We start from the raw sequence: 72,089 nt of genomic DNA on the forward strand, positions 1-72,089 counted from the left end.
CTTCTTCTTTTTTTGCTGGTGTTGCTGCTGCTACTATTGTAGCTGCTTTGCATGGAGGTCTTCCTGCTAGTGACCTTCCGTTGAGTTGGTTTCAAGAGTGGCCGGCGCTGTTTAAGAGGTTGGCCACCCTTACTGGCGAAAGCAAAACTATTCTCATCCCAATGCACTGGACTGAATGTAGTAAAATACATTCCAGTCGTTATATAAATCAATTTCAAACCTTTACGCGAATTCCCGATCGATCACGACCGGCCAGCCCTGCACGGGTCCTAGCCAAACAAGTTTGTTTATTAGTTACCTACAATAACAACGAGCATCACAGCTGTGGGGGATGGTGGCATTATTAGCTGGAAAATCTTTCTCCAACCAGACGAGGAAGCGCTAAAACAATATCAATATCCTTCACAATACTTGTCCCGTTCACAACGAAAAGCAGCATCGATAATAGACCGCGCAAGACGTACCTTGGAGCCTGTAGCGTTGTGCTCCTCTGCTTTGCGTTAGTGTGATAAAGGGATGGCTTTTTTATGAATGTAAGCGTCCGCCTGCAATGACGAGTGCGCGCGTAAGAAGGATCATTACAAACCCATGGGTGGTTGAAAATTGAAGCCGAGAAGAAAATATGGGAACGCAGCAGATTGTATTTTGCCCTCGCCTCCGATAGCCCAACACACATACATACACTCGCGGGGGCACACACATATACGCTATGGTTTCGCTCTCTCTATCTCTCGGGCGATGGGTTCCGATCATTGAGCAATCATCATTGAAATCATCAACCCAGCCTTTAACGAGGCCAGTTCCGTCGGCAAGCATAGCGTGCATGCAGGCTCCATCGCGGTTCTATCGCTTTCGCTGTGCCTATTCTCTCTCGTGCTTCGGCTGGTCGAGTATTCGGGATGCTGTACCGAGCCGCATCTGCTCTCGGGTGCTTCCCGCGTTCGGGTCCGTATCTTCGGCGCGCGTTTGTGGCCGTGCCGCGCTGCTTTAGCGGCACACCTGCTCAGTAGTGGCCGTATCCTTGCGTATGTCACAGCTAACGCAATCTAAAGCGCGGAGCAAATAGAACGCGAAAAACTACACACATACACAGTCGCGTACGAGAACCAAGCTGGACGCGTAATCCAACGAACCGTGCACATCTTGCCCAGATGTTCGAGTACGCGTAATATTATGTACGCAGGGAAGGTAACAGAAAAAAAAGATACGCGCGTCTGTGTGCTCCGTTACCTACCGGTACCTTTCTTAGCGCCTAGTTTGCCCCCAGGAAAAGACGGGAAAATAAAGAACCGGGTGGGGCACTAGAGCATCTGCTCCGTTAGTGGATCTGTGGACGTGTGCTTTACGAGACGTTGGGCGCACTTTAAATAAACAACACAAAACAAAAAAGCTATTTCGATCTCACCACGCTACCACGCCCTAAAGGCAATAGTGGACGAACTGTTCGAGGAGCAGGCGAAAGAAACCATTGTAGATGCGCAGTGGATTAAGTACGCTGAAGGATCGATTACCGCCCTCCAATAAAACCGGAATAAACAGTATATTGAAGCAAAAGTAGTTAGACAGTGTGTAAAATTTGGAAATATTCGGGCGACTCCATGTTCGCTGTAAGCATCGGATAGGTTGTTTGAATTTCGTTGAGCTCTAGTGATCGAACGAGGCATAAAGTGTGGACAGTGGTGGTAACGCTAATTCCGTCAGCTTAGTACACGGTAGTGCAAGTCCTAGAAAAGTGGCATCGTGTGATGCGTGGTGCATAGTGTAAGCGGTAACACCGTCTTTGCGGCACTCAAATTCAACAACAATCAAAAACCCGTAAATGGCACCGACGATGTGCACTGGTGCAGCCCACAGTTGAAGACTGACGCAAAGTGCTGCCACTAGTGGTGAAATGATGACGCGCCCTAACATGGTGATCCTGCTGCGGGCCCTGCGCTGGATTCCCATCTGTACCGTGCTCGTGGTAATACAAGGTAGGTAACACGACAGGGCAAAACGGATACAGCGAACTTTGATTGAAGCAAAGCCAGAGTTGGCGGAAGCGTTCCGTAGTTATAATCGGGCATGGACAGTTGTCGAAGCATGCCTGTGCAGTTTGCATAGAATTATCTACCAAGTGGCGCTTGCGGAAAAGTTACTACACTTTGTTTTGCATTTAAAATACAACTACTCTTAATAATAATTGAGCGCCTTAAGCAGTGAAGGTATTTTTTTCCTATTGCATTTAAAACAATGGATAATTGAATTCCTACATGAATAATCACGATAAGCTGGCAATTAAAATTTGTTCTACAATTTTATCGTTTGTACTCAAATATTATCGATCGTTTGCAAACAACTATTTTGAAAGGTAGACAAGTTAATCAAAAATGCTTTAATTGAGCACATATTGATCAACGAAGGATTTCGGGAACTCCTACCGGAATTCTATTTTTAAGCCTTTTTAGTCTGCCTTTATCACGGCCTTTCAACTTCACCCTCTAACTGTCAAACTCGCCTTTAGAAGGGGTTCAGAAAAATCGTTACAAAACGAGTACTATATGATTTTCTGTTGCTCCCAATCGAAAAGCCACTTCGCAACACATCCAAATTTCATTTAAATACTTTGATTGCTTATTTACGTATGCCCAATGTCCAACGCAGTTTCAAGTTGAAGATTCGGAGAGAACATGTTCTACCGCTTTTCAGCTTTGCTAATTTTACAGCTTAATAAGCTTACTATGGTTTTAATAGATAGGTTTTGTACTGCAATTTTATTATTCATTAGCCTTGTACAGTGTTCAGCTTCAGTTTATAATTGAATGAAAAATCGTTTTTCGAATCAAAATTTTTGAAATTGGATTAATTTAGTTATGCCTATTGCATCTTGAGAAGTTTTGAGAGGAGATTCGCCCTCAATCCCAACCACTAGTGAAACTTCCCCACTTGAGAGAAATTTTCCACGTGTAGGACTAAGATTAGGTATTGTTTGTAGGCTACTGCAGCCAGATTCAATAATTGGAGTAAAACTTCCTTTTCTTCTTTTTGGCTCAACAACCGTTGTCTGTCAAAGCTTGCCTGTACCACTTGTGGGGTTGGCTTTTCAGTGACTTTTGGATTACCCCCATAGCAGGATATTCAGTCCTACGTAACATCCAATGAAAAAGGAAAATCAAAGATAACGCAACCACATGATATTTGACTCCTACATTTTTATACTGAGTTTTACACTTCAATTGTATTGAGTATTGAGTAGTATCTAATATTCAGCCTAGAATAGTTTAAACAGATTATAAACACCATTTTGATTCATTGGCAAACATAATTTCTATACCCTTTTTAGTTCAATTGTTTTATTCACGAAACAGCAGCTATTCCCTATTGTATAGCACTTACTGATTTACTTACTAACTTATCCGGTACTACATCTGCTTTTTAGTCTTGGCCTGCCACATGAGTGTACGAAACCACTGATGATCTCACGCATTTGTCTGCCAATCCGTTATTATACTTAACAGCGTATAGTATAAAAATATTGAAATCATATTTTCTTTAGTTTTGTTATTCGTTTATTAAACGGACCATTAGTCAACATCAGCCAACTAAACGATTCACCATCGAGAGAATTAAATTAGGATACTTAACTGAGATTTTCATGTTTCACTTATCTATTACGATTTATGGAAAATATTATTTTATTCGGCGTAATTGAATGCATTGAATCTAGCGAAGCGGTGTTTGTTTTCATTTCATTTGCTCAGCCTTGCTAGTAATGCCGAAAAAAAACCCACCTCATGTTAGAGCCTTTGGGTTACCGTTGTGCACCGGGATGTCGGTTTGGCCCTCTTCGTTTGACACGTCCGCTGTGGCTCAATTCCGGCTCAATATTTTATTCAATACATCAAATTGAATAATTCGCACTTCTCGCCCGGCCGAAATGTGACAACAGCCGCCCACCCACAGCCGCAGCCCACCCACGTGAAAACGTGAGGAAATTGATACGGATATGTTACACATGGTGTCAACCGCAAGACATCGACGGAGCAACAGAAAAAGAGAAAAAAAAAACTTTCAAAACGAATCGCTCCAATGGCCCCGAATGTGTCGACAGCCTGACACGATTCACTGTCCCTTCACCTTTTTCCCCCCTTCTGCCCGTCTACGGTTATGCAAATGGTGAGTTCTGCCACATGTGTGTGTGTGGGTGTGTGTGTGTGTCCATCCAACTAACGATAGCAGAAGTAGGTACAGGGACAGCAAACAAAAAACCCTCGGCAAAGAGAACGTTCGAACGCCGAATTTGGGAAATGCGTACCGGCGATGACACAATAATCATGAAATATGAAACGACTCAATCTCCTCCCCCACCTGCCTCCGTTTCCTTCGCGCTTTCGCCTTCAGAATCAGCAACCTCTCCCGTGCGGCCTTTTCCAAGCATGCTCGGAATTTGACTCGGGAACTCTGGGAAAATATTCGCACGACTGGAACTTCTCTAAACGCCTGGTCCGCGCGCGTGAAACGTGACGTGCCGGAATGGGGTACCAAAACGCCAAAGACACACCGACAGTAGCAACGAAGTGCCAAGGCACACGCCAACACCACCAAATGGTGCACAAAAAGAGGTGGCAGGGGGAAGCACTAGCGCTCATCACGTTCGTAGGCCACCAAGGTCTGGTCTAAGCCGTTGCGTTAGGTTTTTTGTTGTTGTTGTTTTTCGTCCCTTTCTCGATTCGATGCTGCGCTAGCTCTAACGACTTCACCTGTACCTGTATTCGATCATCCACGGCTGGTCTCTTTCTGCTCCACTTCCACACAAACCCCTATCCCTTTTTTGGAGAAAGGTAATGCATTGAGTAATGGTTGAAAACGATATGCAAAGTTCATTCTGGGAAGGATAGCGGGAAAATAACAGCGCGAGAGAGAGAGAGAGAGACAAAGAGATCGCAAGCATTCATTAGAGCTGGTTCCCGAACGGCAGCATTCTAATCCGGTGCCGGCAGTATGGGTATGCCAGCAGGAAGACGAACGACCGAACCGAACCACCTCGAAGCAATGCAATAAAGAAGCTGTTGCTGCACCGGACGGACGGCTCGACGTGTGCAACAGTGGCCGTGAGCGCGCGCCATTTGTGCCAAAAACTATTCCATGCCAGCGCCATGTCGGCTGCCAAATCGGCTTTGCCGGTGGCTCACATAGACACACATGCACACACAATAGCAACGATAGTCGATAGTCGATTGACGACTGTTCGTCTTGGTGCCTTCACCGCACCAACAGGTGAAGGCGTACATCCGGTACCTTTGATTGCCGTTTGCGCCGTGGGGAGCCGCATTGCAAGAAGGAGACGAAATCACGTCCCACTCGTTGGCTCGTATATCTCGGTGGGCGCGCGATCGCAATCGGATTTCCGGCGAGCCGTACCATTAAGCTGGCGTATCCCACGGCAACCCGTGCAACTGTCTCGCACGATGACAGATAATGATGGCTGAATGCGTTTGGGATTGGAATGTATCCACAACGGCACATTGTAATGGAGTCAGACAGGGACACACCATTCGTTAGCCCGACCGAACCGGTAGTGCATCTTCACCCTCACCCGTTACGTATAAAGCGTAACGATTTTAAGTCGGTGGCGCGTGTAGGCAGTAACGACCGTCAGGGCACACGCTCGCTGTGTGCAAGGGTCGCTGTGGTTCAAGAGTCTGTTTGAGTGGCATTGTAACAGAGATACGATGTTTCTTTTCTTTTTTTTCTTTATGTGCAAGTACATAAACCGGACAAAATGGTTTCGCCATAAGAAAGAGAGTTGCATTTCTTGTGGTATAATGCAACCAACGGCAAAAATACAAAAATGAGGGTTTTCATCATTGTACTCCTCAACGGTTCATGACAATCGCCTCAAGGTAAGCAAATCATTAGGTGGTGTATTTCAATTAGTTAGTATTCGGCAAGCAAGAGCTACTCTCGTTAGCTGTTGGCTGAACTAAGACTAGAAACTTGCTATTTACAAGGCTTAATTACTATACAAAAAATAACCGTTTTCTCCAGTCCCCCCAACTACAATCAACACCTATAGGGAGTTCCCCTAAATTCTAAATCCACCATAGACAATGATATGCATTAGGAAATAGAAAGGGGGTTGGATACTGAGGATATCACTAAAGCACGTTGTCATGAACTTAAACTCAGAACACAACAAATTAATAAGAATGCTAACAGATTGTCAATACAACTAATAGGTTGCCAAATTGCACCTACAAACAAATTGCCTCCCATTTGTTTGTAATAAAACACACAAAACAAAAAACCAGACAAATTTGTTCTGAATCAAATAGTAAGATGTACAATGTTCTGAATGTTCTTGAATAAAACAAATGAATAAATTAATTTAATAAATCTATTTTTTTCAGAAATATTTAAAAGCGCATCAAAGGGATCTATAGAAAGCAAGTTTTCTAAGTTTGTTTCAGTAATATTTTTTACTGAAAGCTCAGTAATAGAATTTTTTGCTGAAATTCAGCATCAATGTCATGTTTTAACTGATTTACAGTCAAACAATTTACTGAATGCATTTCAGAAATGCAAATTTTATTGAAAATTAGTTAAATAAGTGTCAAATTTGTCGTTTCACTGGATGTCAGTATAACAAATTACTGAAAACGCAGCAATTCATGCTGTCAAATCGACCTGTCAGTCAGTTATCCTCAAAACAAAGTGATGCGATGCCCGCTTGGTCGTCCTGACCCAAAAGATGATTTGGTATGCACTTAAAGACACTGCGATAAAACTTCAGGCAAGATTTTGGCTTGCAGGATCAATGTGAAAGAATTTGCAGCCGTATTGGTGTGTAAAATCATCACACCATTGTGCTGCACTTATTGAAAATTCGTGGTGACCGTGAGTGCTTACCGCATCATCAAACTTGGGTCGACAAAATACAGTTTAAACCTGTTTCAAACTCTATGAAACATCAATAAACATGAGCTGACTGGACTGCCACCCTGCCCATAAATAAAAACCTCAATTTGAATGTTTTTTCGACACTTTTAAATCGCTAACGGTTATTGAACAATCAGTAATATCAAAATGGCTTTACTGTGATTTCAGTAAACGAACTGCCACTTAGGTCAGCATTCAAAATTACTATACGGTGCAATAAAAATACTTTAACTGAAATGATTACTGAACTATAAGCTGAACAATTTAAGTAAACAATTACTGAACAGCGGTAAAAAATAGTGTGTATACACGGGGGGTCATTATACAAGGTAACATACGTTATGTGTAAACGAAATTTAATTGCATACCTTCAGAGGCTGAGCAGGTAGGATACACTGTTTTGCAGGACAGTTTCCAATGTTAACAGCATCGTGCAATGCTTCAGAGGTGTTTTTCAAAAACAAGGCTATCAAAAATGTATGACAGCAGTTGGAAAACCTCTCGACAGCTTGGAACAATGCTATTAATATGGGGCACAGATCCTAAAAAAGTGTAATTTTGGTACAATTCTTTGCTTTGTAGCTTTTGTTTTCGAACATTTTGATATATATATATATATATACATATATATAGTAAAACATGTAACCTTTTTTAAATGATGGCATCGTTAAAGGGTATGCACTTTGTTTATGTCACTCTTTCTATTAATGTTCACATCTGGCTCCCTTGTATTTTAAAACGGCCCGTAAACGCTTTTGAAAGTCATTGCAAGACGCACGCAAAACATTGTACGGCATGTCGTCACAAATCTTTACCAAACTGTACTTGAAGTCCTCATAACTAAAATGCGTAATGTCGTCGAACTTTTCTTGCATAAATATCCTCAAATACTGAAATGCAATGGCTTCCTATCTGAAAAAGGGGTTGCCCATTCAGATGAGCTGATAAAATAAGCCAAATTATTCCTATTCCATTGCAGTTCAATTGAAACCTTATGGGTTGAAAGAAATAATTTTTAAGTTTTTTTCAGAACCAATTTTAAAGGAGGGCTTCACCGGGCTTTTGTTAAAATGCTGCCAAAAATACTCCTTGTTTAGTTTCATGCCTCTGTCAATGAATATCTATCGCAATTTCCCAGTTTTCTAGCTCTTCAACCCAACTATAGAACAGCGGTCGGCAAACTTTTGAGGTAAAGGGTCAACTTAAATAAACGATCAAGTGCTACGGGCCAGTTAATTTTGCACTTAAATTATAAAAATATAAAAAATTTGCATACAAAATAATTGGTTCATGATATAAAGCAATACAGTTGATGAAATTGTTGTTTGTCTGTAATTTCAAACAAGTTACAATATTGAAAATGTCTATTATGACACTTGATTGTAATAGTATTAGACTAGGTAGATCTCGGTTGCTCTTGGAAGATTAATTTTTTGATGAAAAATTGAAGAAGGTAACTTTCCATAATTTCCTCCTAAGTAAAAAAAAACTTTGAATTTGGAATTTGTTTATTTGTATATGTTAAGTGATTGGCCATCATTGGCCTTATCACTGATCTTATAAACTAAACTTATAAAAACATAAAGCATCACGGTGCAATGTAACATCAGTACAAAATAAATAACACAGAGTATCACAGCAAGAAAAATAGGTTAACTTCGTCTTCATTACATAAAAGAAGTAAAACAATGACAAAATTCATCATCTTAGTTGATTTGTGAAGCTACATCGACAAACGGGAAATTATCATTATTTTTCATTTTCAAAAGCCATTTAAAACCTTGCGCTAAAATACTATTGGGAAAAGACGGTTTTTACTTTCAACAGGGTTCAGTTCCAACCTATAAGGTTTTTACGAAGCTGTGCGTCAAATACAAGGGAAAATGATTTGAACTCAACTAAAATCAATATAATTCTACTACTTAAAGATGTTGAAGACATCGATTTGGCATATAAATAAAATTTGATTATAATTGTATGACATAAAAAGTGCATCACCATATTCCGATAATCAAAGATGGAAAAAAGTACGACGGAATGAAATGTCATGATAAAAGATCTTCGGTATTTTTGGTACGAAAAGATTCTACCCATCTTTCAAATTTAGGTAAATCCTTTCACGGGCCTGATATAATGTTACGTTTAGCAATGTAATGTAATGTAATGTAGCAATGTATTGTAATGTTTAGCATACAAATAAGAGAAAATAAACAGATAGCATACCTTGAGGCACAACCCGAGGAAAAGTACATATAGTTAGGATCGGCTCCCAACGAAAATAGATTCAAATTAGCTTGTTAATCTATAGCTACCGTTAAACGTCTTACCATTTGTTTCAGTAAAAACCTTTAAGGTCGCAAAAGACTATGCATAGCAAGGACTAACATAAGGCCTCTTTTTTGAATTTTGTTTTTTTTTTTTCTTTTTTTTCCAGAAAACATTGTTTGGTACGCATTGGTTTAAAGGTTTGACAGAATTAAAAATAAAAGAAAAAAATGCAAATAGGTTGGTTCACGAAAACGTTGTGGAGATCAGGAGCATTTTCATGTAAATAAAAAAGAAATATAAATTGTTTCACACCATCATAACGCCGTAATCTTTCCCCTTGAAGCTTGATCCTACCGCTATAGCGAGGAATTTATATTTCTGCTCCATCCCCAATCCATCCCCTATCCAATCATCCTTAACCTCACCCAACGCACTGAATGTGCAAGACAGGTTCGGGAAGGAAAAAAACCCTAAAGCATCCCTTTAAAGCAAGTTTATGTTCCGCCAAATGTATAAAAACGCACACTGCGGCGCGAAGCGAATCAATTAGCACCTGATCAGGACTGTTGTATCCGCTTTTTCATTCACCTGCTGATTAGCCCGTACACGTACAGTCGGTGGAAGTTAATTTGAATGTTTTCCTTTGCACCGCACGCTCTTCCCGTCGTGAATGAGTGCCATTGTGTGCGTGTGTGAGTGCGTAAGTGCGGCAAAAGATTAACTGCTCTAGTAAAATAAATAAACATCAAGTAGGCGAAGCGATTGCACACGACCAAAATATCCCGGAACGCGCGAAGAAAGCGACGCCGAATTGTGGGTGAGCTGGGGGAGGGAAGGGAAGGGGGTTTGGGTTGTGCGGAATCAACTGCTCGCAACCGCTCTGCATGCGTCTCACGTAGGGAAAACAAATCCCACTCGGAATGCCACAACGTGTTCCCTCCTGCTCGTCTCCATTACCCGCCCCCCCCCCCGCCTCGTGTCCGATCGTTTTGTTTTGGGTTTCATTTTTGGGCTGCGCTGTGTTTTCTGTGCGGCAATCCGCCGTCAGCGGCCTTCTTACACGGCAACAGCGCAATCGGTTTGCAAGGTGGCTTCGCTTTCTTCGCGCTGGGTAGGCGGGTAGGCATACGAGCCGTGCCTGCCAAGCGTGCATGAATTCATTTAAATGTTAATTAAAAGATGAAATACGTTGCATGATACGGTGGATTTACGCCGCTGGAGCGGAGCGGAGATTTGTCTGCTGCTCAGTGAGGATGCAGATTTTTCAGCGAACCTGTGCGCAGGCCGCGTAAAGTGTATTGCCGTGGATGGTAATAAAACCTAACAAGCACGAAGTAAACGTTACCTCCCCCCATGTGGGAGGAGTGGCTAACAAACCGGGAAGCGATAATTGTTGCACAATTAGAAGGTTGCTGCTGCCAGTTGGGCCTCTCTAAAGCTTTCCCCGTTTGGGAGCCTTTTGCATTGTCTGCCTGAAGCTCCAAGCAGCATCCACCGTCGTTTGGCATGCCACGCGGACAATAAAATAAAGACGCTGTCGCTTAAGGAATCGAGCGCAGGAAACAGTTTTCATGTTTTCCATGCCGTTTTTTCCCCTTCTTTCTCCCGCCGGGATCCAAACACTTGCTGCGCGCTCCAAGACGGAACAGTAGGCCTTGAAATTGGAGTTCATGAAACTGAAAACTTCATCAGTTAATCTCCCCTTTCCGGGAGCTTTCCCGCCGCACAAAACTCGCGTAACGTAATTATGCCCTGTCAGAGCACCCGGAGCCAATGGAGTTTAGTGCTACGACTCCCGCTCCTTCTGCCAGCAATGTTCGAAGGGCAGCCAGACCGATCCGTTCCAGAGACGTTCGGCCGCAGGCGGGCGGAATGGGTGGATGAGCGCGTACTTGTCATCTGCCGCCCCGGTTGCACGGCTGGAATTGCTTTGCCCCGGAGTAGGCTGCTGCTGGTGGGTGAAGCGGAAACAGCTCAAACCGTCTGTGTGCGAGCGGTGACGGCGGGAAAGGAGCAACGTAGAAAACAATGCCCTCGCCCGGTCCGCCTGCCTGCTGCTGCAACGGTCTCACATTTCACATTCGAAAGTGTGCGCGAGTTGAATTTTTTGTGTGTTTTCTCCGCGTTTGTCCCATTTCGCACGGAGCGCGCGCCCCTCGGTGAAAACATTTTACAACAATATCACATCATATTTTCTCAATTATAATTAACTGCATTACACCCGCGGGCGGGCCACCGACCCTTCCCAAACCCTCTTTGCAGCAATTCAAAGACAAAATTCCAACATTTTCCCCTCCCATCTATCCTTTTCCCGCGTCTCTCCGGGCGTCAAAGCGCTTGCCTGCCGCCCGACGAGACGAGTTCCCTTTTCGCTGGCGTTCGCTTTGACGGCTGCCGCCCCGTGTGCGCTATTTTAATTACGGCAAAGCTTTTGGCACTGTTTTGCACATTCGCCACCACCACTCCCAGCCGGGACCGGTTGCATTTTCACGCGAGTTAGTGGGCCCCGTGTTCGCACGTAATTCGATTCGTCGCTGGCGTTTGTGTTTGGTTTTTGTTTGTCCCGTTTTGCTGTGGTGCTTCTGCTGGATTTGAAGCTCGCTCGTTTACAGCCGTTGCTAACGGAGGGTGTCGAGCTGCCGAGCGCCTTGGTTTGTAAAGCGGATTAAACCCAACACGCGGCTACAAACAAACAAACATACATACACTCATACACTCGGTAAAAGATTGGCGGAACTTTTTTGTGTTTTGTTCCTTGATTTTGTTTCGTCTTCTTTTTGAATTGAAAAAGGAATAAGTCGTTTAGGGCAGCTGTCGTGAGCATGATAATTGAATGTTTTACCTTTTGTTTTGTTCCATTTCAAGTTAAAAAAAAAAGAACCATTGCTTTCGAATTCATTTTAAATAAAACTGCGCAGGTAATTTAGAGTAACATGAGAAGAGATCGAAATATTTATGAAAAAGTAATTGTAGCTAACACAACATTATTATAGATATTATGGTATGTTGATTCAGTTCTATCTATAAGCAAAACAATACTTAACTCACATTACGTACAAGCTAGGCACATTTATTTGATCAAAAGGAGGTCCTCCCAACAAGAGGACAACTCAACAGCAAGTTTAATTTTCTAAGCAATAGTTAGATCCTATAGCAGTCCACATAACATTATTAAAATACAATAGCATCAATTGGAATAATGTAAGGTGCAACATAAACGGCAAGCAACTGAATAAGGAACAAATAAGTACTGTGACTGGTATTATTGAATCCGTTCGCAGCGGAAACGTACGGCACTCCGCGAAACTCTAGGAATGGCAACACATTTCTTAAGCCCGGTCCTACAACGCCGCGGTGAATAACTGTAGCAACGATCTAGTACGTTAGGAAAATGAGTGTCGGGACGTACGCCGCCGATACGAACGGATTCAATAATACCAATAAAACAATCACTAACCTGCATTTACAAAACTTTTTTCAAAACCATCAACCTTGATTTATGGAATTATTCTGATATTCGAAAATTTCCGCTTGAGCTGTCGGGAGAAAATCACTCGATTCTGTCTACTTGATCGCCATATGTGATATCAATTTAAGCTTCATCGACTCGATGACTGCCGACCGAAAATCAACCTGTCAAATGATAGCAAAATGAACAAAATGAACGTTCGAGTGAATTTTCTTAAATGCCGAACGCAATATTATAGGCCTGTATATTTGTTAGTAAATGAAAAGATATGCACACAACAACTAAAATTCAAGTACAAAATAGCCAACAGTCCTAATTGTGATAAATGTGAATGTGTTGAAGACATTCAATACATGTTCAAAGAATGTAGAAGAGTTAAAAATCAAAGTGCTGCCAACAAAAACACTTATAACACTTAACTAGAACAGAGAATGAATTATGAAGGGGTGGATATTGGTGAGATTATTCAATAATTACGTGATAGGTGTAATGAAATGTAAAATTCACCCGCTGGCAAAAAAACAAGGAATGAAGCGGATGTTACAGATAGGTTAAAAGGATTAAGTAGGTTTGAGTGAATGTTATAATAAACCCGGAACTAATTACTATCTCCGGTCTGGTGGTACAGTTGTCAACTCGAACGACTTAACAACAAGCCCGTCATGGGTTCAAGCACCGAACAGACCGTGTCCCTATACGTAGGACTGACTATCCTGCTACTGTAACAAAAAGTTACTGAAAGCCAAGCCCACTTCACTAGTGGGTACAGGGCAGGCCTTGATCGGCAGCAGTTGTTTTGCCAAAAGAAGAAGAAGAAGAAGAAGAAGTTGCTATTATAATAAAAAAAAATGAATGTTTTACCTTGTTTGTCCATTTCAAGATGATTGTTTTTGTGTTGCTTCCGTAATAACCATTGCTTTCGAATTCATTTTAAATAATACTGTGCTACAGATTCTGTTTGGAATTTCCCATAACCTGTAGACATTTGTCCCACAGGAAGCAGCAAATCATCCGATTAACATCACAACTATATGCACAGTGTTTTGCTACCTACTGGATGCTTTTGGCACAAAATGCACACAATTTCAACAGACATAATTACAACCTCCCCGGCCGCGAATTGCAGCGAGTAATTCGATCCAGTAGTAAACCATCTTACCAATCCAATCCAGCACTAACAAAGGCGCTTTACGTCCAAATTCCGCACCACTCTTTTTGATTCTCTAACCCCCTTCCCTACCTTCCTTTCCCTCAATAGACCCCAATCGTGGTTGCTCCTCGAAAAAGGTAACCACCAGACCATTAAACATGTCATCGATCGAAATGAAGATGTGCTGAAGAGTGCATTCCGTGTTGCCGTGAATCTGCGGCGCGCCAGCAGCTCATTGCGCACGCGACGTGTGGCGGGGGGGGGGATAGCGGTTGGGCGATAGTAAGGCAGGGGCAGGGGATTGTTGGACCGAAACCAACCAACCGACCGACCGACCGCCAACATTAGTACCCCCTTCACAGCCCTTCGCTCCCCCTTCCGTAATGGTTTCGCTGGGAATGATTAATTTCTCGTGTGCCCGTTTTTCGGTTCGTGGCGCCATTCGGTGCTTAGCGATTTGTCGACCCCCCCCCTCCCCCTTTCACATTCCAACGAATGCTTTTGTGGAAATTGGTGCATCATTTGGAGTGCTCTCTGGGTTTTAAACTCCCTCCCTCGGCCCTGCTTCCTCCTGCTTTCCCATCGCCGGTAACCGATATAGAGGGCGCGTGAAGGAGTTACAAAGGACGCGAGCATCGTCCAAAACGATCGATGAGCCACACGCACACAGAAGCGGGGAGCGGCGAACGAGTGGAATGGCTTGGGAAAACATGGTATGAATTTTACTTTCTAATTATCGTGCTGGAACGATGCTATATGTGTGTGTGTAGGGGGCGTTGATGGGTGCAAAGCGCAATACCGCCCACTGTACAGCGATGGATATATTGTTAAGGGTACATTCCACATTCCATGTAAAGAATGCGAGAGTAACGCATATAAATTATAAGTTTGCTGTTATATTTGTTCAGAAAAATATTTTCTGTAGAATGAATAAAGTGGGCACTTTATTTTGGCACAGTGATTTTGATCAATTTTGGAAAAAAATATTTTTTCTTTAAGCAAACTTCTCATTTTTGTCATGCTATGGTACTGCGCATTCTTAAGCATATCACGAGCAATGTTTCAAAAAATAAAGCAGTACAATAACTTCATTTTTCACGGAAAAAATGTAAAAAATGTAAAATTGTAAGTAGTGGCCACTTTATATTGCCGACCACTGTATGTTAAAATAGCTCGCGCTATTTTCAAGAAAAAATTGAATAATTTTCGGGTTCGCGGATTTTTGAAGCTAATATCAATGTCAAAACGTAGGAAAAATGTTGATCTTTGATATATGACTCACTAGTGAAATCGAGTCGAATCTTTAAAAAAAATACTCTCTAAAATGAAACTATTAAAAAAAATCGGTAGTGATGTTGGGTTTTCGCTAATTTGTGGACTTTAAAAACAATTTTCGAAAAATATTCAGACAAAACATAAACGAAGGACAAAAAACCTTTTCAATAACACATCAAAATCCCATCACAAAATCTGACCAACATATACTAAAATATGTTCGGTTTATGTTCGGTCGAAAAATAACTCAAATTAGGATTAAAAAAAAACAAAGTTTGTACTTTGATGGCCTATATCTCTGTTAGCTTAATAGAAAAACGTGCAATGTTTTGGTTTTAACTAAGTTGAAGTATCTTTTTTCAGAAAATGCTTATGGTATTAACCTGCGATATAGTTGGTTTTTCGATTTTTATACAGCACTGTCACGACCCACCGTGAGCCATCCTTCATACAAAGTTCAGCATAAACGTGAAACAAAAACCTCGCACACTGACGGTCGAACCGATGCGTAAAACCGCAAATCTATTCGGCATGGGTACGGAACGAGCCCTTTACCCGTGTTTACACACTGAACGAAATGACAGCGCCCAGAATGACCTGCCGTGGACGTGAAGGTCGCGCAACGCGACGTGAGCAATAGCGCTACCGATGCACAATTTGAAAATTATTTTAACCAAAGCGCGCACCGCCTGCATCAGCAAATGTGTTGAAAAGTATTCTCTCATTCCCCGCGCCCAATGCAGACTGGCTTCAGTGCAGACTTGAAAGAACTACGGAAGGGAGGCGAATGAGCGTTTTAATAGCGTAATAATCGCACCGGCTTAAAATCGCATCACGCCGCGTGACGATTCGAAAATCACTTTAAAACCTGTGACGGCTCACATTTATCTTGGGCGTTTGTGCCTGCGAGGACGTGCGGGCTAATTTATGCTCGTTCAAAACAACGGGCGCCTCGCCGACCCGAACGGTGCGATGCGATGAAGAGATGCATTTAATTTTATTTCACCACGATCCTCATCATCATCCACTACCAATAAGGGTCCCGAAAGGTATGGTGAGGCTGTTTCGACCGAAAATACCCCTTTTGAAGCAAACGAAGAGCGATTGTTAGCATACATATATATGTGTGTGTATGTGGGTGTGTGGGGGTATTTGATGTAAAAATATTACATCTCCAATATGGTTCACTGTTGCAGAGAAGGTGGTGGAGCGGGTTAATAATTGATTCCATTTGACATGGAACATATGCACATACACACAATGGCAAACACAGATTAGGCAAACGATATTGAAATAAATTGGGTGACTGTGGTGAATGCTCATTGCTGAGGGACGGAAATAACAGAGCTTGTATTTTCAATCAGAAGAGAGTAAAAGGCGAAAAAGTGGAATTTATTTAACGCCTAAAGGTATGCATCGATTTTTTTTTAAATGCTACTGCAAACCGCCTTTTGAGGTGATTAACGAATGCAATAAAAAACAACATTAGTGCTTTATGTTGTTAAAGAGAAACAAGTGTACTGTAAACACCACATTAAGCATAAAATTCTGTCAAATCAAGCTTAGCGCCTAAATATATGCAATGTTAGCAGTTTATGATTGTTCTGTAATGCACATTGCCCACCTACCAGGCGTGATTGATTGGAAACGGAGCTGTCAGACCAAAACAGGACCGCGTAATTGATGCTAGCTGCCATCTCAAGTGTTTGACTTTCACGTTGAATAAACCCAACCGACCTCACAATGGTTCCTTCGCGGCATCACATAATCGTCATTTGGCCCTTGCTTTCATTTCGCCTAACCATGATGACAGTTTTGGACCATAATTCCCCACCACAACCGTCCTCCAAGAGAAAGTAAGAGAGAGAGAGAGCCATCGACGAATGGGGCGAACGCCGTGAACGGTCGCAACTAATGCCCAGTGAACCGTCAGCCATGGCAAAAAAAGGGCTGGAAGCCCAACCTAATTTTGTCTAATCTCCTTCCGGATATAATAACATTATTTGCGGGGCAAAAGTAAAACACCAGCCACTGTTTGGTACCGGTGGTATTTTGGTCCCCTTTTGGAAGAGGGTTTCGTGCCAGCTTCGGTTTGCGTTTTGTTTTCCTGTGTGTGTGTTTTTATTTTTTGTTTATTTCTTGCTGCTTTGTAGTCTTCAGTGCTCTATTTCCCTTTCACAGCAATCTCGTTAGTGTTTACCTCTTGCCAGTGGCGCGTTCCGAGGCCGAGATTTGCGTCGGAGATTTATGACTAACGATCAAATGTCCCAAAAAATCGCATACTCTACCGTGTGCGTGCCCTTTCGCTGGCTGCAAGGAAAAGAGAGCAATAGAGAGAAAAAGAGAGCGAGAGAGAGAGAAAGAGAAAGAGAAAGAGGGAGAGAGATAACACCACACACACACACACACACACACACACACACACACACACACACACACACACACACACACACACACACACACACACACACACACACACACACACACACACACACACACACACACACACACACACACACACACACACACACACACACACACACACACACACACACACACACACACACACACACACACACACACACACACACACACACACACACACACACACACACACACACACACACACACACACACACACATCTATTCAGCCAGTCTCAGGACCCTTTGGGTGTGTATGGCAATGCAACCGTTTCGACGAAGATCAAGCCGGCTCGATCCCTTAAGCTGCAGCACCGCGTCCAAAGAAGGCAAAAGGGCACACCATCCTAAGCTCGAGCATTTTCCAGCAAGCCACTTTTATGAGACATTTTCTCTTCTTATAAACCTCTCCGCCCCTGCCCTGCCGACTACACATACACACACACATACACAAACAAAGAATTGGGTGTTCACAAAAAAAAGAATACGGAAAGCGGAAGGCCATTTGCCCGGCGCACCGTATGCTCCGGCCGTCGCTTTAATTTCCACTGGCGTGTCTGCTGGCTGTCAGTGCCGCGATGCAGGCAGCAGAAATCTACGGACTGTGGTGAAACATGGTGAAACAAGTAGTGCCACACACATACACTCACACAGTCACACTCACAAAAGCATCCTGAACCCGATGGATTTTTGTGAGTTTGCTTGATCTTTTCCCCGGGTTTTCTGTTGTTGTTTTTTTTGTCTCCCCCCCCCCATTCGAACTCTCCCGGCGTGTTGCCTGTTGGGCGAAAACAGAAAAATCACGACGCAAATAAAAGCAATCGCACGGGCAAGAGGGACTGACCCTCTGCCCCCTCCTTCCCTTACTCCCCTTCCCAATCGGTTCAAGTGTGGCAGAAGAAAAGTGCTGCTATTGGCAAAACGGGAGGATTAGGTGGTGGCTTTCCTGGAGATTTTTTTTGTTCACCGGTGTTGTTGCCATCTCCGTAGGTACACTGCGGTCATTGAAGGGAGCATTCCCGTACCAGGGTGTGCCCGAATAGAGAGCCCTGCTATGTATGTACCGTCCCGGCCGTGCTCCATGCGCAAGAGGGATGAGCCAAACACAAGCAAAGTGGGAAGGAAATGGGAGAATTATGGCTCCAAGAAGCAGCTTTCGAATTCCTCCAGGCTACGACATTTCTTCATCGACGTACACTCCTGGCTCGTACTTTGCCAAAAGGGTACCAGATTACCCAGGGATGTGGGGGGGAGGAAATGGAGTGGGGATGGAAGGTTTTGGCAAGGTGTGGAAGACAACTAGAAGCTGCGGAGAGAGGCATGCGGGAATGGGTGAAAAAAAATCATTTATTTTCTAAATTGAGCGTAAAATCTCTGCAGCAAAACTTGTTCCAAAATCTTCTTTCCTTGGCTCATTTTCGTATTTGCTTGCTTGGCTGGCCTGCCAGCGAGACACTCTTATTGTGCGGCTATGTGGTGTTTGTTGTTTTGCCTTCAAATGCCCTTCAAATGCACTCAGTACTAGTGTGTGTGTGTGTGTGGGTGTGTGTATATGTGGGTGTATATGTGTGTGCGTATGAGTCAGCAGTACGAAGGCAAACAATAATACGAAACTTAAACAATGTTCTGCGGCGTAAATAATGCCTCCATTCTGTACGCCTTTCTCTTTCTCTTTCTATCTCACTCTCTCTCTCTCTATCTTTCTTTCTTTTATGATTATAATGAATCGGTAAGGAAGAAGAATTTTATACGAAGGTTTTCCTCGATTTCTAGAACAGAAAAAAAAAACACGTAAAGGATTAATACAAAAAAAATCCACACACATAATGCAAAACGGTTCACCGCTCACAGGACCATCCATACACTGCATCATAGAGCGAGTGACACGATGATAAGCTGTAGACAAGCACACAGGAAGGGGGCGGAGTAAACAAAAGGTGAAAATTGAAGGTTGTCATTATTGAAAGGATAAGGAAAAACACCTTCGGCCAAACTCATCCCAAACCCCCTAGCAGCCATCGCGTCGGTACGCAGATGCGGCGGATAAGCGTTTTTCCCACCGGCTGTTTGCTTTTCCGTTCGTGCCGTTACCACCCGCTCTGGGGTATAAAGAAATGCATAGAAAATGCAGTGCAGAACGGAAAGTAGCAGCTGACGGAGTCGGCCCTAACGCCGTCAATCAAATGGTTCGGTCCCAAACACAGTGTGCTGCGGGCTAGCGAGATGACAAATCGACCTGTTTTTGGATTTGTATGTTTTTTTTGCGTATTTATTTAGTGACTTTGCATACCAGATTGCAAAAATCAGTACACCGGCCTGGTTCCTTGCCTTTAAGAGAAAATCTTTGCTATCGAAAGATAATATTTGTTTTTAATTGAATGTGCGTGATAAAAATAAAAGATATTTTCAATATAAGAATATTTTCAATGTGTTATAAGAACTGTTTTAAAGCTTCCAGGATAGAAACTACAGCTGGATTACATAAATTTTATCAGTACACCGATCTTTTCTCCTTGAGGACTGGTCGCTATTCCAACAATTTCTTAAGCAAGAGTGCTGTGAGAAAAAGTGGTGAACATTTTGGATGCAGCTTATCTCCGGACGTACTTTGTTCTAGACTTACTGTTGACACGTTTTCACTTGTGGTTTAATACAGCGTTGATAAACAAACAGCTGTCATAACGATGAAACGCAGGCGGATTAACCGCGACGATTTCACCACAAAACATAGGACAGAGCTAGAGAATGGATGAAGAATGATAAGATGCAGGAGCGAAGGGTCATAATAGTTCGAGTATGGTGCAAATTTAGGCCTTTAGTTAGAAAGCGAACACAATAGGGAGCGGATTTTTTTTAACGTGTTGATTTAGATTGTATCGCGATTGCCAAAAATTGCCAAATAAAGTTTATTTTTTACTAAAGTAACTCTTACTGCTCTTAGTGAACGGGGTACAGTCAACCTATTCAAGTTAGTGATGTAAGATGATCCGGATCAGTAAATCGAGCGAGTGAAACATGCATCAGTTGTTTAGTTTAGTTTAGTTTAGTTTAGTTTAGTTTAGTTTAGTTTAGTTTAGTTTAGTTTAGTTTAGTGTTTAGTGTTTAGTTTAGTTTAGTGAGTAAATCTGATTCAGATTCATGAATCTGAATGAATTTTTGCATTGGTTCAACGATTCTGAATCTCAGTTTCCAAGATCCATGAATATCAAAGATTCATGAATCATAAAGAATTTTTCACCACGCAGCCGGATAGTCAATCCTTGCTACGGGGACACGGTCCATTCTAGGCTTGAACCCATAACGAGCATATTATTGAGTCGTTAGATTTGACGACTGTACCACGGGACCGCCATACAGAATAATCAAACTGAACGATTCACGAATCTCAAAGATTCATGAATCTCGAAAGACTCAAAGATATCGAAATATGAATATATCTCTAAAGATTCACGAATCTCTAGAGATTCATGAATTTCAAGGGATTCATAAATCTCCATGGATTCATAGAGCATGAACTTTTCATTAATCTTGAAGTAACAACCAACGTGATCATGCCAGCCTATACAGGCTTTCGAGACTTCTTGGCAAGTACCACGCTGCCGGATAGTTTATTTTGGTATTGGAAGGCTTGAACCCACGACAGGCCCTGTTGTTAGGATTTTAATGGATTTATGAGAAAGAGAGATAGAGAAATACGAGATTCATGAAACTTTGAAGTTTCATGGATCTTTGAAGAGTCGATTCGAGATTTGAATCACTCATCACTGAAGATTCATATAAATGAATCTCAATGAAAGATTCATGAAACCCAACACTAAAACAAAGACGATTGCTCGAATGCGCCAAATGAGCTAGTGAGCAAGAATCATTTTCGGATCACCATTCTTCTCTCTTCAGATAAATCATCAGATGGATAGATCGACATATCTCACACGTATGTGATTCTTTATACCAAAATAAGAAAGCCTGGTGACACCGTTCCGATCCGACTCATGCTTTGAATTCGACTACCCATGTCTTTTAAGGCGTGTATACACGAATAGCATATTTGTTCACAAAGTGCAATCGTATGGAGAAATCTGCGTCAATTCCAAATAAAATTTGACTCCTTCACTCTTTTGCGTTTATCGTGTAGATGCAGCTAGCGATATGTTTAGCGTATTGTCCACTCGACAATGACGATGAAAATATAACTGATTATCTCGTTCACTCGTTGACACGAACTGCATCTCTTCGCCTTGTGATTCTTGTAATGTTTTGGGTCCCTCTCACGAATTATTCACCGTTTCCCATATATTTTTGTATAGTTTCCTCATAATTTTGGGTTCGTCCTATTGGTCATCAATTCTTCTTGTTCTTCTTCTTTTGTTTTCTTCTCAACAACCGTTGTCGGTCAAGGCCTGCCTGTACCACTTGTGGGGTTGGCTTTCAGTAACTTTGTGGATTACCCCCCATAGCAGAATAGTCAGTCCTACGTATGGCGGCATGGTCCATTTGAGGCTTGCACCCATGACGGGCATGTTTTTAAAACGTACGAGTTGACGACTGTACCATGAGGCCGGCTATTCATCAATACAATCCAATATGTGGAATATACAAAAAATATATGGGCAACACTCAATAAATCGTGATAACGAGCTAAACAACAATGGGAATCATCACAAAAAAAATCCAAAACTATCAAAAAACCTTGGTAGAGTCCTAAAATGTTCTCTTTCTCTTTGACTGCAGATTTGGCGTTAACCGACAGGTTTAGCTGAGAACGAACGATTGAATGATTGATCCGATCAAATGATCCGGATCAGCTTTATGAATAAACCGTAATTGAGCTGATCTTCAAAAATACCCGTTTTTAACACCACTAATTCAAGTCATCATTTGCCATTTCAATCCGTTTTTTTAACTAAATTTAATAACATATTGATTATTTTCCATAACCGCAACACCTATTCCTTTGCCATTCTCTTAATTATTGTTTCTATGAAAGAGTGGTTGAGTTTTTGAATTGTTTGAGACAAACTATTCTTTTCAAAATTGTTTTATCATTGCAGTCAATTTGATGTAAAAATTATAACATGCAATTTGCTTGCATTCATTTTTTTAAAACTTTCGCCCGTAAATTGATCGTTATTGAGCAGCGAACATCACCTATGCAAACACGATTCCATAAGCAATTTTCCTAAAACATTCTACACATACACACATACAAATACACACACACGTACACACAGTTAAGCTAACTAACCAACCAGCTCATTTGTAGTTATCACCTTCACCGAGTTTGCGAAACTTTTATCATTATTTAAATTATTTGCTGCTCCCAGCTCGCTTCCTGATTGATGATGGGAATGGTTTAGCTTCCCATTTCTCTTTTACAAACATATCCCCGCCCTTCCCGTTCCAGCTGCGTACAAAGTCAACCGTTCACGTACACGGACCTGAAGTAATGGTCAACTTTTTACGCTCCCCAAGTTCATCCCCTGGCCTCCCTCCCCCCTCACCAGCGACCACACCACGCGCTTCAATCTCGGGCCGGTTTGGTTCCGGCGCTTTCGCCGGGATCGGTTACGGGGCGAAACTTTATCGTGTCGGTTCGGCTGTGCGGTCCGGGTACGGATTGCGATAACAATCGGAGCCCGACCGAAGCGTGCATCATGTGCATTGTTTGAGTAGTGTGTGTGTGTGTGTGTTCGTGTGTCTTGTGCACAACCTGTCCAGCACAAGTTTTTACCCGCTGCACCGCTGCACCATTTAACGACTCTTGACGCGTTTTGCTGGCAGCATGGTCGCGCCGTGTTTGCCTGGACGACACTTCCTGTGGAGCTTGCTTGCGACCAAGGCAAGAGCACACACTCACACACAGACACACAGTCAAGAGCGATCCAGCACAGCCATCACTGAGTCTCCGTGCACTCTCGGGCACTCTTGAGGAAGCACACACTTGAACCAAGTCTGCAAAAGCAATAAGCTCCATCGAAAACTGCTTCCAAGGAGTGGGATTGGTTTCGATTGGTTACAAGCGCCAGTATGAAGCAAGTCAAGCCAGCTATGCTTCAACATAATCTACGAGTGCTTCGATTAAGTATTTAAAGAGCTCACAGAACGCGCCAGTTATGCGCGGTTTGCTGGCACACACCTGGCTCGTTATCGTTTGCCTCGCCCTGGTGTTTTTTTTTTTTTTTTTTTTTTGTAGTAGGACGCCTATTTTTGCGTGTGAAATTGTGACCTCTCACGTCGACCAGGATTCCACGCGACGCCCGGCACGAGCCCGGGCAAGTTGTGATACTCTTCGTTTTTGTTGTTGTTTATGTTGCGTGTTAGGTCGACCGCCAGACACAGTATTTGTGTGTATGCGTATGTGTGCCATGTTTTGGAGTCGGTCTACCTGGTGCTGTCGTACACATCGTTGCCATCCCAGGACACATACAAACACACACTTTGGTAGGTGCCCAACGGAATTCTAAACCCACCCAAAATGCCGGCGAGAAATGACCTGTCCAGAAAACTGGGAGCTGCAACAGTAACAGCAAAAAAAAGCCTAACAAAATCATACCTTTTCCTCCTCCTCCTTTCCTCCTCCTTCTCCTCCCTAACCACCACCCTCTACTTCCCACGATCAACGCATAAAGCCACGACCCACGAGCAAAATATGGGAAAAGTTTCTGATATGGAATTTATGTTGCTTACTTTTCGCACCTTTCCCACCTTCCCACCCACCTGCTGCACGCTATGTTTCCAGCTATATAAACAAAACCTGTAGAAAAGAAAGCCCCCGCCCCCCTCTCTCTGTCTCTCTCTCTCACTCCTTTCACCACTCTCTGTCCGACCGAGTGACGTCCTTGTGCTCGTGGACACCGGGACGGTTAGCATGGCCAGCATGTTCTACGAGAAACATGCTCGTGCTTTCCGGAGCTTTTTTGCTATGTTATTTGAGATTCTACGCCATCTTCCTCCCTTCTACCAAACAGACACACACCATCGACCACGGCCAACGCAAAACCGAAAGCAGTGGTCACCTTTCCCGGACAGAAACTTCTCAGCTTTCAGAGGTGCATTGTCTCGCATCCTCCGTCACGGCCGTCAGACACTGGCTGGCTTTTGCTCTGGTTCGCTACTTATCTTGCAATGCTTCCCTTATTTTTTCCCTCACTTTCTTATGTGTGTGTGTGTGTGTGTGTGTGCGTGTTTTCACCTCCTTGCAAAATTCCCTACATGCTAAATTTCATGAAGTGAGCAACACTTTTACCCTCATTTTTGCCTGCACTTCCACAAACCAGTCTTCCAACCGAAAGCGGCGAAATTCTCCAGGAAAATTCCAAACAATCTTACGCTCCCTCTCTGTGCCTCTCCTTCTGCGAGTGTGTGTGTGTTCCGCTTGTAGTGAGGAGTTCGAATTTCAGCATGTCTGGCATGCAAAAAGTTCAAATTAAGTTAGCTCATCGGGTGCCTCATTCTCACCCTTTTGCTAGGCGTAACAGGCAAACAAACGACGAACCTAACAGGGTCCTTAGAAGAACAAAAAAGCGAAACGAGCACCGTTCGACGACTGATCAGTGGTTTTCTTATGATGCGTCTGGAATGTCGGTGTGAGTTTCTCTCTCTCTCTCTCTCTCTCTCTCTCTCTCTCTCTCTCTCTCTCTCTCTCTATCTATCTCTCTCTGTCACACACTCTCTATCTTTCTATCTATCTGTCTATACATCTACCTCGCTCTCCCCTTTTCTAGTATCCTTTTGATCTCTTTCTCCCTTCCTAACTGTTTGCACTAACTAGCCAAAAATGCGCGGCCAAGCGGGACTGCCAAGACATTCTCAAACTCCCTGGTGTGCTTATCCCATCCAGTTCGCTTGCCGCCCGTTATAAGTTCTTGATGTCTTGTGCTGGGAAACCAAGCGACATACACACAAAAAAGAAAAAGTAACCGATTACGCCACAGTCGTTACATCGTCCCCGGAACGAGGTCACAAACATGTGTCACGCCCAAGTTTGTCGCTTCATCGATTTTATCGAGTTCTTCGCCCTTGCCCTGTCCGTCATCCAATTTTCTAACTCATTTCACCCTTACGGGTCGCTCCCGCACCCAGAGCTCCCCCAGAAGTCGCGCAAGGGGCAAAGGAGCGTGCTATTTATTGCGTACCCTTTTGCTGTACGTCCAGCAGCCGAATTAATGATGCGAAAGTCGTATAACCCGAGGGAGACAGTAGGTCGAGGGAGACGACTTGTTGGAGTTATGATTGATTGTTGATCGCAGCGGAGGACTGCGCAGCGCTGCTTTCCGAAGCGATGAATTTGAAGTGGGATTTCCCGAAAGACGGCCACTAAGCGCATGGATTGATTGAAATCAATTCCAGACCATAGAACGGGGGAACGCAGGTTTTGAGGCTAGGAGAAATGTTCTACGTGCGCGCGTGTGTGTTTGTCTTCGGTCACGGTCGATTAAGTCGGTCTTGTTCGGGCGTATGTTAAAAACCGGTTCCGGTCTGGTGCCGATGAACCTCCGACCCGGTGGGTGGGTGTTTCACATTATAGATATTATGTTCAACGAATGGGGTTTGTGTCATTTATCGCAAAGGGGTTTTTGGAGCGGAAAGAAACAAGAAATCATTGGAGGGCGGAGGTAGGTTTATGTGGGTTGAGTTGTTTTGCTACTTCCCTTCGCAAGTTCACCCAGCATGTATGTAGTCAGGAACAATGGCAGTCATTTCGAAACGGTCGGTACACAGCAGTTCCCAAAATAGCCTTTTATGTGTATGTCTCAGGCTCTCAATCGCAAGTGCTCGTACTTCATTGTAGGAAGCTCCAATTGTGTCTGTTACCTACCCATCCACCTCATTGTTGGTTACCAGAAAAAAAAGAAAAACACACACACAATCAAGACTGTACTACCCACGTTAGATCCAGTTGAAATGAAAGCCAAAGAATTCTGCCATTCCGAAGATATTTTGCCGATCCAAAGAATGTTGAAATTAAATCTCCCGAACAGCCACAATATATCCAGGCTTTTTTTTTCCTTTTTTCATTATTTTATAACGGAGCTGCCCACCTACACATTGTCAGCTGTAAGCACAAGCGGGTAGTGATGGGCAAATCGGCTCCGACCGGCTCCAGGCAATTTCGGAGCCGGCTCCGGAGCCGACTCCGCACCAACGGCTCCGCTCCGACGGCTCCGCACCAATGGCTCCGCACCAACGGCTCCGCACCAGCGGCTCCGCTCCATCGGCTCCGGAGCCGGTTTTAACACAAAGGACCAAAAAAACTTTTTCAATGAAGTTTCAATCGAGGAAATCCGTAAATAGCGAAGTAGGTCATGTTTAAAATAATTTATCAAAAAAAAAAAAAACATCGATTAGTTTTGAATATTGTTAACAAAGACGAGACTAACGAATGCTACACAACGTCATGCATGTCAATACTGCAATCATATCGTGTGTTAGCTTCCACACGTGCGAGAATATATATTCATTTATGGAACGGAGGCGTGAGTGTAGAGCCGTTAGTCCGGAGCCGGCTACGGAGCCGTTGGTGCGCTCCGAAACGCCCATCACTACAAGCGGGTGCTATTTTCGACTCGCGTGTAGACTGGTGGTGCAAAACGAGCAGCATAGACAAAAACGACACAAAAAAACACAATATCTTCCTATAACAATTGTTGAGTATTTTGCTGTTGTTGTGTTTAGGTCATTCTGTTTCAAACTTTTTTTCATCCATCCCACTCTGCGCATCTTCTAGCTTTAACTCCGGAGTGTTCTCAGCTGTTCCATTTCTAACACACACACACACACACACACACACACACACACACACACACACACACACACACACACACACACACACACACACACACACACACACACACACACACACAAACAAACATACACTGTACCTGATACCAATGATAGCCAAAAGCGAATCCCAAAAGCTCCTCCAAACACCAAGAATGGTCTTTACGGTTCGACGGGTCTCCGCGAAGAAGGATCCTTCCCCGCTCTGTTAGCACTCTCGGCCAAGACGACCATGGCGGAAGCAAACGCCGCGAAGAGTATATTGGAAGGTGCTGGGCAAAGTGTCCTCCGATGAGATGCCCATACTTGTCTATCGCACCCAACGGCCCGATAGATACGAGTGCGATTACTGGAGTGGCTTTGCCGTTCAATATCCGCAACCGCACATTCGTTGCTCGCTCGCACGCGAGTACGGTTGCTTAAGAAGCAGCAAATTAAAATAGATTGAAACTTTTGACTTTCACCTTCTTCCGTCCCTCTTGCCAGCGGTGGATCCAATAATGCTTTTAAACACTTTATACAGCACTTACCGATTGGCCAAACCAAACTCCCGGGCGAGCAGCATCTCGAACTGAAGTGCCTTCGAACCTGCGATGGCCAAGTGGCTCTTGTCAGGGTAAACGTTCACGAGTGAGCACTGTCTGCGGCATCTCTCTATCTTTCTCTTTCTCACGCTCTCTCTTTCTCACTCACTTAAATGAATCGATTGTTGTTGCAGGTCCCAATCACCCTCTTAGCGCGCCACCCTCCAGTGCGGACGGATCGATCCTGACGCTTGGTGGCAGGTGGTCAACTAAAAACCGAAGTACCATCCCAGAAATGGAGGAAGCACACAAAAAGAGCAACTTCTACTAGGGTCTTCTGTTTTTCTTTTCTATTCTCCAAACCTCCAAAAACGCTCCCACGATCCAAACCCCGTCAGTAGCGTTTTTCTTTCTTTGCTGCCTGGTGTCTCCAAAATTAAATGCTACCGCCACCCCGCAACACAAAACAAGCGAGAGAAAAGGGCACAAGATAAATAAAAGCGTTCGTTGCTACTGCACCGTGTACCAAAGAAACGCAACGGAACAAAAAACACACGCAAGAAGAAAATACACAAAACTTCCAGCAGGCAGGAGCTCAAAACTTCACACTGCAGCTGTGTCCGAGTGCTAGTTGCAGTTTTTCCCTGCTCAGAGGCGTCGTTTTACGGCTAGCCGATGGGTATGTTTAGTTTTTCCTCCCCGCAGGTTTGCCGAAAGGATTTGGTAGCCCACCGGCCACCCCTCTGCCGCCCAATCCCCTGTGCACTGCTAAATTTGCCTTTCTGATATAGATTAATTTAAATTGCAAAAATTGTATCACCAGCTGGGCCGCGCACATACAACACACAGATGCACGGTGGCCGTTTTGCTTGCCGAAGCTCCATTTTTTATGCTCTTATTTCCGCTGCTCTTCCTCGCCCATTGTTCTATTCTTTTGCCGTTAAGAGTTTCTGTTTTTCTTCGAAAATACAATTGTTTGACCTCCGTCGGGAGTTTGCGCGAGTCACTCGATGTGTTAAATTGGCCCCGGTTTCACCAACTTTGGCGACTTTCGCGACAAGCTAGCCAACACCCGCAGACACGTAAATTGGGCACTTTAATCGCTACGTGTAAGAGTGAACACTTGACATAAACAAAAAAAAAAGCTTCATGAGCTGAAAGTCAACACACCGATAGTTCATCGGCCATCAGGTTTTGCCAATTGCTCACTCCTTCACACACATACGTGTTATCACTTGTTTCAAAGCTTGTTTTCTATGAGATAAACAAACATCTTTACTAGCTTTGTCCTGTTGGGATGTCCAGAAGCGGCAGGGATCCTAAGGGTAGTGGTAACAATTCAGCTTATTTTGAGATCTTGCTCCAGTCTTGCCACCACCACTGATTACCTCACGGCCTACCGCCGTCCCCACCGAAGTTGGGGGAAAGAAAAACGGGCCAGGTCCTTAGCTAAGTCAACAATTTGACACTTTACACGGGAACCACTCACGTCCCCGTTCACTTTTGCAACCGGAAACCGGAATCAACTCTTCACACATACGCGTACCTACCACCATACACGTACACATGCTCCATGCTGGTCTAGCTGGAAGCAAGAAGGCAAACTTAAGCCAAAGCGCCCCTCAATCTCTTGACACGAGCAACGGTCGTGTGTTGCGGCAAACTTGGGAGCTTCGCTGGAAGAGAGGCCGACGAGCGAAATTCCCATCGACCCCCACACTCCTCCTTAAAATAACCTCTGCACTTCGGTACATCAACAAAGCTCCCGTCGCGGTGCTCCTATCCCGAAACGGCGCCTTGCAAACCCCCAATTTCCCGGCCCGGAATGGCTTAAGGATGCTCCAGCACATCCGGTACCTTCGATCTCGACAGGTGGGCATGGAAGTAAGCAGCAAATAGGCAAGGAGCGAACGAAAACTTTCCCGTTTGTCTCTTTCTCTTTCTTCGGTTTTGGTGTACGTGTTTGTGTGTGTGTGTGTGTGTGTGTGTGTGTGTGTGTGTGTGTGTAGGTGTAGGGTTTTATTTTTACCCATTTTCCAGTCGGGTTTCTCGCATACGACCGTGACCAAACTTGCCTGCACAATGGGTGGGATGTGGTTTCATTGCATGTCTCAACCCCCCCCCCTCTCCCTCACACACACACACACACACGCATACACGCGTATGGTGTCCTTTTGTTTTGTTTGGAAAATTGAGAAAATAAAGGAAAATATTTATCCTTCATAAACGTGTGTATTTGTAGCGTAAGGCTCTTCATGTTGGCAGTAGGTTGACAGCGTTGGGTTAAGGGGCAATAGTGGGTTTACGGCAGCATCATCTCATGAGTCGCCACCTCGTTTGGTACCGCGTTACTCCCAAGCGCTCAAGCAGTATATGTAACCTTGCATAAAGCTGCAATAAGTGAAGTGTCAAAAGAGTATCTGCTTCAGCACAGTTCTTCTGTACAGTCGTTGAAAATAATCCAAGAAAAGGGAAAGATTCTGCTAGTGTTTTCATCACAGAATATGGGTTCTTTAGCCTTACCCATAGTCCAACCACATCATCAGATATCAGCAAATGTTGCAAGTATGGAATGTAATGGATGAATGTAAATCGTAGGAATCAAAACAAGTCACCATGTCCATTATCAATCTGGATTATGTATAACTCTGGTGTGGTCTATGTATTTGACTTTTTTGCACATGCAGAAGACGCACTGAAATAATCAAATCTGTTGTCTCTTATCTGTGGTCTGCAGATCACATGTGATTCGTCAAATGAACAATTCGCAAAATAAAAAAATAGAAAATTAAATAATCGTAACCAGTATCCCTTATAAGAGTTTTCGCATAACGTGCAAATTGAAATGCTCAACAAATACCTTTGTAAATGAATAAAGGCTCACGTGACGAGTAATATGGTTTGAGTTTTTAATACAATTTTTTGCTGGCGATGTGTATTTTTTAAAAATGTTTTATAGAGGCTTTGGGCTTTTTGGCTAACGTTCAGCTCCTGGCGTTTGAGTTTTGTGTAATAATTATAATTAACGACTATTGTGAGAAATTAATAAGAAAAAGTAACTGAACCTAATTTTTTAGGCAAATTAGCGTAGGCCAAAAAAAATAGTGTTTTTATTATAACGAATTCTACAGCTGTTTCTCGCGAGTGTAATTATCCCAAAAGAAGGGCCTTTCCCGCTTCATTTGGCCTTTATTGTGTTTTTCCCAACAAAAACATCGCCTCATCTGACATTCGTTGAAACCTTGCAACAGTTTCCAACATTTATATACAAACTTCCATTACATTTTGTTATAAATATGAACCGCTTGTAAAAAACTCAGCACACGAATTTTCTTTTCTAATTTGTCAGCTAATTCTTCAAATAAATTATATCCTAAATTGAATACTGCCCTTACTTTATCGTATCCTGTACATTCTATTATTTGATACTTATTGTTATTTGATTTCTGCAGTAGCTGCCTTTTTCAGGATCTCTATCTTTCTCTCCTCTCTTGTTGGCCTGCTCACGATGAGCACGTCGATGTGACATGGCCTGGTTAGCAATCATTCTCTAGGATGCTTGATCCTTGGCTATAGCCTCCCATCCATGTAGATACCCGATCACGGACAGGTTTTGCTCCCCCGTCGCCTTATGCCGCTGTTGAACACCTTCTTGGTGGGGCATGAGTCCGGTATCCTCATGACATGCTGCAGCCATCGTATCCTGGCAGCCTTCGCCACCGTCAGGATGCTCGGTCTGCCGTACAGCTCAGCAAGCTCCATAGTTCACGCTCCATGCTCGAATACACCGCCAAAGATGGTCCTTTAGGGAAATTATACTGGATGCGTCGCTCAAACATGCTCAGAGCGTTTGCATCCTCCGCTCGGATGGTCCAGGACTCGTGTAGAGAACCGTAGAGGACTCCGTAGAGGACCACCGGGCGAATCAATGTGCGATATATCTGATATTTCGTGCGGGTTTGAAGTCTTCTGGATCTATGCAATTGGTTAAACCCTTAGTAAGCACGATTCCCCTGCATAATGCGTCTCCGGATTTCGCTGCTGATGTCGTTGTCCGAAGTAACGACCGTCCCAAGATAGCAGAACTCTTCTACTATCTCGAGCTTGTTGCCCTGAACTAATACACTGCCTACCAGTTGTGCCCAATCACGCGCTGAGCCTCCGGGAAGCAGGTGCTACGTCTTCATCGTATGGATTCTCAATCCAATTCTTGTTTGAAGAGACCCACGCCCCACGCTCCGAATGACACCTTCAAGAGCGATGTTGAAGAGCAGACAGGAGAGTTCGTCTCCTTGCCTCAGACCCCTGTGAGATTCGAACGATTACGACGTTAAATTCGATAGTCTCACCTTGCACTGCACCCCGTTCGTAGTGGCCTCTAACAGTCGGATCCACTTCCCATGGAAGTGGTACCGCTGCATGATGCTACATAGCTCCTTCCGGTCTATGGTGTCGTAGGCCGCCTTGAAGTCGATGAACAGGTGGTGCGTAGGGATCTGGCGCTCTCGGCCCTTCTGGAGGATCTGCAACAGAGTGAAAATTTGGTCGGTAGTGGATTAGCCTTCAACAGCTTGGTAGCTGCCTACAAAATTTCTAGCAAGGGGCTTGCGCAGAACAGAACAGGATCAGAGACAGGATCTTGTAGGCGGAATTAAGGACTGTGATGGCTCGGAAATTCGATCAATCCAGCCTGTCGCCCTTTTTATAGACTGGGTGAATAACACCCAGCTTCCATTTCTTCGGTAGTTCCTCCTGATCCCAGACTTTCACGACCAGCTGATGCATTTCGACGGTAAGCCTCTCCGGACCCATCTTGAAGAGCTCGGCCGCCAGTCCATCGCTGCCGGCAGACTTATTGCTCTTAAGCTGCTTGATGGCGCTGGCAATCTCATCCAGGAATGGCGGGGGCACCTCGTTGTCTGCACCGATGCTGTCGCTGTTGTTACTGCTGTACTGCTGCTGTGGTAGTTGTGCTCTCCTGCCTCTGCTCCATTCAGGTGTCTTCCGAAGTAGCACTTCCACCTTTCAATCACCCGCTTGTCTGTCAGGAGATTTCCTTCCGCATCCCGGCACATTGCGGTTTTAGGATGCGGATTTGATGCAGTAGCATGCGGGCTCGCGCTGCTTCTCGGATAGTGCTCGTCGGCACATTTCGTCGAACCATTCTTTTTCTTTGAGAATTGGTAATGGTCAGATGAGTGGAAGATCAACGGGGTATATGACCTTTAAAGATTTTTTTTTAAAGTGTAGTTTTGCTCGTCACTCATTCAATCGCAGCGGTTCTTTCTTTCAAGCATGGTTCTTTCAAGCAAAATACAATTTCTATTTCCCTTGGGCCATGTTACAATGTTGCCCATATTGCAATGTTTCTAAAACTTCCAATATTTCAAAACGCATCCCAGTTTTACCTCATCGTCCAAATTGACAACCAGAATTTGTTTGTCTTTTCTTACTGCGCTACTTCACTTACACACACGCTGGTGTGCTACAGAAATCATCAGTAAAAAATATTGCGCTATCGCTTCACTTGACTCAATCAATCGTTTGCTTATGCGAAGTTGCCAACCCGGCAGACGGAAATGGATTTTTATAAATCACAAACACACCTCTCCCCCCTCCCTATTTCCCTCCTCTCCATGTTATCCTCCGTTGTGCTGTGTGAGAGTTTCACCTGGTGATTGATGGATTCGTGCCCACGTTCGTAGCAACACGTTGCGCCCCTCCTCCGGCCGGCTTGAAGATTTCCCCTTTTTTCCCATGTCTGCAAAGGCCAGATCTGACCCGCCCGGCCCCAAAGTCAGCAATCAGTGGGCTGCGCTATCGTTACATTTGGATACCGTACAGCAAGCGAAATGGCTGCTTTGCTTGCAAACAGGTAGGCTGTAGCGTGGCTTCCTTGTTTTTCTTTTCTTCTTCTCCAAGTGGTTCCTAAACTCACCGCTCTATTTTTCATGAATCCAATTTTTCTCTTCTTTTCTCGCTATGTGTTTTTGTATACATACTCACAGAACACAACCGTGAAGCATGTTTCCGAATGCAAAATTGGAGGAACACACATATACACACGGATAGACATAAAAGGTAGACCGTACCGTTTTTGGACGGACCGACTCACCTTCTTCGAGTTCGCGGATGGCTTCGGATCGGATCATCGGATAACGTTTACTTTTATTGCTTCTGTTTTATTGTGGCCAAACGATTTTCCCGCTAAATCGTTTACGAGTTTTACGCTCCCTGTCACTTCCGACACCGCAAAGCAAAAGTATATCCACAGGGGGAAGGGACGATTCAATAATCTGCCCTCCCCCCCCGCCCCAACTGCCTCGTTCTTGTATCTCGTTTTGTCAGTGGCGATGAGACGAGGGGCTTAGGGATACATGAGAGAAAGAAAATGCTGAGAAAATGATGTCCGCTTGTTGCTTCCGGTGGCCAGCAAAAAGCATATGCTTATATTGTGACTCTTTTTGCGAGTGATTGCGAGGCTTAAAAGAAATTTTGCTATCCTGTTCACGGCACAGTGCCATTTTTTACGGGAACTGGTGCACATTTGCTCATGAAATACACCACTGTCCGCGGTTTTGTCCTATCACTTTATGCGGCACATTACTTACAAACAAGCACATTGATCATAAGCCCCGGGGTATGTGGTGGAAGGGAAACTCGGTCAAACGGAAATTGAAAACTTCCAGTTATCAGATTCGTCTCGGCAAGACACACTCGAAAAGCCTTGCCGTGTCGGCAGGCTGTGAAAACTAATTAATGCCTAATCCAGAAATATTTGGGCAATTTATCTCACGGCTCCTTTTGGTACCGTGAGTCCTGAGAACTGAGGTGGTGGCGGTCGAGCGATAAGCTCGATAGGGAAAACACGTGCTGTAAACCAGGCGCTTATCCTCTCCCTTCTCCCGGTTCTCTCATTTAGGCATCTTGGTCCTGCGAAAGGCATCCCAGTGATGTTGGCCGAGACAGTGAGAAATGTGAGTGCTTTCGACCGCAAACACCTTCTGCCAGGGTAGGAGAGCGGACCAGGAGTAGAGGCTATTAGGATTGTCAAGATAATGGGCTCGGGACGAGGTGCACCCCATCCACGTGGCTGCACAGGATTTTGATTGATATTTATCGCTAAAACAATTCCCCCAGCGCGGTAGGCGTAAAGCGTCTATGGTTGGCGAGTTTTGGACCGTTGCCAGAATGTCGATCCTCTCACGCTGTCACACTTCCATGAGAAGTGGAAGTTGAGGTATTGAGATTTAAGTTTCATTTTTACACCAGAAGTGTTACTTCTGCGAGATAGATGGACAAGAGGGATGTAGCTGAAATGTTTTTTTTTAATTTGAACTCCTTCTCTTGTTTCTCTAGAGAGTCGCTTGGATGATTAGCCACTCATGTCATCGTACAACTCGTTCTTCAATCAAACGCCTCTTCACTGTCCCTCCAACACCATATATTTGCCACCTTTTGTGCCCTAATTACAGGGACTGATTGATTGTCTCCTAACCCAGTGTCGGCGGTGCCCGACACCCGACCACACGCCCCGCATTCCGGATCAACCTCACGTGACGGGGGCCAATTAATGGCAACCCAAGCTAGACCAAGCTAACTCTCTAAAAGTATTTGTCAGTTTAGTATGACACTCTGCCACGAGCCCGGTTTCTTCGGGGCGGTTGTGCGGACGGGCGCTACTAATCTTCTGCTAAATTAAGGGTAGATGACTGGAACTGGAAGACTCTGCTGTTGCAGTTCCGCCATTGCAGCTACTATACTACCACACACATACATATACACTGTATGTGCACAAACTATTTTCAACCGGAATGTAGAGCGCTACTCGTTGCACCCTAAAAGTGAGCCAATTTGCCACCATCCAGGCTCTAGTCGCGAAGTGTGCCACTTCACTGTTTCCCCATACCTTCTCATATCCAATTAAATGGTTTCTTCCTCATTTTGCTTGGTAACGCGACTGGCTGCAAGTGTGACGTGACACACTATTTTGGTGCGATTCGTGCTCTCCCTCCTGTCTCTCGGTTTCTGAAGTTTAAAAGAAGCATATCTGAAGTGCTCTTCAGCGGCAGGAACGCTGCGCATTTCTTGCCCACGTCAGCAGCAGCATCGTCATCTTCCTCGTCGAGAAGTTTTAGGCAGAACAGGTTATGTCGTGCCGCCAAGTGACACGAGTTGGATGAAATATTGCCGTTAGTAGTTATCACCGAGCATTCGAGCAGAATGCACTCCGCAGTACCGTTTACAGCAGCGAGTCAGCGCGTGTATGATACATGATAGCATCACCTAACTTTAGGCTAGAGGCTCGTGGTTTCTAGAGGGTCGTCGGAAAGTATTCAACAATATAAAATGACATGCAGTGGCGTTGGCAGCAATCTTTTCCATGACGACCGGTCCGGCGTAAAGGACCAGAGCTATCATCCCGTAAAGGTGCGGTTGCATAATGAGTTGGTGCACCTCACTATAATTCGCACGGTTAGAAGGATTTTTAATGACTCTTTTTCAATGACTTCATTTTGGGGGTAGCAGAAATCATACTCGGGAACAGTTTAGGTGGGTTAGTCTGTTAAAAGAATATATGCTGGCTCATAAATAGCTGATGTCGCTCAGCTGTAGTGCCATAAAATCGACATTTCAGGAATATACTCTCCAATTCTGCCATCCGATATAGAAACATGTGTTTTCTTTTTGAAAACCTCATATCAGAATTATGGACCTATGTCCTCGTTAGTGCTTTGTTTTTTTTTTCTGATCTGTACCAGTAGTTATACGACACCTGATCTCTGGGCTGCTCCATGTCATATCTCTTTTCGAGTATCTGAAATATTGTTTGTTGCTCACCGAGCCATTGCTATCCATTCTCAATAGTATTTCAGTGTCTTGACATGTTTCCATGAATAAACAACAATATAATCTTGCAGCTTAAGGTTCATGGTTGTGTCTGTATCCAAATAAATGTCTTTACCGCAAATTCAGCTATTCTGTGAAAATGGTAAAATTCAAACTATATATATGCTAACTATATTCTTCTTGCTTTCAATATTTATGCCCCTGACGCCTCCATACTTGGCTCTACTTCCAGTAGATTAAGTTCAGAAGTCCTATTAGCAGCTCCAATACTGTGTCTTTTTCATACTTCTACGAATTCCCTATCCCAGATATTTAGCACAAGACAGCCAAATAATGAAAAGCCTTCACTGGCAATATTAACGACAAAACGGTTACAAACTCGTCAAAGTAAGCCGAAGCAATAACCATCCAAAATCACACCTCAAAAGTCCAATGTCCAGCCGGAAGAATCTACTACCATTTGTACCATAAAATATATCTTCCAGCGTAAGCTCTTCCAGGGGTGTAAATAAATTCTTCCACCGCCCTACATCCTCGGCAAAACGAGGAAAGTTTTCCCACAACTACTCTTCAAAAATGCCGCAATCTCGTCGATCGAAACGTAACTTTGGACAAACCATCGTCCAAGCATCGCCACTTCTACAAGCGCTCTTCCCCGGAACAAATTACAATAATGGTGACGACTCGTCAAGTTTGCGGTAGACATTTTTTCCACCACCCCCACCATTCCAACATTTTGTGGCTCATCACTTCTGTTTGGGTGTGGAAGGCTAGTTTCTTCGGATCTCCAGTGCAGTGGTTTTTGTGTGTTCTTTTACTCTCATTTTATGCTGCAACAACAACAACAACAACAAGAGCCTTTCTCGCACCAATTTGCAAAACTTGCCAACTTGCCGACGCGTCTGATAGGGAGAGAAAAGCGAACGGTAATGGTTCCCTCAGTTGAAATGAATGGTTGCCGGCAGTTTGCTGATGTGACGCGAAAAGTTTGATCGTTTAGCCGGGGAAACCTGCTTGACGAAAAAAAACAGCATAAGAAAATAAAAAAAAATGCAACAACCAAAACAAAAACAAAAAAAACGAAATCCGAGGCATGGTTAAGGTAAAATAAAAGCAAAACTCAACAGCAAAAAAACAGCTAAGGGCTATTAGGGGAGCAATTATTCTTAATATCGTTGCCACTCAGTATTCCCACGGTTGGTAAACGGGGTAGGGTGGTTGGCAGTGAAGGCGCTTGCAAGTATGTAAAACCGATTGGAAGGTAGAAGCGTGTGAAGCGCAAATCGGAAGCATCGCCGTTGATGTTTCTGGTTTTATTCTATTCGTCAGTGGGTCGATAAAACCCCGAAGAACAAAAAATGATCACAATGAAATAGAGATAGAGAGAGAGAGAGAGAGAGAGAGAGAGAGAGAGAGAGAGAGAGAGAGAGAGAGTCCCTATCCGCGTTCTGTGGAAATAGAAAGGGTGTATATGCCGAGGAAAGAGAAAGGGACAACGCCTAACGACCCCACCCCGTCGCTGGCACCCATTTATTTAAGCGAGTACGCGGGCGGATTCGCGGATTGTTCTCATGACAAGCTTGCAAACATCATCCCGCCTGTCCCCATATTCTCACAAACGAACGCTTCGCTACGCGGTGAAAGAAGTGCAGTATGTTAACGAATTTGCACCCGTTTAGTAGCACGTTTTCCAAAGAGATGCTAAAAAAACAACGTGAAAAACGAAGAACAACGGTTGTACCATACAGTATCGCTTCCCGTTGGGTGGATTGTGCTCCGGAACGGCCGGAAGAACCGCGGAGGAAAAAGAAAACGCAAAACACACACATACAACTGAAAAGAAGCACCCGCGCTTCTTCCGCATAACCTCAATTTGCGAGTATCTGCCCGCTTGGGAGAAGATTTGGAGGAATGCAAGGCAAGGCAGTGCCGGAAACACCCGAACCCGGGGGCACAACTCCCCGAGCGTGGTCGGCACGAAATGGAAGGAAAACATATAATAATTAGGTTCGACGTTTGGCAAACGTCGGGATCATGTGAAGGGAAAGGGGGGAGAATGTGTTCCTCCCATCCCTTCGTTTTGTTTCGCCCGCCGTTTCTGCCACGTTTTTTTCGCCTGCCAAACCAAGCGGCGAAAGCGCGAAGCGCGCTACCCGCGGTACTGCATGTATTTATTTCCCGACCCTTTTTTATTATAAATGGGACTGTTTCCTCGTTCACCTTATCTAGGTGTCGAGCGGCAGGAGGCAGGGCGTAATAAAATTAAAACCCAAATAAAACTTCACCAAAAACCGAGCTTTTCCAAGCCTCCCGAATGCTTCACGATGTTTGACCGGGCTGGCGCCGATTGCCGGCTGCCCCCGCTGACAAATGGTGGATCATGATGTCTTCATACATGTTTTGCGGAAGGCTACCGCCGCGGCGAAGATCGGCACAGGAAAGCGTGCATAAGCATTTGCCTGCGAAACAACGGTGCCTGGCGAATTCAGCGCGACGCGCGAGTTGTGCTGCTGCCGTCGTACCTGGCTGGTGTGCTGATATTTGTGTTTCGCTTCCCAGCCTGCTCCACTGCTTTCCTCGGCCGCGGCGAAACGCAAAGATCAAGCCTTTGCTCGACGTGCGTAACGAGAGAAAGCGATATACATACTCAGTGGTTGGCAATAAAACAGGATTGGTGTCTGCTGCTGTTCCCTAAAATAAATACCACGCGGCATACAGGTTGAAGCATTGTTCTGTTTTAATTTTACTTCACCCCTGTTTCTTTTCCTCCTGTACGCCATGCAATGAACTATTCTTTCTCTCTATAATACACACACACACATACTCTCACTGTAGGTTTCATCTCCATTGAGAGGTTTCCAGAGCGCCATGTGCGCGGCGAGCATCGAAGACAATGGGCCACGCAGACATTGTGGTGCAGCATGAAAGCAATCGTTAACAGGCTGGAGAAGGGGAGGGGGAAGGGGTGGTTGAGTGAAAGATAAGCAAGACTTGAAATTAACAAAAAAAAATACATATCATAAAAGCGATGCGCCACCGAATCTTATCGCCATCAAAAACGCTCCAACCGTTGGTTGGAAGCAAATGCGACGAGGCAAATGAAAGGAAGTCGCAAAATGGCACCGGTTAGGGCGCGCGGTTTTCCGAAATCCACCCCATATTTGCACACTGCACCGGGTCCCTGCCTTTATTCCCTTCTCGGCATAACGAAACGACGCGTGTCCCATTCAGCACATGGGCCGCACGGGGTGAAAATTTATTTATAGACTAACAGCACTGTCACAGTCGGGTCCTGTGACGTGCAGGCGTGATGGAAGTGGCGAGTGGAGCCGCTGAGGAATGGGAAGTAGAAGGACGGGGTGGAGTATTTTACCAGTGAGCAAAAATAATGCCCTTCCGACTATGGCCCACTCTTCCGACTTCACGCGGGTTCCATTTTCGATCGCACTGGCGCGCTTCGGAACAAAACAGCACGATGGGAGAGAGGTTATGTTTTTGCAGCCTGCACCCTGTTTTCCAATGAGAACTCGATGGATTGAGAGAGAGAGAGAGAGAGAGAGAGAGAGGGAGAGAGAGAGAGAGAGAGAAAGAGAGAGAGATTTATATATATATATAATGAAAAGCAAGCGGGGGTATAGACCGTTGCATTGTTTTACTGGGGTGCGATCGTTATAGAAGGAAATGGAGCCCTCTGCCCTAATGGAACCGATCCGACTGATCCACTACACATACCCTCATCTCTCAACGTGGCTGTCTATTATTCTACGTTGTGGCTGGGGGTACGAGAGAGGCATACCAAAGAATGGGTGTTTGGCGGCACCGAACAATGCATGATAATTTTGGGCCCACAAAACTGAATGCCTCTTGCGTACACACATACACATACACACATACACAGCAGCAGCACGCATTGATGCGGTAGTAGGGCATGAACATTGGAAGCTCGAACATGGCTGCAACAATTTTGCCCTTTCTGCCTCTCGCTTTCTCTCTTTTCCACAGTTTTCCTCTTGGCAAAACAATCGGCAGCTTAACTCGCAGCTATAGCGCTTGAACAGAGCAAGGACGGAGGAAAGGGTGAGAAAAAACGAGCGGAAATGATTGTGCAGCGTTGCACTGCCGCTGCTGCTGCTGCTGCTGCTGCTGCTGCTGGTATGCGTTTGTCCCGATCTTGATGCCAATCTCTTGCCCATAAAATGTCCCCTCAATGGCCATCGAGGGAGTACTTTTTCGGCTGGCAGTGCCCCTTTGCCATCTGCTTTTCATCATATCGCTCCTACCCACCCTTAGATAATGTTATGGAGGTTATGGTTGTTTCTGCTCGCCCAAGCGAACTTTCACAGCTTGCTGGTTTCAGGCACACACACAACACATAGTGGTCCCATGCCGTGAGGTCAAAACAGCACCGAACTGTTTTCCGGGACACAGCCCACTTTTTGTGTGGAGCTCCCGATTGTATGTGTATAATTTTAAAACCATACACATGGGTAACATTCGTCATTATCGTTTGCCGTGGACAGGCGTCATCTTATCATAGGTTGTGAATCGATAGCGTTGTGTGTGACGTCACCACTACCTCAACAAATACGCGGATCGACCAAACGGTAGCTCTGCACCCTTATTAATGTTTGCGTTAAAAAATGACTTTTTCCGGATGGCTGTAGAAAATAAACTGAGAGAGATAATTGCTTTTCATAAACATCTCTTGAAAGGTAATTATTTTAACCTACTTGCAAAAATAAATCTACGACCTTGCAAGCTTCCTTCCGTCAACTATCCTTAATTTTCACCATGGTGGACAAAGGCATGCGTGTAGGCATGTTTTTAAGCTCTATTTTCGATTTTTTTTTTCAATTAAACCTCAGTTTTCTCCATAAAATTGCTGGATAAAATCTTTCGCCTCATGTTAGTTCAGCAATTTTCCATGAGACGTAACTGGGGGATCGTGGACCGGTTCGCTGACCAGGATGTCACATGAAGATTCCCAAAATGATCGGTTTTAATTTTGGCGTCAATCTGCCGTTTTTTTTAAGGAGCGTAACGTACCAGAAAAGATCGAACTTTCGCGTATAACGAATTCATATTCAAAAATGCTATAGTATCCTTACAAGGTGTAACAATATCCGAGTACCACGTTGTATCGAACATTTTTTTATCGCAATAAGATACACAGGACACGGGCAGTCAAACTAAAACTACTGTCATACTGAAAATGTTTGTACACCAGGAATTGCCTGGGAGTCGCAAGGAATAGCCGGACCCGTGATAATGTCGTCAACACCCAAGACTTAACTACATGTCCGTACTGGGTTATTATCCTGTGTGTTCAATAAGACTCTGATATATTAATAGGGGAAGGTAGGTAAAGACGGACAGGTGAAGGGAAATGGTAAAAATCTAAGGATATTTAAGTGCAACGACTATGAAAATGTGCATACATTATCTTACACTCATGTTTTATCAGAAAATGTGTTGAAACTTTTAAGTTTCCATCGATTTTTTCGTTTTTTCATGAATCATGTTTTTTACATGTTTTTTTTTCGTGCAGTTTTGAAATGTTCGGGTAAGACGAACACCTGATACGGGAAGATAAGATTAAGATGGACACCTTGAAGGTTAAGATGGACACCATGAAGGTTAAGATGGACACCTTTAGAAAACGTTGGAAATTGAAGAGTTTTACTGTATTTTAACAAATTCTATCGCTTTCCACGTCCTGGTACGTTTATAAACCAATTCTTGGCCAGTTGCAACGACGATTCATTCAGCCGTGAATTTAGGAATTGTAAGCGGCGCTCCTAATAGAACGTAGAATGCAGAATCTTAGGCATCTTTTTTAATATCGGACACTAACAGTGGACGTTGCACCAGCTTACAGAACACCAATTTAAAGCTTGGCTTTAGGAAATTATTCCGCGGAAAGACCGCGACCACAGCATATTTGAGGGACTTGTTATTAGGTCCAGCTATTTCTTACATTGAAAATTGAACTTTTGAAATATCTGTAAACCCATACAATCTCTCATCTATTCCTGAATGATTTGATATCAGTACTTTATATTGTTTTATTAAAGTTGTCCAAGTCGTGACAAAATATTGGATTTCGTGAAGAACCTCATCAGCGTTGAGCGAGTAATATCATAACGTATGACTGCTATTTTAACCGGTGTTTCATTTCTCGCTTATTTATTACTTTTACTAGTTGCGTAATGGCTTATATCTTCAAAATACTCTTATTTAAGGTGTTTGAAAAAATCTATTCATCACTAATTGATATCAGAAGTAAAATAACTCGACAAATTCGGTGTCCATCTTTCCCTATGACAAAGTATCCGTCTTTCCCGCTTTGGTGTCAGGATGTTTAAACCAACAGAAAACATTTTTTTATTCTTTCATTCTCGTTCTTTCGCCAGTTTTTTGCTTAACAATCATGATAAATCGTTCTTGTAATAAAATTTCCGAAAATGTAAACAATGCAAGTTACAGAGCTTAAGACTCGCAGTAATCAAATTAGATCCACAAAGGTACGCACGATTGAAAATTTGTTTTGTTCGTGAATAAAATAAATTTCGCATATATTACACGAAAAATGTTCTCAATTATGTTGTTTTACCTTGTAGTTTGGATTCTATATTGTTGAATTACTCGAAAATTACCTTTTTCATGCATTTATGAGAAGTGTCCATCTTACCCGCAGTGTCCGTCTTTACCTACCTTCCCCTACCGGTTATTGTGCTAATGTTGTTGGTTGTTGTGCGGTCCCGTGGTGCAGTCGTGAACTCGAACGACTTAATAACATGCCCGTCATTGGTTCAAGCCTAGAATGGACCGGCCCCCCGTAGCAATCACTATCTGGCTGCGTGGTAATGAATTAAGTTTCGAAAGCCTATATAGGCCGGCATGTCCGCGTAGGACGTTACGCCAAATAGAAGAAGTGCTAAAGAAGAAGAAGAAGAAGAATAAGGCGGAATCGCTTACTGTGGAAATCGGATGTAAACAATAACTTCTGCACGTTTTACTGTCACATGAACAAACAAAGACGAAAGCCCAAAAAAATGAGTAGGTCATAAATATTTTGCCTTTGGCATACATACATTAAAACAGAACATTCCTGAATTGATGTATTTCATAATTCCTGGAACAATTGTATCAAAATAATGCCTGTCATTATGCCCATGTATGCCCATGCTCAACTCTTGCATGGGTCGAGTCCCTGATACTCAAGGCAGTTGATGCTGGTATATGGGTAAACCAATCAACACGAACTCGAACACGGTATCCAAACAAATGATTGTTATGGCAGTTCTTAACTACCTATGGTTATTACGTCAGATAAGAAGAAGCAAAGTTTTGGGATAAAATAATTAGAATAGTGTTTGTGCTGCTCAGATTGCATATTTTTCTATTTTTTAATTAAAACGAGATAATTATGCTAACTCCTGTGACACCGGGTATATCAGCTAGTAAATAATAAACGACAATGGGGCCCTTTCCGTTTGAAGCTCGTAGGCTGAAATTTCAGCCTGTCAGCTATTTCCATTGTATAGCAGTTTTCGAGCAGTTATCTAAGTGAGTACAATATACAGGTGGACTTATCCCAAGGTGTATGAATTTAGAAGGCTGATTTTTATCGCTTCTGCTTCTGAATGAAGCTTGTAAGGGTGTTTTGAGTATTCGTCAAGCCTCCAGAAAGCTTGTTTGAGAAAAAATGTTCACGCGTTCTGCTAAAAAGTGATGTTCAAAATTGGTTATGAAAAAATGCTATGAGACCACCTGGACTACATACATCAAATTCCAGATTCCACCACCTTTAATGCACCTCTTTAATGCACCTTGGGATAAATGTAAACAACACCGTGTTTTCGAGCAGGTACTCTAATCTAATTCTAGCTTTGTGGCTAGAATAATCTAAACTGAAAATCGCAGGCTAGTTTTTTGTGTGGTTTTGTATGGATTTTTTACATGATTTTAGCCTCCAACTGTTAAATTCCATACAAAAACCTAACTATCGTGAATCGTGAAGGCCCCCAATGGTAGATTTTAAATATAAAAGATGTGGTGAAGTACCAAACATTTAAAATCCTATACCTAATAATGTATAATTTAGCTTACACACTGCCATGTACTGAGTGTATGAACTTTTCTGGTATATCTCATTACGTTTATTAACCTTAACAAAACGCGGTCGTTCCATTTGATTTTTCTATTAAAACAAATGCATAAAATAACCCTCCACTCCAAATCAAGCACTAAACGGCAAAACAAACCATAATAAAAGCAACCAATTGCAGGGGAAAGCCAGAACAAACAAAACCACCTACCCAACCATGCTTGATGAAAGCGGACCTGTCGCCCTTAATCATTAAAACGTGAACCTGTGTCCGTGGCGTAGGCTTTTGATACCTATTTGCCAGCACCACCAGACGCATGCCGTGCTGCTACCGTCATAAAAGAAGGGGAAGGATGGGGAATGGGAATAAAAAGTGAATGAAAGCTTCATATCCACCTACCCAACACTGCGAATTAAAGGATTATGAACATGAAAATTCACATTCATAGCTTTTTATTACCACAATCGCTCTCCCTTTCCCTTTACTCTGCCTGGCTGCCCCGAGAACAATCATTTGACCGTCTGCAAAAGGGAGCGGCTCGCCTGGCTTTTGTTATTTTTCTCCCGCAGCGTGTATGTAGGAGCACGCTGATTCCGCACCATGATAGTGTTCAACCTTGCTTGGTAGGTGTGCTTTTTTGTGTGTATGCTGCGTGCCATCAAAACCGGCTTGCGATAAGAACCAGGCAAAAGGGGCTGAGAGCAGAGGCAACGAACCAGGAAGTGAAACCGGGAGCAAATCAGCAACATCGGACAGCACCAAACGCATTAAAGTGATATGTGAAAAAGGGAAGCATCCCCGCTCTGTCTGTGCTTTTCAATTTTCGATTTGCACCGATTTCCATCCATCCACTTTCCACCGTCATTTGCCGGTGCATGACATCATTCTCCGTTATAATATCCTTGTTTCCATGTCTGTTTTGCACTTGTCGCTATTACAAGTCCCTCTCATTTCTTTTCCCCTAGCGCTCCTCTAGCTATGAAATGGATCGACGGGACACTTTTTATCTTTTTTTTCGCGCTCTCTCTCTCTCTCTCTCTCTCTCTCTCTTACTCTCTCTCTCTGTCTCTCTATCTCTGAAATCCTTTGATGCTGGTATCAATAGAAATGCACTTTTCACCTACCCCCGTAAAGAGGCCGTTTTGTCCAGCCTTTGCCTCACTTCTAATTTCACTCATACAAAAAAAAAAACGGGCTCGAAAATAGGGAAGGGAGTCTATACGGGTTCTAATATTGATTGCACCCTGAATGCGATCAACCGTCAGCACACGGTGGAGCGTACGAAAAGTCAATCCGAGTGAAAACATCCCTTGAAAAGGGCAGCAGCGAGAAGAGCGTAACAACGAAAAGGTGAAATGGTAACGCACGTCAATGCACTGTTTTTTTTTTCGAAACCATCACTGAAATGAAGAGCACTAAAGAATTGACATGGAGGACCATGCACACAAAAATCAGTTGCAACGAAATAGAAAATCGAGAGAGAGAAAAAAAACTACAAAATCGAGAGAGGGCAAAAAAACTACATGGAAAATGTACACAGGTCGCTATCGGCAGTATATATTTTCGATCCGTTATCTGCAGGTTCTGTAATTTCAGATGGAAGAGATGAAAACACAGTGACAGAGTGCAGGAAACCAACCAACCATAGCGGGATGTTATTGAAACCGAACCGAGGGAAAATGCGAACTGTTCCTTTCCCTTACATTACTCATTAAATGCGCATTTATGGTTTGTGCTTTAACGGCAATCCAGCTTGTGTCTGACAATATAAGTTGAGTGCTGAGAGTGAAAAGTAGAGCTAAGGCAAAATGTTATTTTTTATTACAAAAATACTTCATACTTCCAAACATACTTCGGTAATAGGGCTCTCAATCAATGCTACAACATTATAGGAAATATGGAACAGTTCTGGTACTGGTTTCACATTTTTCTACTTCTTGTAGTATGGAGTTAGTGTTATTTATCGCGCTAAAGAGCTACCGAGATCCGCCCACTTTAATATGCCCTCACAGTACGCTCGATGATAAAAATCGGGTAGCTCCATAGTGAGTGTTTTGATTTGCTCATCCCGTTTGGAACTTCATTGGAAAGAAATGTTCTCTTTTTTTGGAAATTAATAAAAGTTCATTTTGATGCCTAATAATGGTAAGAAAAAGAAACATTACGAAGGGCCAAACATTTGATCCTATATTGTTTACTTGTGTACATTTATAACAGTGCACGGAATGAAACAATAATTCATTTCAAGTGCCAAACAAGACAATCCATTGAAAAATCAGAAAAATACCTAAGTTGTATTAATTTGCCCTGAACACTTAAAAGAGCATTTTGGCCCAACGCTATTTCCGTTTCGCCATATTGGATTTCACTATTTGTGTACAAAAAAGATACATTTTAAACTCACGTTGTTTACTTTTTTTCTATTAAGAAAGAGTCTAAGTACTTTTGATAAATTTTAAAATTGCGTCCCAAGTAATTTTTAACCTTTCTTAACCAAATATTTATGCTTCTGAAAATCTGCGTCTTATTTGGCATGTCGTGTTCGGTGGAGCGTTGATATGATATCCGCCACCAAACTCAAACTCTTTATAAACAAGTTGGTTACAATCGTAAATCGCCCCAATTACGGTTTTTGATTAGCTTTTTTAAATATTGTAAATGCTTGTATCACTTGCTGTGAATCTCTTCTTCTTCTTTTGGCTCAACAACCGTTGTCGGTCAAGGCCTGCCTGTACCACTTGTGGGCTTGGCTTTCAGTGACTTAAGGATTTTACCCCCCCAAAGCAGGATAGTCAGTCCTACGTATAGCGGCATGGTCCATTGGGGTTTGAACCCATGTTGTTGAGTCGTACGAGTTGACGACTGTACTACGAGACCGGCTATGATACCGATATTGCTGTGAATATCTAAGTGAAATAAATCGAGTTTTTTAACGGTGCATGTACGATTCTTAAACTATGACTGCACCGGTGTACAAAACCTTGATCGAAATGCCGGGAGGCGGGAAACATTTGTTATTAGTATCTTTAGATGTATAGTTACCTGACTTATGAAATATCATACCTTGGGCAGATAGATTATCAAAAACGAAAAACATTTGAAAATCGATACTTTATCGATTATTAGCATTATCGGCTTAAGTGTCATCGATTGAGGTACTAGAATAAACACTGCGAAAAAAAAACCCACATCACAAACATATGTTGTGCATCGGTTGCTTTATTGATTCGTATTCGTGTTTGAGTATTTGATTCGCATTGATTTATTAGACTTAACTTAACTTGAGACTTAACTTCCAATCACTTGGAATTTTTCGATGACACAAGATTTCCGAAGCGGGCTTTGCCCAAATCTTTCAAAAAAAAAACATAAAAAGCTTACACTCACTCACCCATGACAGGAGGGAATGGAAAGGTTTAAGCCCATGAAAATATTAGGCCTGAAACCACGACGGGCAAGTTGTTAAATCGTGCGAGCTGACCACTGTTCCACGGGATCACCGACGTCCATAGAGCATATTGAAACGATTGAGTATAAATTCGATTTGTACAATGTATTAAAAACCTGCTGCAGGTGATGTGCGGGAAGCGCTTCTAAGCCGATAGTTCATCGGAACACATGATGGGTATGTTTATAGGACGAACCCTTGACTACTAGTGCCACCATGATGTGCAGATAGAGAATACAGATGAAAAAGAAAAACTCATCACTACGACCATACTATTTCCATTTTTTATTACCTTTCGGTGCGTAAAAGCAAACTATTTGCACAAGCAAATGAAATGCAATGCAAAACAAACTAGCTATCATTTGCTAATGCACACATGTTGTTGCGCAGCCATTTTGGGAGAGTAGTATGTGTGTGTCTGTGTGTGTTTGTGGGTATGCTTTTTTTGTGTGAGCGCTTTGTTTTTCGAATGATTGTTGCAAAACTGTTTTCTGCTTCTGTTTTATTTCCTCGCCGATTGATTTCCGAAACAATGTCCTGATGTTCCAAATTTGCAGTGATTATTCCATTCGGGCGTGCCATCCACTTCGGCACTGTTTGCTATGTTGATTTCACAGAACAGACGATTTTGATTCATCGTGCTCAAATGTTTGACTTTCATTTGTATGACCATCGGGCCAAACGCTGTGGCGCAGAAAATGCCGTTTGCTCGAACAATCTCTGTCCCTTTCTATCTCTTTTAATAGCTTTGTTTCTCTCTTGTTCTCTCGTTTGCACTACATGACTGACCATCTCTGCTATATCGCTCCCTTTACTTTACAGAATGGCACCGGACGCTGGCGCTGCGATTGACAAACATGAACGTCCCGGAGGTGGTCGACTATCGTGATACGGTAACGCTGTCCTGCAGCTACGATCTGGGCGCTCACCAATTAAACTCAGTCAAATGGTACAAGGGCAATAAGGAGTTTTACAGGTACGTAATCGTGATATCTCATACACGGTTCTTTTAACCTCCACGTATCCCTGCAAACACAAGCTTTTTATCTTTTTTTTTTACTGATCCATCCATTACATTGTAACCAGGTTTGGCTTGTGAATGGTCAAATAGAGCAGTTGGGTGTGCGATAGGTTGAAGTTGAGGCGAGGGATAATCAAATATCATTGCAAGGACCCACACACGCGGGTAGGATAGCGTACAGGACGAACCCGCGTGATATACATAGCGGTGTGACGTTCTGTTCAATTTGTGGCAGCTGCACTCCGATGCAACCCCAGTGGATGCAGGTTGGAGTTTTTGTCCCGAAAACGTAGCACCAACGTCAATACACTAGTGTTGGCAGATTCTTGATTCGGAAGATTCGATGATTCAATCCCTAGGTTTCGATCGGATCGAATCCCTTTTGAAAAATTTGAATCGAATCGCATCCCTTGTGAAGATTCGATTGCGATTGGGATAGGGATTCGTTTGAGATTCGATTGGAATTGGGATTGTAATTGAGATTAGAATTTGTTTGCAATTCGTTTGAGATTGGAAATTGATTGCGACCCTATTGTGATCCATTTGGATTACCAAATAGATCCCAATAGGTTTCATTGTAAATTGTTCGGAAAATCCCAATCAGAACCAATAATTGAGCTAATTGTTCATATAAACACAAATATCTTTGATGACATTTTGCTGTATTTAATAATTGAAAAACTGAAGCTTTACGATAAAGGGAAAGCAATTTTGGTAATGAGCAATCGAATAAACTCAATCATTAATGTAAAATCAAACTCAAACAGAAGCCATTTTTCTATAAATAGTTTTACATGCATTTATTGAAACAGCAAATCAGTTCCCAAATTCCTTCTTCCTCCGACAAATTCAAACCAAAGTAAAATTTGGTTTGGGATTCGGAGATTCGAGTTCCAAGATGCATTGGGTTTTCTTCCAAATCGAATTCCTCGTAGGATTCGTATTTCCCAACACTACAATACACTGTGCACGATCGTCGACGACAACTACCCTGGATGATGTTTGTGGCTCTTCGAAAATGAGTTCGTTCAACGAAGCGTGTCAGATTGCAGCCAGGGATTTTGGGACGGGGAAGTGGTCACCTTCATGTTTTGTTTTTGTTGCAAGTAGGTCCGAAAGTCCGAGACCGGCGATTTTCGGTGGGCCACCATCTCAAAATGCTGCCGTCGGTATATGTTACATTTATTGCCACGACCAACACGGCCAGCTGGCTAGCGTACCAGCGGGCAGCGAAAACGATAATGAACGGTGTGGCTCAGGGCCGCCGAACTGATTGAATCATCATCACACGGTGGCCCCGGGTACGCGAGCACCGTACTTTCGTTGCCTTTTGGCCATGGGCTGTTCACATGCCGGGCGAGCCTAAGTTCACTTAATTAGTGCCGTGGCAGAGTGGCGAGGTGGTATGAAAACGACAATTAATTGTTTCTCTGTCCACGTTCGCGTCACACGTTCAACGATACGTGGAACAAAGTCGGTGGGTTTTGATCTCACTTTTTCTATTTAACTTTAGAGGGTTAGGCGGTATGCACCTTTTTAACACAAGTCACATACTAGTTCATTTATAACACCTTCGTAAAAACAATAAAAGTTAGCATCAATAAAGACTTTACCCTTGAAGGCATTACGGCCAGCTAAGCGCTGTTCAAATAAATTGCATTATAAATTGCTACATTCCAATGACTACAATAATTTTTGATACATGAATTTTGAAACATCAATATGTACAAATGATTATCAATAATGGCAAGAAACAGCTCTCAAAAATAATACATTTTGTATTTAATTTGTTTTTACTGCAATTGAAACACGATCTTTTTGGACCGTTCCTCCTGAACAAAATACAATCGTCTTAGATGAGCGACCTCACAACACGCTTTTTCACTCACTCAAAAATGAAAAATCAAGCTTAAGACAGGCAGCGCAACTCACACATCATTACCACAAATTCTCTGGTTTGACTGATATGCAACCTAGTATCTACAACACTGTTTCACCTTTTCGTTCCCTACTCTTCTGTTACAGGTATGCACCGATGCTGTTTCCAAAGGTGACAACCTACCCGGTAGATGGAATCGTGATCGCGACCGATCGACCCACCATCTGTAACCAGTACCTCTGCTCGATCCGGCTGACCGAACTGCAGCGGCGCACGAGTGGCGAGTATCGGTGCGAAATATCGGGCGACGCGCCCGAGTTCAAGCTCGCGAACGGTACGCGCAACATGACGGTTGAGGTGCTGCCGCAGGACGACCCCACTATTAGTGGGTTGAGCGCGAGCTACCTACCAAACGAGCACATCGCCGCCAACTGCACGTCCGACAGGTCCAGCCTAGTCACCAGGCTGCTGTGGTTCATCAACGGTCGTACGGTAAGTTTTGGGCAGAGCCTCATTCCCTCAAGCAAAGTCGTATGTCGAGTGAGCGGAACGAATCTGTGCTACGAATTATTGGAACTGCATAAGTCACACTGCTAGAGATCCTGAGGAGGGGGATAAAATTTCAGAAAGTTGCACCAGCTTATCTTTGTGGTCCACTAAAGATGGATTTCGTTTTTCCAGCAGCAGCTACACGAAAAAGAAGGGAGTATTTGCAAAGCCTGCTTTATTCGAGCTTTGCAGAAACAGCTTTACACACTTGCAACAGATTTTGAAGTATCACTTTATTTCCAAGAATTAAGATCCATTGTAAACGGTGTACAATGATGCGATAAAAATGCGGGATTATTCCGTGCCAAGCCACCGTTAGTAAAGTTCGCTAACACGATAACGGGATAGTCTCGTCAAAAAATAGAATACATTGATAGAATTTACAGAAAGGACTGACTATCCAGTAGCGTGGTACTAATAAAGTTCCGAAAGCCTGTATAGGCGGGCATGTTCCCGTAGGACGTTTACGTCAAATAGAAGAAAAAAATAGAACTTGTTCGCTCAATCTGTTTTACAAAGATTGCTTCAACGTCGATTATTAGAACCGGAAATCTCAAACTTCCTCTGAGTAGCTTGCCGCAGGTTCGAGTTGTGCTAGGATCTCTTTTTTTAAACACAGAAAGCTCCAAACGTCGGTAGAGAACAGCATCATGCTCGGTGTCGGTGCTCATTACACAATCCGGATGGAATCGGTGCGTTGCGTCCTGTTTCCGATCTATTGTGTAACTGGCAATGCTTGCATCAGTGACGTTGCCTGCCTGTCAGCCACCATGCATGGGCCCTACAAACCCGCAGAAACCACAACGCCCGGCCCGGTATACATTGCGGTTGACAGGCGAGGTCACCGGTGGAGGCATTGATTTCAAATCCCGACGCTGACCCTGCAACCACAACGAACCATCAGTCACCGCAGTGGCAGTGCAGTGGCAGCATAATTAGTACCTTCTTGACTTCTTGAGTATTTGTGCTCTTTGTTTATTTGTTGTCGCTCTTGTTTAATTTGCCCTATGTATGTATCTCTATATCTCTTTCTCTTTTTCTGTCTCTCTCTCTCTCTCTCTCTCTCTCTTTCCATCTCTCGATCTCTTTTTTGTTTGATTTTTTTTCAGGTTCCGATGGAGTACCTGCAACAGCTGCAGGAGACATCGCTCGAAAGCGACGGGTTCGTCATCCGCTACCGGATGCTGGAAATGCGGGTGCCAGTCGACCGGCTGGTGCAGCGCGAGCTGGACAACGTGATCCATATCAAGTGCGTGGCCACGGTCGACGCCGTACCGTCCGTTGGCCGAGAGACGAAAACGGTCGTGGCACTACGCAGCCACCGATCCTCTCTGTTTGGGTTCGGCGGCCATAGCCGGGCGGCCAGCCGAACAAGCCTCGTTCCAGCGCTCACCCTCAGCTCCGATCTAAATGGTGGTAAGTTTTACCGCTCCCCAAAAGCTACCCATTGTTCTTACTGACAAGCAAAGCTTGTAAGATGGACGCTATCCATTGTTGGAATGTGCTCTTAATAAAGAAAGAGGCATTTTACGCCACGTTAGAGAGTAGATGACGAGCCTTCGTTTGCTCAAAACGTGAAAAGCTTGATGAAACAATTAATTGAATGAAATTGCAGAGGCTATGAAAATTGTTGGACAATTTCAGAACAAAACTGCAATCTGGAGCCCCATGTATTTCTCCCCACTTTCCCCACTATCTTTTCAAGCTCCAAAAGTTGACCACTTTTCCAAACTCCCGCCGAACAATCGCACTTGAGCCAAAGAATACTTTCCGAACCTGCAGATGCAATTAGTTGCAAAGCTTTTACCTGCATTGGCAAGTTGTATCAACCAAATCGGTGCAACAAAAGGTACCAGCAAAACCAAAACCTCCGAAAGGCATTATTTAGCTGCACAACAATAACCCACGAACAGTGGGTCAAAGATAGCAGCACCAAACAAAAGCGTGTTGATGAGCGGCAGCACGTGAAAGAGGGGAGTTGGGAAGGAGTGGTTCTATTTTTCTGACTCGACCAAGCATTTCTTTCACTTTATACACGCATAGCGCTCCATAACAAGGGTTGCAGCATTACATCGTACATCGTGCATTTCAGGATGCACGACGATCCTCAGCCACTGAACTGCTCGGTTATGCTCGGACCGACACTGGACGACGAATTTTCCGGGATCGACCATGCATTGAGTGGGTTCTTTCCCCCTGCCACACTCTCCCCCCTCCATACACACACATACACACCACAGAGCTCTTGTTCTTGTTCTCTGCGAAGTCTTTAGAATTACTTACACACCACATCAGCACCCTCTCCGTTGCGAGGAATCGAAACCAAAAAGCACTCGAATTTCGGCACAGCACCAATCGAGCGAATGTTTTCAATGTGTTTCTCCCTGCTTCTTGTGTTTCTTCCCGCTCTTGCCAGAACCACCTTCAGAGTCTCGTTGCGTAATTGTTTCGAGCTATGGCCAAGACGAGTACCAAGTGTTATGTTATGTGTTATGTGTGATGCTTGATGCAGCGTAGAGAGTGGATAGGTGGTGTCTCGTGTTTATGCGGGCAAAGTCAAGTGCCATACCGATGGAGAGAATTGGGCAGCATGAGGTATAAGAATGACCTGAATCGATAGATTAACTTTGGCCCGGACGGTATAACAACAACCAAATCTCAGCCGGGTTCGGGTTTGGGCGACTCGAAGCGCAGTCGGGGCCCGCTGTGGATGGGTTTGATTATTTTTATTCGCTTCCAGTCTACCTTTCCGGTACTACTGCTGCCCTACGGATCACCAAACGGTGCTCAGACCCCGGCAGCTTCATTTGTGGTCTTTCCCGGGACACAGAAGGAAACAATGGGCCGACGCTCATTCGCAGCTCATCGGTAACAATCGGTTCGTCTAAGTACGGTGAGTCAGGACTTTACCGAGCAGCTTGCCGGGGTGAAATGGAACACAGACAAGTCAACAACAGCCGCACAGTGCTGCTGAAAACAATGGCCACCGATGCATTCCTCGAGCACGGCTAACGTTGGTAGTTTCCATCTTTTTTCCCGTTAGTAAGAGCTGAAAGCACAATCCGGTATTCGGTCGGTACGCAAGATACGGCATTTCGAGCTCGAACTGGTTTCGATTTCTGAGATTAGTTTTTTTTTCAGCCTGCTCTGCCTGCTTCTGCACAAATTTATATTACCAGCTGGCATTCGATTCAACTCCAATCAAACTATCATATTTCTCCTTTCACTTTAACCGATAAAGGAGGCTATACAGAGGCCTCTATTTTGGCCTGTAAGAAGATACCGAGCCTGACATTGGTTCGCTCGTTATGGCAACCTTTAGCGCACCAAAGTTTCGCCCTAAAATGCGGTACGTTCGGCACAAACCAAAACAGTGCCGAACGGAGCTAAATTCCAGCAGAAGAAACTGAGGCGTTCAACGATTCTGCTTTCATTCTTGCATAACACGTCGTGCTTCAAACTCCCTCCACCGCACACGGTACATGTTTGTCTTACAGGACCTAGCACGCACACACACCACACATCACACAGTTGACAATCTGGCAGATTGCAGGTGTCTTAACACACACACACACACACACACACACACACACACACACACACACACACACACACACACACACACACACACACACACACACACACACACACACACACACACACACACACACACACACACACACACACACACACACACACACACACACACACACACACCGGTGTGCTTTGGATGTTGACGTAGTAGGATGTTGCGTTTGGAAAATGAAATGTTCAGAGTTCAAGTGTGTTGGGCAATCGAATTTCGAGGCAAAATTTTGTGACATCTGATTGAACAGCTGGTGTTCGCTATATAATGATTGGTTTTTGATGTTCGGAGCAATTGAATTGTTATCAGAAACGTCCATTCTCTGGGAACGTTAAGGCGAGGAACAGTCAAACGCATTCGACCCCTTGCTACTTAGTGATCATGGCAAACGAGATATTTGAATCTTTTATCTCTGATATTAACGACTCTCTCTCTCTCCGGACGTTCAAACTTCAGCCGTTGCATCTTTCAAACAACAGTTTGTGCAACTAAAATCACTGCTCAATCGGCATGGTCGTAAACGAAACGATAGAGCGGGTCGCAAACATAAAATCCCTCTAAATAAAAGCGAAATAAACAGCACAACCTTAATGTAATCACATCCACGCAAGACCTCTCAACGCACATGCACACAAGGGATAAAAGTGCTATTGTTTATGTGTCACAGTTTTCCAATGTCAGCGACCCCGGAAACATCACACTGCTTCCAAAGTTTCTGTCCACGTCTCCTTTAAGGGGCTTTATTTATTCCGCCGCTATGGGAAGCGCACGCAGCCATTAAATAAGTTTAAGCCTGGAAGCATTAATCAAAGCGCGCAATAATCAATCCAAGGCAAGGTCGCATAAAACACACCAAACGAAACCATTGTTGCGAGACAGAATCGACCGATTCCAAATCCGGCAAGGCGATATTCTTGAGGCGTTTTTTCTGATTTTCTCCCGCTAAACGCCGCATTGGAGGAAACGGGGGAAGTAATAAACCCCACCGCTCGGTATATTTTATTAGTAAGTAATAAAGTCAAGTCACTGCTCCGCCGACCGGTTCGATCGAGTGTCGAGAGCAACTTTTGATCTTTCTGATCCCTTTTCCGCTCTCGTGCACCATCCACTGGCTGCCTCTGCTCGGGTGCAACATCGTACACTTTGCAACGCATTGCTCCCTTTCATCTCGGCCAGCATGATTGATCCTTACGAAACCGAGTGACATAAATTTTGTTGCGAAAGAGAGTTGTGGGCACCTCCTGCCGCCTGCCATCCAATTTAAAGCATCATGAGAATGGGCTAACATTACCATAAATCCGCATCCCGATGTTTGCATTCTAGCCGGCCAGAGGAGAAAACAAAAACTGCTTTCGAACGAAGGGTTTGTTGGGTGTTTCTGGGTAAGAAATTGAAGATGGATGGAAACGTTCCTTTCTCCTTAATCTTACCAACAAAAAAAAAGTTAGAAGACACAGCAAGCATTCGACACAGACAAACAAACCAGTACACAAATAAAATCTTCAATGAACAGAAGATATACGCAAACACACACAGACACACACACGAGCGCACATACGCACATGCAAACAAATGGCTCCCTATAAGTTCTCAGGTTTTTTTCGGGCAAACGGCCAAAGGTTATGACACCATGAAAATTTGAGAGATACAAAAGCAACCCCCAGGCAAGGGTAAAACCCTTCCGTCGGGTGGTAAAGGGCACCGTAGCGCACGAAAAAGAGAGAGAGAGAGAGAAAGAGAGAGAGAAAGATCATCAGAACCATTTGGCTAAGGCAGGAGCTTCCGAAGAAAACGGACCTAAAGAGAGGAAATGGGCCAAGTACTGCAGAACTATAAAGCTCAACCCATGTGATATTGGAGAAAATGAGAGAGATGGAGAGAGAGAGAGAGAGAGAGAGAGAGAGAGAGAGCACGACAGAGAGAGAGGGTTTGCGCCTTGGGCGTGAGGGATGAATTATTACCAGACACAGCCGGCGGTGCCAGTGGCAGCAGAAGAAACACTCATTGGAGCTTATTTAAAATTTATAATATTGATGCGGATGTCGAGCGAACCCACGACCAAACACGATACCAAAAGGGTGCGAAGGTACCGGGCAGCCTCGTTATTTGCTTGCGGATTCCGATTTTCGACCAAAAACCCCGTGTCCGAGCAAAGGCTGTGTGAGTGTTTTTTGTTGTGTATGTGTTCTTCATTCTCGTTTCTGCCTCATTTTTGCTACACATGTTTTCGCATGCTGATCTAGCCCACGAAATGAAAACAAATCTTGATACGAGCGTGTTTGGTCCGCTCACTACAAGACAATAAGGGTTTTATGGGGAGCTGGTGGTTCATAATCAAAAGTAAAAGGCACACAGCAAAAGAAAAAGGAATAAGACAACAACAAAAAACATCAACCCCTCACACTGACCTGCAGAGTGACCGTCCGGGAAAGGAGAAAGAAAAAACCCGGGTTTTTGTTTGTTGGATGCAGTGGAGAAAGCGCTGGCAGAAATGATGAAACCATAGGGCCGTTATTTTTATTATGCCATCGTTTAACCCCATTCCGCCATCTCATAAATATGCTTCGAATCTAGATACGAGACCCCCAGGAGGGATTGGAAATTATTTAACCCTCGTAAGGCGAATTCGTTCAACAAGAGTCAAAAAAGAGAAAAAATGTTTCCTATTTTGTTTGACTTTTCGATGCGCCTCCGATTGTTCGGGGCATTATTTTGCAGCCAATCAGTATAGAAATTATCAGCCACTCATTTCGGATCCACTTTATAGCCCCTTACCTTGAACAGAACGGTCCGTGCCGTGGCTTCGTGCTTAACGTTTGTTCTGTCTGCACCACAGTTTGCCGGCTCCAGTATCATCATCATGGTACAGCTGAATTTGTCATGTAAAAATTGACACTTGTAGTAATCAGAAGAAGAAAAAAAATACGAAAAGAAGATTAGAGCAAGGTAAGAACATTACTCAGAAGAAGAAAAACGCATACACGTTAAGAGCCAGTATAACACGCACACAATCCTGCGTAAAACCGGGGATAACGAGGCCGGGAATTGCATTGCCTAAAGCGGCCGGGAAGGATTAGGGTAAAGTTGTGCTGTACCAAGGTGATCCATTGCACACACAAACAAACAGCATCACTCAATATGTCGGCGGACTACACACACACACACACACACACACACACACACACGTTCGGCGCGTAAGGCGAAAGTGAAAAGGGATTTATACGATAGTCCATCGAGTTAAAGATTTCCGTTCTTCGATCTGTGCAAAGAGCTCGCCTGCTTTCGAGAACGAGCAACGAATTGAACCGTCATCCTTCCCATGTGGGTGTGTGTGTGTGTCTCAAGGAGGAGGTGGGTAGGGGTATGGTTTCACAGTCAAACATTGGCAAAATTGAACGTGAAATAAAAATAACTGTACCAGCGTACGCTCCCTTTTCGTTATCTTGCTGCATCAGTACGTACGAGGTAGAGGACCATTTGACGCGGAACAGTTCTTGGGAAATTGTTAGGGCAGTACGCCACGCGACTCAAAGGTGATGGGTAGCAGTGCTTGGGAGGGAGCGAAAGCATCACTTACTCCACGAAACCTCCCCCGAATGGAACGGAGATGAAAGTGAGCAGGGAAATAAAATTCACACTGAATTATGAATCACATCATTGCAAGGACTGGCGCGAGTGCACCTGCGCTACCGTAGCGTACTGCAACCGTTCTCTCTGAGCATTAAAAAAAACAAAAATGATGGGAAGGAAGGGAGCGGTGGAGGCTGGGTACATAAATTGAAATTGGATTATTTGCACGTGGGTACGCTTTTTGACGAATTGTTCGGTTCGAAACCGTCGTGCTATTCGCGGCACACACACACACATACATACACACCGTCGCACAGGGCACTGCCTGCCTGCCTGCCTGGGTAAGAGGGGATTATTATGGCGATCTTATTTATGCTTCGGTTACTTTCAGTCGTCACTCAGAACGCTTTCGAATGAATTTATGCGCTCCCGCCTGCTTGTTATTTATGTCACCGCTGCTTTCTGCTTTCCCAAACCTGGCCGACTGCAGCACGCCCGCCCCCGGACGGAAGCATTTGCGGTGGAAAGGGATTTTGTGGGATGAGGTGGTTAGGAAGGGACAGGGTAGTTAGGTAGAGCGCAGATGGTGGAAGGATGGCGGAGGGAAGATTTTATTGCACGAGCGTGAAGGTGGCATTATAATTAAATTTCAAGATCATACAGCGCATGCGTCAAGTAGGTGTGAAATGAGCTTACCACGAGCTGACTTTCATGTTGCTTTTCCTTTGTAAAACGGGAAAGTGTAATTTAGTGGCTTCAGCTTGGTGCCAGAAGCTTGTTGTAAAACGTTGCTATTGAAGTATTCTACGCACCACGAAAAAAAAAACAGGAACAGTAAAATTTCCCAATATATCTCAAAATACATGACACGAAATTTGCTTTCCACTGTTTTCTCACTGTTTTTCTCTCAACATTTCTGCCAACTTTCTCCATTGCAGCCCAATCACTGCTACTGCTTGCCTCCATCGCGATCGCCAGCCTGCGATGGTACAGTGGGCTCGACCTGCGGCTCCTGCTGGACAACCGACCCTAAGACGAGCGGGCAGCTCGTGCAGCTACCAGCCGCATCAATTAAAAAGGACGAATTGAAACACTCTCTTAACACTCTCTAAACACTGTTCTTCGCCAAAAAAAAAGTTCGTCCTTGGTTTCGAAAGGGGCAAACGAAGAAAACATCGTTACATCAGTGAGCAGATCAGGTGCACAAAGTACTGTCTGCTGCTCAAACTTGAAGCGTTCTATAAACGGGCAAGCTACCACACTGTCCCTTAATTGTTCAGCATGACGAAAAAAGAAAACCTCCAACACCCGCTCCCCTTGACGCTTGCATGTAAACCTTGCTCTTTTACTGGTGCATCTGGATATCATGGTTAGGAATAATTCAATCTTCGCTACGGTAAGCGAAGACACGTTGGAAAAAATTAACATTGATGAGATACTTATCGCTGCATTAAGGAGGAGAACAAAGCAAAAACAATACATTCAGCAGCACGTTCCACCAACATATAGTATGTAAAAAAAAAACAAGAAAAGAAAACTCCATTCACTAGACTCAAAGATGAGAAGCAAAGCTTGGTCCTATACGAACAGGAAAAAGGGGCCCCATCGATCAATGTAAACAGCTGCTGGGTAAAGTTTGAGCAGAAGCAGCAAGTAAACACGAAATACGTTCCAAAACTTTGCAAAATAGGAAGAAAACGAGAGAAACATGAGATAAATGTTGGGAAGTCTTTGCGCTAGACTGAGAGCCGTTACGCGAAGAGAGTGAGAAAAAATATGAGACAACATGGCAGTAAAACTAAAGGCATCTTAGAATAGAATATGGATTTGTAAATATTAGCGTTGAGTGACGGGGGAGAAAATAATAAATAACGCTACCAAACACACACATATACACGCACACAAAACACACTTATTCCCATTAAAGAAACTCACACAAACATACTCTTAAGAAGAATGCTGTGGAGAAGCAGCTAGCCAAAAGGAAAAGACGGAACTAGAAAACTTGATGAAGTAACATGAACAAAAAAAAAAAAGAAAAAAAGGGAAACATATTCGTATCCCTAAAGTAAAACATTGGAACATCAAACTTTTTCTATGTTGCATGGACAGAAACAAAGAAAGAAAGAGAAAGAGAGAGAGAGAGAGAGAGAGAGAGAGAGAAGACAGATGAGGGAGATGGATAAAGACAAACACGTTTTCGTATGCACATGACGAATCGCATGCACAAACAAACACACACACACACCGACATAAAAACTCACACGTATTTGCGTGTTTAAAGAAGAAAAAACTCACACCCTACAACGCTGCGGGAACGGGGGAAAAACAAAAAACGCCGAAAGTACTGCTCCCCGCCAAGGGTATGGAAAAGCGCGAAGTGAATAAAATAAACAACCTGAAACATGAAAGGAAACCCGAAATCTTACTCTTTGTGTTTGATTTGGTGTTTTGTGTGAGTGTGTGTTTTTTTCATGTTACATTTTGTTTTGGAGTGCTTGTTGTTGTTTGCAAATGCTTTTAGTTTGCCCATGATGACACACATTTTAGTTGGACTGGAGCTAATGAGCAGACGCCTGCAACCCGTACTAGATTGTTCGGGTTGATAATTTTTCACATCTCCGTTTACCGTGTTTCACAACAACAAAAAATCTGTTCAGCTTCCATAAATCAAGATAGTATCAAAAGGTTTTTCTCGATCCATAACGTATACTAATGCTTTTATTTGCTCTATGACTCTTCTGCTGGTGTCAATCCGTTCTTGAACGCAAAGTTGACCTGCCCGAAGAGTTGACAACTGTTTTACTGCATTTTATTTGTCGTTCACCCGCGGCGCGCGTTTACTGCTGATAAATTCACACTAAAGTAGCTGCTATGATTGCGCTGTGACCGACACTGTCGCAGTATACATTTTATTAATACATTAACACACGCACACATACACACTCATTCACACAAAGGCAGGCGATTTTTTACTGCAGTTCTGGAGAGTTTTGCTGTTTACTGTGCGAACGTGCTGGTAGTTGCTGGAACGCGTTGGTGCCGACGGGTTTGCTGACGTCGCCATCATCAAGAATCCGTAGCTTTATGGGAGTTGTTTTGTTTGTCAAAGTTATGTTTTATTCCTTGCCAAACTAACAATTAATAAACGGCAACAAAATCATTAGCAAACATTTAATGCAAAGCACGGCACAGATTGCACGCAATCGGCATGAAAAGAACAACTGGACGAGCGCGCATCAAAAGCAAAACATAACACAAACAGCCTTTTTTTTTGAAAAAAAAAAATAACCTATCGAATGTTTTTCGACGGATTTGCTCACTTTTTCTGTTCACGTGTTTGGGTGGGTACCTACATTTATGAAAACAGTGTACAGTATATTGTTTGTTTATTTCACTATCTTTATTTATCATTGTTGCCAATTTGGCCTGTCCGGATTGTGATTTGAGCTGCGTATTTATTTATTTTACCCTGCGCGAGAACGGTCCCACTGCGTGGAATCGGAGGTGTATCAGTGTATGCAATGTATCCCGTGGGATCACTTCAAATACCCTCCACCTTTCGAACAACTGCGGCCCGATGCCGCTTCGAGCTGGTGCGTGTTGTATTCGTCAAAATTGCAACGCTCACGGCAAATATTTGGTGTTGTGCCCAACGCCACACTGTTTCTAACGCGTAGCGCCAGGGAATTCGTACGAGCGGCCACGGCACAGAACCAAATTCTGTCATTGCTTGTCGAATCGGGAGCTTTTGTTTGCTGTTAAATTACCGTGGAACAACATTTTGTCACTGTTTGGATCTATAAAACTGTTTTTGATTGAATTAAATGTAAAATTCCTAGATACTTTATAGTGTTGTACATTTTTCATTTTATCTTTTAGGTATATTTGAAAGAAAAAGTTACACCATACTCATCAAAATATTCCTATTGCTAGCCCTTTTTATTTCAAAGTTGATAAGCTATTTTGCAAAAATAGACTAAATTGTAAGAATATGTACGCCTTACGTGGTCATACACCTAATGATGCGAGATCTACAACCAGCAACACCGCCAATCGCTCACTTCGGCGCAAACAGGCGTGGTGCATGTCAAGGCATACGATCGGAATTTATGGAGCGATATCAAATTGCACATATTTGCCTTGTCGTTTTCATTTTTATTTTTCTCCTTTTTTGGATGTTTTTCACCGATTCAATCCGTTCTAAAGAATAATATTGTTAAATCTCCTCGCATGAAGGAACAGTATGCATGTACGGTGGTTGTATTCTAACTAGATTCATATTGTCGGGCTAGGAGAAAAATTAGAGGACAAATAAAACGGACTAGACGTGAGGCACTTGATGGATCAATAGGTAAGGCATTGAGTTGTAGAAAATCATGTGGCAGGATCGATTAACATTTCTTGTTCAAATTTTATTCATTTTTTTTATTCTTCATTGACGATCATTTGCGATATCGAACAGCAATTTGTCAATTTCGTTTGTTCCAGATTATACTTGCGTCTCGGAAGAACTGGTATAGTGCTTTAGCGAGGCCACATCGACCACTAACAAGAATCGTTTACTTTCCTGTTTTCCATTTTCCTCCTGACAATCAACTGAATACAGCAAACTCTCCATCATGCAGACTCTACGAGAAAGCCCTGAACACACGACCGGTTTCACACCAATAACTCACCCGACGCAGGCGTTTGTAATGAAATCCCTTTCGTACTTGATTTACTGAATCTCTCAAGGCTGGTTTTGTTTCGTCTTGTTAAAAAAAAATTAGCTCCCCCCATGTGTGTAAATGCAGTTGAATCCCTGCTGCACCGATGATCGGTAGTCATCGAACCCAAACATTTGCCCGGCTTCATCTCGGGGATGTGCTCATGCAAAACGGGGTTGTGCCAAATTGATTTTTCAAGCCCATTTTTTAAGACCCACCCTTGTCGGTGTTTCTTTTTGGTCGAAAAAACAAAACAAACAAACAGCTGCAGTTAAAGGGGAAAGACGAACGATGTTCACATGTTGGTCGGACAAATACTACTCACTTGTTTGAGTGTATGTGTGTCATAAACAATCCAGTACGGCTTGAAATGTTATTTTCAACGATCACTTCTCTACCAACTCTGTTAACCCGTCGTCCTTAAAATTGGTTCAGCGGTACCGAATACAGGGTGTTGCGCCTGTTCCCCAGACTCCGAGTAAACGGTTGCGCCACGGGTTGAAGCTTATACATCGCTACACCAATAAATAATAAACTACTCCTACGTTTCGTTACCGCACCGAGACCGAGGTTACCAACCATTGCGCAGGGCACATGCTTGTATGGGCAGGAACACACGGGATTCTCACAGGTTACTTTTAGCTGCTTAACATTCCAACGTGTTTTTTACGTCACAATGTCAAAATGCATGAAACAATGATTTATGTGAGTTTTTCATTGGCAGCAAAAAAATCGAAATTTTTCTTCGATGAGTCCGTTGTATTTTACATACTATACTCATTTTTAGTTTACCTTTAATAAGTAAAAACAGAGAAGTGTAATACGGAGAGCTTTTAAGATATTATCCAGTTGTTTTAAATGTAGTTAGACAATTTCTAACTGAAATTATATCCACACTCCATAGAAACTCATGTGTCAAATTGGCCTCAGGCTTTCAACCTAGATTAGTGATGTCCAACTTGTTTAGGATCACCGGCTGGTTTAAAGTAAAAAAATCTTTAAATTTTGTTGTAGTATTCTAATTAATTCGCTATTGAAGGGCATATGCGGATTTCTTCTACCATTTTGATATAAACAAAAAAACATTATTTTTAGGTTTTCGTTAATTGTTCCATTCTGTTACCCACTACACCACATGGTGCTTTTGATACACGAAAATCATTAATATTGTAGAAATAATAAAACATGATAATATAATTATACTACGCAAAGCAGATAATGATATTTGCTCATACCTTCAATGGCGGTCACCCGGATGCTTAATAATTATTATGCATTACTCCTCATATTGCCTCAACGCAGATTCACCCGTATTGCCATTAGGCGTATTTTAGGGCAATCGGGTGCTTCTCTTCCTCCTTATGAAGTCCGGTGTCGTATACTTGGTTTGATGATCCTGCACGATCGTTGCTCTGCTTCTCAAGCTTTGCTTATCAGCGGTTTGCTTCGGAACGAGATTGATTGTCCTTCACTACTTAACAGAATACCGCTGGATGCGCCTGCTCGCTTTCTTCAAATTCCGTTGAGAAGAAAGCTTCAGGGCACCAATGATCCGTTTTTTCGATCCCTCCATCGCTTCAACAGTGCCTCTGGTGTGTTTGATGTTTATATCCCCCCTCAATCCTTTCACCCGCTCTTCCTTTAGTTCTTTGACTCCCTTTTTGTTTCCCCGTCCTAATTATTTCATCTTACTTGTGTTGGCTGTGTTACAAATTGCTTGCTGTCTAGTATATGTTTGTCTAGTTAAATTTAAGTATTTGTTCGTTATCACAAATTTTAAGTTTTAGTATGTAAGTTTCTCTATATTTAGCCCTCTGAGGCAGATATTTGTATCTAAATAAATAAATAAATAAATAAATAAATAAATAAATAAAATCAATAAATATATATGTGTAAACTTTTAGACTTCCTGGACAGCTCTTTACTCCTTGTACACCCTTGTATATGTACATAAATGAGGATACTCTTCGGATATGCTAGAGCAAAAATCAGACCAGTACCTAAAAACACAAAAAGTGCATATGCTTAAAGACTAAAAACAATAGCTCATAATTAAAGCACTACACCCGCCATTATTAACATGCTAATAACCTGTTCAGATAGAATTCGGTCATATAGTTTTATTTTTAACAGGGTAACCTGTGGTGCTATATGGATTTTTTATAGTTATTTAAAGGATTTGGATAGTGTGTTCCAAATCCTTTAAATAACTATAAAAAATTCATATAGCACCACAATCTTGCAACAGTTTTTTGAGGGACTGTTAAGAGTTAAAGCATGATCCAATGTCTCCAACAAATATAAACAATATTTTGCTGAGAAATTTGCCGGCACATTGGAGAAATGACAAACCATTTGCAGGTAAAGGTTTTCATAACCAATAGAACAATAAAATCAAACATTTCTACTGGATAGTGCCTGTAAAAATAGAAATAATGCTATATCGGAATGTTATGCTAAAGAAATATTTTTAAAAAAGTATACGTCTTGGTAAATGAATTTTGCCTACTATCAAGGGTCAGTTGCTCAGTAATAAATTGACTAGCTGCTATTTCAGTCGGGAATTGTTAAATTGGTAAAAGTTATGTAAAGCATTATAATTGTCCTACAATCTTAATTAAAATATTTGACAATAATTCAATGAAGATTCGTTCACGATGCTTTTCGACTTTCAGTCGGCCGTATAGCATTTGTATCTTTTTTAAAGTACTTAATTTTTGAGATTTTTTAATATATCGGAATTAGTTTTTGTATAAGCATAGCTAAAAAGAACTTTAATCAATGAAGAGTAGAAAATCAAAGTCAGAACATTAGTAAAAAAAATGAGTGGTTCGATTTGAGGGTGCCGCCTCTAATAAACTACGAAAACACATGCTACATGTCATATTTATGGATACTTAACCAAAGAAGTCCCTATCACTCCAGTCTTCGTTAGTTGAACTACTAAGACAAAATATTAATGTACAATCTATTTCGCTCTCATTAAAAAACGCGGACCGCATTGAAAGCCCTTGTGTGTGGTCCGCGGGTCGTATGTTTGAAATGTCTGATCACGATAATTTCAGTCTTTTAAAAAGATACACAAATTACTATTTGTTTCGTGGCGGTCGTCAGGAGCCCCGTGACCCTTAAACTCCATTAGAAACGCATTTAAACTGAAAACACATCATATCACACAAGACGATTTATTGAGGCAAAATTGTTTGTTCAAAGTAGACTAAATCCAATATGTACTAAAATAACACAGCTGTCAATTTGATATGAAAAATACTACCCAGGTGATGAATATATTTGCACTCACAGTCAGAAAGATCATAAACCATCTCTCAGCTTTTTAACATAAACCATCAAAGGGACTATTACTGGACAATTGAACCATTACTTTTATTAGACTGTGATGGACAAATAAGCAAACCAAGCATCTTTCTCTCTTTCTCTCTCTCTCTCTTCTCTCTTTCTCTTTCTCTATCCCTCTCATTAGCTTTGTTGTCTCTCACTCACTCACTCACTCTTATCCTTTAATATAAATCGTATCGCTTCCTTTTCTCCATTGCATTCTCCATTATAGGCGTACTGCACCTAACGCATAATACCGGAGATGAAAGCAATTTTCCAACGTCATTGCTCGGTGTGCTGCACTCTCTTTCTTTCTGCACATGCACTGCTAACGACAACAGCACCAAAAACCAACCAACAAAAACCCGAGGGGTTTAGCGCAATCGATTCGTCGATTTGTCTTGCTCGTGCACCAAAAAGCCAACCTACTGAGCAGCCCTAAACCTTTCCCCTGACCAGCCTCCACCAGACTTGTCCGATGCTTTGTTTCCGGTGCGCACGTGTTTGTGTTCGATCGGTCAAACGGTCCGGGCATGGTACGACGCACAATTGGACATACCGCAAAACATAACCTTTACCACCGATTTACCGCATCGTCAAATCCCCCCCCCCCCCGTAAGAGGTAAGAGGAGGAGGATGAGAAATGCAGGTGTGCAGTGCCTACACGAATTGTACATGGGAGGGGGCGAAGTGTCAAGCGACCACTCGCACACACGCTTTACAGTAATGGGCGATGGGCGAATGAACGAGACGCAGCGTTCGGAAGGTCGACCGGAACGAAAGTTTCCTAGCCACCAGAGTTTCCCAAAAACCACCAGCTCTGGAAGTGGTTTACAAGATGAAAGCAAGGGCAAGGGATGCGGGAGAGGTGAGTGTTATATTGAACTGAACCGATTAACCGCTGCGGTGAGCTGAGGCGGATCCCCCTCGACCCCTGTTCCGCGCTGGCGACAAACCCCTTTTTTCGACTCGTACACGGTCCCGGACCCAGACCACGAAAGTCCAGAAGTGTTCAGCTTTACGTGACCGGGGGCTGCATTACCTTCGTCGGATGGCTCGAGCGGTATCGGTCAACCCAAGTGTGTAACTTTGTGAATTTGTCCATTGGTAGGAGGAGAGAGAGGGGTTCGTTGCCTGTGCAAGATTTTGCTTTGACCTTTTATCCTCTGCTTTTAGAGTCGGATGCATGAAACTGTTTCAAACTGTTTCGGGAAAGATAAATCCTAAACACACAATATTGATATTACGCTACAGAATCCTTGCGGCATACAGATTTTGAGCCAAACCATTGAAGCAACCACCAATATTAATCATAAAGAGACACACCATTCGCACCGTGCCCGTGTCCTCAGCTCAAATAATGGACTGCCGAAGCAAAGTTGTTGGAAAATCAGCACCTAAACACACACACACCAATCCGAGCCGGGGATCTAATTAAGGGTGCCCATCACCACCAATTGATCCGGCCGAATAGTGCGAACAGTGGTTGGCCGCGAACAGGCCGGCCGGCTGGACGCTAATTATTTACGATCACTTCGGGGCACGGCAGCACAGCGTATTGCACGCTTCATCGATTCGTAAGATTCTCGGGGTGCGAACAACGCCTTGGCCACGGCTTCGCGTTCGCGATAATTAATCAACCTACAGCGAGGTGCCACCGTACTGGACGAGGAATCAATGTGTGTTTGTGTAGATTTGTGAGTGTCAGCGCATGTTTTCGCAGGTCCTACGAGTCGCCCGCCGATCGCCGGTAGTCAATTAGTCGCGTGAAAGCTGGTAGAACCTGAACCGGCAAGGGGACACGGACGCTAAAAACTGTCCCACTGGCTTGCCTGGTTTCTATGTTCTCGGTTTGTATTCGTCTTCGCCCTGTGGACTTTAAATCATTTCCGCCTTTTGCACCTTGACGTTCACGACCCCTCCCGCCCTTTCACCCGCCACCCAACACCGAGGGAAGCTTCCTACACGGACGCCCTGTCTCGCCATCCCGCCTCGATAAGAGGCTTCTCGGGGACGGGAGTGTGAGACGATTTATGTGCGTGTTTGTGTACCTTGCTCACACCCCGAACGGTAGCCTCGAACGGAAACCTCGGCTTCAGCAGGAAAAATGACTGCCGGGCAATGTTTATACAACTTCCACAGCGACACTCATTATTATGTAAATAAACTCGTCGGAGACGAATTGATTCGGCGACCGCGCGCGCGGCACGTCCCGCCGGCACTGCGACTTTTGCGCGCTGGCAATGCGGCGTACCGAGCGAGCGAGCAGTTGCTGCTAACCTGCCTGCCTCCCTCCGCTTTGCCTGCTTCACCACTGCCCTGCTCGTCTACCGTGCCCGTGCGGAGATTGACAGCCGGCGTGAACGTGAACCAGCTGCTCGCGACGGCAAAGCGCTCCTTCGGGCGTGGATCGGTGTCGGGCTGATGAAAACAAACTTGCCCGCCTTTCTCTCCCTCCCCATCCCTTCGTTCGCACAGTACATGCTTGGAGTGGGTGGCTACCGCTTTGCTTGTATTGATTAGGGTAATTAGTTTCTTAAATACTGATTAATTTTAACAGCTTGCCAAAACCTGCCATACCATGGCCGCCGATACCGACGAGCGACAAGAACTGTGATGGGTGACGGGCAGCGGAGCAAAACACAAAAAAAAACAATGAGTCTTAATGGGGACAGGTACAATAAATAAACGCACAACGTTAGCCCTGCAGCTGATTAGAAAGTTCAGCGACGTAACGCTCGTTACACTTATCTGCTAACCCTTAACATGTGCAATTGCCTTGGCCCTTCAGGCACAAATGTTTAGCCCTCTCCGTAGTGCCCAATGTGTCATCGATACGTGGAGAGATGCAGCATTACAGCAACAGTGCTTAAAACAGTCTCTCGCCCCATTCCTCTGCTGCTACCTCTTTTCGCTTGCTCCTCATTTAGGTCTTTTCATTCGAAAACGCGCCACGGCTCACCTCGGCCGATAACGGCCAATCGATGGCGGTCAAACAGCTACAAACAAAGTACGACGACCCAACGACAACTCGATCACAAATCCTCCCCCTCCGCCTCTTGCTATCCCCTGCCTTCTTTTTCATATCTCGTCGCACATTTTTTCACGCCTTTGTTCCATCGCTCGCCCTATCGTCAAAACTGTTCTGCCACAAATAACTCAAAAACTAGCCCTCCACCGGAGCGCACCGCTTTCCGCCGCACTTCCACGCACTGAAAATCACCCCTAGCTTCCGCACACTCCCTCCCCGCCCAATAAAATCCCATTAACATAACTTGCCACAAACGGCTGACAAACGTCCACCAATTGTTTACCAATCATTGACTCGCAATCGGCCACGAATTGATTACCGTTTCGCACCTCTTTTCCCACCAGCCACAGCTCTCCCCGCAGCTGATCGTGGAAGGAAGTTGCACACACACACTCGCTAGCAAACCTAACACTCACTCGCCATAAAACCGTTGACACACACAACCAGTGATGCGTACCGGATAGCCACCAGGCGCCTCCATTTTGCCCTTCACCAGTAAAGCGGAGACAGTCAAAGAGATAGAAAGAGAGAGAGAAAGAGAGAGAAAGAGAGAGTGTGTGTGTTAAATAATATGCGAAAAGGAAGGAATCCAGCAGAGGAGGTGGGTGGTGTGGATTATCTGCGGGTACCGCAAAACACACCACCACCGAGGAGTTCGTGTGCATCTCGCTCGCGCTTGGACGTCGCGCGCGTTGGAATTATTTATGGCGATGAATAATTTCTGCTCATTATTATTGCGAGCTTCGCCCTTTTGGCGTCGCATCGAACAAAGATCCCGTGGGCAGGCGGCGAAGGGAGGCGGGCTACGGGGAGCTGAAGGTCAGTCACTGCATACACTCGACGCCTGGACGTGGGCAGACGGCGAACCCGCTGCTTTGTATGCGCCACACTAGCAAGTTCCGCATCGAGCCGGAAAACTTTTGCCGCGTCCCCAAATCAGAGCAACACCCCCACGCCCACCACCCCCTCTCGCCGCGAACCGAGGATCAGAGAGGTTGAGCAATGCACCCGCAAGAGGATCGTGTAGATGTGTGTGTGTTTGTGCTTCAGGGTACGAAAAGGGAGTTCTTCTTATTCTGCTTTCTCCACCACCGCTCAAATGCATTCACACGTTTCTTCAATCGAGGGAGAGTGTGTTGCGCTTCCGCTGCAACGCTGTTGTTCGAGCTTCCGGGGTGGTGTCACTGCAGCAGGGTCACTTTACGCAAAAACACTCGACACGAGGCCTCCCCTCACTCCTACTCGGGCCTCCCTTCGTTTATGGGGCTTGTTCTCTTTTGTTCACTTGTTTCTTCCCGCGTTCTTAAAACCTCGCTCGGGCCGGCTGCCCAAACCAGTGCTGCCAAAACTACCCACACCGGAAGCTCGTGCGGGTGCGAACAGCAGTTGTGTGTGCCATTGTTTTGCGCCTGCAGTGAGGAATTAATATTCATGATGTTTGACGCCCGAACCGATAATAATGGTGGCAAGCAATTTGTGCCCGCGCCGGAACCGCTTCAAACCGCAGCACACCGCAAAGCGGAGGACGGGAATGATTGATCCTTAATTTCCTTTGCAGGTGAAAGCAATGGGGTGTAGCATTTCTTTGCTTGCTTTTATTGCAGTTTTCGGTCCATTGTTATTGGTTCTGCATTCGGATTGCCGAAAGACTCGAACTTCCATTCACTCACAAGCGGTACGGATTTACGGTATTTATATTTTACATTTAATATTCCTTTTTTGCAATTTTTATTTTTGCTTAATCCTATCATAATGTCTTGCTTCCTTTGTTTTCTATAAAAATATGTTTTTTTTTAAACCATCCTATATTTTCTCATTCAATTATTTCCAGTTATGTAGCTCCATTCTCAAAACTGCAAACTTAAACCTCTTTTAAACTTCCTCCTGAGGCATATTGGTCTCGGCATCATCATTAATGAGTAAAACAAAGCACCCTCCGATCCAGCCACCAAACTTACTCGATTTTGTGGCTGTGCATGGTTCCTGCCGTACCGTAAGTACAGCCACACTTTCGCACCTTACGGTTGCAATGGCTAAGGGGCCGACCGTCCGTCCAGTAATCCCACCGAAGCAACCAGATTAACTTTTCGCTATAATTATGACAATCTGGAACGAGGAGAAACGGGAAGAGATTTCCCTACTTGCGTTCAAAGTGTGGCACAAAATTAATTAAACATCGTTTCCCCCTTCCAAA

General features: G+C 43.8%; 1 protein-coding gene across 1 annotated transcript; it reads left to right on the forward strand.

The window, feature by feature from the left end:
* Positions 1 to 1,018: 1,018 nt before the first annotated feature.
* Positions 1,019 to 60,343, forward strand: LOC120906584 (pregnancy-specific beta-1-glycoprotein 11-like). The gene is made up of 5 exons (XM_040318369.1): positions 1,019 to 1,973; positions 49,037 to 49,190; positions 51,261 to 51,606; positions 52,773 to 53,079; positions 59,758 to 60,343. Exons 1-5 carry the CDS (start codon positions 1,892 to 1,894, stop codon positions 59,850 to 59,852), a joined length of 984 nt encoding a protein of 327 aa, XP_040174303.1. The 5' UTR covers positions 1,019 to 1,891; the 3' UTR covers positions 59,853 to 60,343.
* Positions 60,344 to 72,089: the final 11,746 nt, after the last annotated feature.

The sequence above is a fragment of the Anopheles arabiensis genome, chromosome X (genome assembly GCF_016920715.1).
Source record: "Anopheles arabiensis isolate DONGOLA chromosome X, AaraD3, whole genome shotgun sequence".
Taxonomy (NCBI): domain Eukaryota; kingdom Metazoa; phylum Arthropoda; class Insecta; order Diptera; family Culicidae; genus Anopheles; species Anopheles arabiensis.

Coding starts and splice junctions, on each gene's coding strand:
- LOC120906584 (XM_040318369.1), top strand. CDS start 1,892: ATGATGACGCGCCCTAACATGGTGATCCTGCTGCGGGCCCTGCGCTGG. Junction 1,974..49,036: donor CGTGCTCGTGGTAATACAAG/GTAGGTAACACG, acceptor TTTACTTTACAG/AATGGCACCGGACGCTGGCG. Junction 51,607..52,772: donor GGTTCATCAACGGTCGTACG/GTAAGTTTTGGG, acceptor ATTTTTTTTCAG/GTTCCGATGGAGTACCTGCA.